The sequence below is a fragment of the Triplophysa dalaica genome, chromosome 14 (genome assembly GCF_015846415.1).
Source record: "Triplophysa dalaica isolate WHDGS20190420 chromosome 14, ASM1584641v1, whole genome shotgun sequence".
In the NCBI taxonomy this organism is placed as follows: Eukaryota; Metazoa; Chordata; class Actinopteri; order Cypriniformes; family Nemacheilidae; genus Triplophysa; species Triplophysa dalaica.
This window is the reverse complement of record NC_079555.1, coordinates 18599875-18671963: the sequence shown is the minus strand read 5'-3', so window position 1 is coordinate 18671963 and position 72089 is coordinate 18599875. Positions and strand designations below refer to the sequence as shown.

The window sequence follows — 72089 nt, the reverse complement described above, 5'->3', positions numbered from 1 at the left end:
AGTTTTCTGAAGTGTAGAAACTCAAGACAAACGCATCCTTATTTCAAACGAACGTCACACAGGACAATCCCATCGCATGTTAACAAGCCACATTGCTTTCTAATAGTGAACGGACAAAAGTGTCACAGTGACATTTTATCTCGTTTTAAGCTCAAAAATTAAAATTTTAAGTTTTAAGCACAGGTCCCTGGGGTCTTACTTTAAAAATACCAATAATTACAATTATTGCAGCTTTGTCTCGTTCAGTGTGAATGATTTCTATTGAAAACTAAACAAATCCATTGCTCTCTTATCTCCCGTGAGGCTGGGAACATTGTTCTGTTTTGGTCTGTGCAGCCAACAACACAACAGTTCGTAAGCTTTGCTACTTTTGCCAGGGTGTTGGAACTTCAAAATGTGATAACAAAAATGGCGGCGGCGCAATGGGTGGACACATTCCGAACAAGGGGCGGAAATATTACAATAAGAACTGCTGCTTACGTCAGTAGGCAAGCCATTTCTGAATCGCTCGTTTTCTCACAGGCTTGTAGAGATTGGCTCACTTACAAAAGTTAGTGATTTGTAATTTTACATATTTTCTGAGTTGGCAGATAACCAAGAGACCCGATTTTAGCATTTAAACATGGGAAAAGCTTTTTTCATGAAATGACCCCTTTAAAATACTTAAATGACTTGAGACTTCCTTAGACTTGACCATATGTGACTTGTCCCCACTTCTGCCTCAAGTATACATGTTTTTTTCAACTGTATATTGGTTTGTTCAAGCATATATTGGTTTGGATACATTGGTTCAACTACAGTTAGGGAAATAATTATTTGATTCCCTACTGATTTTGTACGTTTGCCTGTTTATAAAGAAATGAAGGATCCATAATTTTTTTGGTAGGTTTAAGTTTACTGATAGAAACCGAATATCAACCCCAAAAATTAAGGGGAAAATATGCAGGTTATCTAACGAAGTCTTTTTGATATCTTGTCTAGTCTGTCTAGTCACAAACGTATGTCCACGAGTTTCTCAGGATTTTCACCAGTCTTCACGTCTTGCTCTTTGAGGACGATACCTGTGGCGCCTCCTTCACTGTCTGAAATCTCCTGGTGTTTCTCTCCGGCTGCAATAGACACCTAAGGACTACTCTTCAGTCTCAACTGCCATCCTCACCATAGAGGGTTATTCCCAGTTTCGGAACTACTGACATCTGGGGTTCAGCATTGCTGCCGCAGTGGACGGAGACACTTAGCTATTGGATTTTGTCCTTATTATTGACTTTGCACCTCTAATAAAGCATTCTACCCCGCATTTGGGTCTAACTCTTGTTTGGTCAAGACAGTATTTGGTCCACAGATTTTTTTTAATACTTCATCTCTATCAGTTTAAATAAACCTTCCATAAAAATTATATTCCCTTCATTTCTTTATAAGCAAGGGATTATTGTTTCCCTGACTGTATAAATTGGTTTAGATTAGGGATGCACCGTAAGGATTTCTTGGGGCCAATAGTTGTTATAAAACAACTAATGAACGATACTGATATTGGTCATTTTCATACAGAACTACACAATATTAGGTATTTTTTCTGCATTCAATTAATTTCACTGAACATGAATTGGACCATTTAACATTTAACACAAGTGTAAATGTGCCTAAATTAATAAATAAATACAAAGCACATACCCACGAGGGGGTGCAAAGGCAACGAACAGGAGAAAATTATAACGGACTAGACAGGAAACAATAAACCAACTATCCTTGACTATAAATAATACTTGAACAGACTCGACTCGAATAGATGGGTATAATCCACAGGAACAAAGCAAACAGAGCAAATAAAACAAGGTCAGCAAACACAAGGGGATTAAATAGGGAACCAAAATCAAGAGGGGAACAGGTGCAGGGCATGAAATAATCAATAATGAGGAAACGAGAGGGCGGGGACAGAGACGAGATCGGAGAGCACATGGCAAGCCAAAACAAATAATGCCATGTTATTCTCACACTACACACGTAGGTCTGCTATGATCCTGCCACAAGACTAAGAAAACATGATCAAAAGTGGCAGAATCATGACAGAAGCCCCCCCTTAAGGAACGACAACCTGGCATTCCTCAAAGCGACAAACGAGACAAGACTGACTAGGACAGAGACACGAACCAACGATACATTACAAAAACAATAATAGAAAACCAGAATAGACAATAAACGGGTTGGGGTAACCCAATAACAATAATAAACTGAACAGAAGAGTCCAAGGGGGGAAGTCCAAACAAGGGCAAGACTGGGGAACAAAACTAAGGTGCCGGCTGGTCAGGACTTGATGCCGGCTGTGGTTGACCCGGACTGAATGCCTGCTACGGCTGGACAGGACTGGATGCCAGCTGCACTGAACTGCACTGCCAGCTGGGCTGCGGCAATAACTGGATGCCGGCCGCCTCGACCGTAGAGATTTCAAATAAAAGAATCAAATCTAAAAAAAAAACTAATTTGTCATATTTGAAGTGCAGAAGTGCTTCTTTCTTTCCATTCTTGTTAGCATTCAGCGTTGTGCATTAAAAGTACAATGAGGCCTATTGATATATTTGTTTATAAAACAATTAAACGGGAAAGGTAATTTCAACATACATAAGAAAAGCATATAATACTTATTTCCTTATACTTCAATATCCCCACCATCTGGAAGTCACAAGTCCTGTTGATCAGCCGTCATTCCATCCTGCCGACAACGCCATATGATAGATCCAACTGCGAGATATGGCTTGTAGATCTTATAGATCTAAACCTTGAGTCCAGTTTCACTAGATCTCTCTCCGTCAGGAACAAATTAAACCTGGAAATATCAACTCCGTTGTGAGTCAATCCTTTAACCCAACCACAAGGGAGATATAGAGCTGAAGGGAAGAACAGCAGGCAGGAGACGAAGTGATGTTAAATAAACAGAAAAATTATGTATTGAATAATCTCAGTTGTGTGTAAATGCTCAGTCAAGCTTTGTCAAACTTCGTCTGACTAGAAACTGATTCAATATGTGATTTTAACCATTCAAGATTACAGTATCAAAACATTGTCTCATGACATTATTATGAACCTTGAGATGGAGACCAATGGATACTCATATCAGCATGTCACAATACAACTTCCAACAGGAAAGTAAGGAACAAATAATATGAATAAAATAAATGAATGAATACATATGATAGATGAATATTGTAATAAATGGGATAAATTAAATAGAAAAGTAAAATGAAACAAACACACCGGATTCACAAAGCGGTTCTTAATAGAAAATATAATAACTTTCTTCAGATAAATTACAGAATGTCCTTAAGAATATTCTTAAATGCAATTTTCAAATATTTTCATCCTTATGAAAAATGTTCTTCCTGTTGCCTGGGCCCAAGCGCGCGTGGGCCCCTGGGCCTCAGCCCGTAATGCCCATTGGATAATCCGGCCCTGCTGCCCCTTGACGTTTAACTGGCATCTAATAAAGTGAATCAATCAGTGTGTGCAAGAAACAGAACGCTATTATCAAATCCTCGGGTGAATTAAAAGTGCATTTGTGCTTGTCACGATCCCAGTCTGTCATGATCGTGTTTCCTTTGTTTGATGTCAGTCTTTATTTCATGCTTCGTTTTATGCTTCGTTCAGTCTGTGGATTACCTTGGTTTGTTTTTGCCATTATTATATGTGTACATGGATCTGCTTCCAGCCTGGTTACTCACGTTACAGAAAGACAGACCGCTATGGATCCAGCAGTCAGTCTGGTCTCCATGCGGCAGGGTAAGCGCTCCCACATTCAGGATTTTTTGGACATTGCTCATTTCTCACATCTCCCGGATTTTGCATTTATGGACTTTTTTTGTCATGGATTAAATCAACAGCTCAAATACTTATTTACCCATGATGGTCCTCGAGGATCGCTAGCTACGTTTCTGGATTTCTCTCTATTGACAGTCGGGGGGCAGTAAGCCGGATGAGCCCATGTTGAGGGTAGCCACCACGGTCATTATGACCACCTTACCTGAGCCCGCTCGCTTCTGTATTCCCTGCATCAGTCAAGATGGCTGCTTGGACTTAGACTGCCAGCTCTGTCAGCGAGAGACATTATTTGAAGGTAAAAATAAACTATAAAGTGTTGCTTTAATACAGCTTTTAAGTCCTACCATTTACCTTAAATAATTAATCAGTCTTTTTGTTCATACGATAAAAATGAAATATATATATTATTTTTTTATCATTACCGCTGGTCCTTATTTGGGGGATATATTATCACCATGATCTTTTCTTATTTTAAAGGTAATTTGAACTGGACAGAGGCAAATAAAACACATTGTTGTCAGATAAATCAAAATGTGAAATTATTTTTGATAACTGTAGACATTACAACAGTTGCAATGAGATGATGGACCATTCAGCCTTTTATCAGTGCTCAGTTCAAAAGTCTGCTCCTTAGATGGTGTTAGGGTGTATTACTTCACCTGTATAGCATCATAAATGCTATAGAACATATATACTTCCATGTACAGTCAGGTCCATAAATATTGGGACATTGACACATTTATAACATTTTTGGCTTTATACATCACCACAATGGATTTCGAATGAAACGAACAAGATGTGCTTTAACTGCAGACTGTCAGCTTTAATTTGAGGGTATTTAAATCCAAATAAGCTGAATAGTGTAGGAATGACAACAGTTTGCATATGTGCCTCCCACTTGTTGAGGGACCAAAAGTAATGGGACAATTGGCTTCTCAGCTGTTCCATGGCCAGGTGTGTGTTATTCCCTCACTATCCTAATTACAATGAGCAGATAAAAGGTCCAGAGTTCATTTCAAGTGTTATTTGCATTTGGAATCTGTTGCTGTCAACTGTCAAGATGAGATGCAAAGAGCTGTCACAATCAGTGAAGCAAGCCATCATAAGGCTGAAAAAACAAAAGAACCCAACAGAGAGATAGCAAAAACATTAGGCGTGGCCAAAACAACTGTTTGGAACATTCTTAAAAAGAAGGAACGCACAAGTGAGCTCAGCAACACCAAAAGACCTGGAAGACCACGGGAAACAACTGTGGTAGATGACCGAAAAATTCCTTCCCTGGTGAAGAAAACACCCTTCACAACAGTTGGCCAGATCAAGAACACTCTCCAGGAGGTAGGTGTATATGTGTAAATGTCAACAATCAAGAGAAGCCTTCACCAGAGTGAATACAGAGGGTTCACCACAAGATGTAAACCATTGGTGAGCCTCAAAAACTGGAAGGCCAGATTTGAGTTTGCCAAACGACATCTAATAAAGCCTTCACAGTTCTGGAACAACATCCTATGGACAGATGAGATCAAGATCAACTTATTCCAGAGTGATGTGAAGAGAAGAGTATGGAGAAGGAAAGGAACTGCTCATGATCCTAAGCATACCACCTCATCAGTGAAGCATGGTGGTGGTAGTGTCATGGCGTGGGCATTTATGGCTGACAGTGTAACTGGTTCTCTTGTATTTATTGATAAAGTGACTGCTTACAAAAGAAGCAGGATTAATTCTGAAGTGTTTCGGGCAATATTATCTGCTCATATTCAGCCAAATGCTTCAGAACTCATTGGACGGCGCTTCACAGTGCAGATGGAAATTACCCAAAGCATACTGCAAAAGCAACCAAATAGTTTTTGAAGGGAAAGAAGTGGAATGTTATGCAATGGCCAAGTCAATCACCTGACCTGAATCCGATTGAGCATGCATTTCACTTGCTGAAGACAAAACTGACGGGAAAATGCCTCAAGAACAAGCAGGAACTGAAGACGGTTGCAGTAGAGGCCTGGCAGAGCATCACCAGATTATTATGATTATTATTCTGTCCCGTTACTTTTGGTCCCTTAACAAGTGGGAGGCACATATGCAAACTGTTGTAATTCCTACACCATTCACCTGATTTTAATGTAAATACACTCATATTAAAGCTGACAGTCTGCAGTTAAAGCACATCTTGTTCGTTTCATTTGATGTGGTGTTGTATAGAGCCAAAAATGTTAGAATTGTGTCGATGTCCCAATATTTATGGACCTGACTGAAAGGTTGTTTTTTATCAATTTAAACGTTAACAAATAGGTTTATGAAATTACATTTCATTGCATTCTTGTTTTATTTAGTCCTATGGTGTGACATAGGTTAAATCCCAAAATAATATGTAGAAAAATAAAAGATGAGACGTTGTGTCAAGCCGACACATGGGATTCGCCCTTGAGAGCCTATCAACTCTGACTACTATAGAAGAGGCCAATGAAATTTGGCTAATGAAATTTGCATGCCGGTCTCCGCCCCCGGATATCAGGCATAAAAGGAAGATGGTGTACAGCATTCATTTAGCTTTTGTTCTGAAAAGCCTGAGAGCCTCTCACGACTGCAGCAGAGGATCACAGAATATTTGTGAACTACCCATTTACGTTTTACAAATTGTCTTAATCATTTCAGCTCCATAAGAAAGTTATTTATATACCACATTTCTAATGATCTAAAGGACCATGATGAGTAGGAGTAAAACAGAAGGGCAAAACAAATATTTTGAACTGGGAAAAATAGTTTGAACAGCATAAAAATAACGTTCATGGAGAGATTAAGAGAGTCGTCAAATTTAGGCCCAGGAAGAATCGAAAACCCCTTTTTTTCTCCACAATGATTTTTTTCGCCTTGGGGTTCAAGGCCAACGTAGATTTGTGCCGGACAAGTTGCAGGAAGAGTTATGCGCCTAAGGTATGGTGGATCTTATTTTGATTCATGTCTACCACTCCTTGTCTACATTTTAATTTCCCACAGACAAATTACACATTATTACTGTAAAATAGGATATACACTATATACCCTTGCAATAATTGTTCAAAAAAATCAGCGCACATTATAATTGAGGCTGTTTCTGTGCTTAATGGCCTTGGTTTGCATAAATGACGTGTGTGGAGGACTGTAACAATAGATGGTAACTGTCGGCCAAAGTAGAAATGTTTCAGTGGCTATTAGCCATAGCTTCAGTGATGCAGAGCTTCCTGTCATTAACACTACCCCCTTTTAGTCCCACTTGAAAGGTTTTTTTGTACTGTTGCCCATTTTCCCTGTACTGATTGATTAATTTATTGTTTAAGGGAAGAAATTTAATTGTACCCATGCTGTTATTCCTCTTCAGGTCCACCATGTTGAACTCTGCATTTGCTCTTTAATTGGATTGAGTTGTTCATTTCATTTTAATTTAGCAATAAACTGAGCTACGCATGATAGTCAAAGTACTGCTAACTGTTATCTAATCAGACATATTTTGTATGAAGGAGAGATATTGAACAGGAGACAACAAGCACACACACGCACAAACAGGATGAGAATGAGCAGAGTTGTGGAGGACAGGTCTGAGTGAGCGGATGGAATGGATTTGTGTGATAATGCACGGTTGCGCTGGGAGAGTAATGGGGTGTAGCATATCAGACTAAGTGGCTAATGGGCTGTGAAGTCCTTAGTATAGTGCCCCCTCTCTCTCTCTCCTATCCTTACAATGCATCACATTTGATGAACTTTTCTTCAAACATTTTATTTCAAAGAACGCTATCCAAATCCACCATACATTTTAAACTTCCTCTGAGTCTTACCTTTCTGACCTCATTCAGTTCATCACTGACATGTACTGAACTTTAGGAATTTTAACAACTTTTAACAATGTTCATTTTATAGCACATAAAATATAAGGCCTTAATCCGTGTATCATTCGTTCTTTTCATATTCAATTGAGATTCCAAAATCTGAAAATTAAAAAACGGTTTGTTATTTCGTTATTCGTTTATAAATGTGATACCAAAAAACAAATAACGGGTCATTTTTCGTACTTTTGATTTAATGCTCAGATCAAAAATGGGAAATGAAACAAAGGGGACACGACAGATTTTGATTTTGAGATTGAATTTGTTCGATTTGGGTAAGCCGGAAGTTATCTTCGTGTGTGTATGTGTTGCAGTTAAAAGAAGCCTGAAAACCCTCAATCTTGCAGTGATTGACTAAGTAATTTTTTTTGTAATTTCGTATCGACACCCTGGCCGCACTGGAATCATATGCTGATTTAATTAAAGACTTATTTGAAACTGTCAGGACACATAAAGAGATGTCAACTACGCTGCAGAAGATGGGTATCCAGCGAAGTTCTGAAATGAGACGAGGCTGAATCCAGCTTCTTATTCGCAGTTTCTTATTCACGCTTAGCTTCTTAGGGACCATCTCGCGTTTCTCTTCTTTTACGTTTTTAAAATAAAAACTTTTTTGTGTGTGTGTTTCTGTGTGCGCGCGCGTGTGTGTGTGTCTGTTGGCGTGTGTCTGTGCCTGCCTGCGTGCGTGTGTGAGAGAGAGTGCACAGAGGATGGGCTGCTGCTCGCTGTCTAAGTCATGACCTGCTGAATGCCCCTTGAGATGACCGTGAACTTCACGTGGAACCTCCATCACCCACTCCCCTTAACATTCTCTATATTACTTTGATCGAACAGTTTTTTTAGGCAGCCTATGTCCACCATGAATATTAATCGAATCCAAAAGTACCTACATGTTTGAAAGTGCAATATTCTGGTGCAGAACATGCAGTACGGTTTATGCATGAGTAATTTACGTGTATATTTGTAAAAAAAACATAGTATACACCGTTTTGTTATACTTTGCATATATATAATTAACTGTTTTTATTCTATATATTTATTTTTTCTATTTCCTTTGTTTGTCTATACTGTATTTTTTCATTCTGAGCTCCTGAAACCACAACACGTTGCTTGTCTTTGTGTGCACAATTTGAAAATAAAGCTTATTCTAATTTTTTACTGATCCATTGTTCTTATACAATTTATTATACTCTTGTTGGTCTTAGCCAGTGCATTATACACACATTATATTACTGCTATGTAGTTACATGTATATATATTTAAGTAAACTTTGACACAGAACTGTGTTTTTGTACAAGTATGTCTTTGATGGTGCGTTAAAAGTTCCACAGCTAGGTTACACCTTGTCTTGATGTCTACCGTCATGCAAGAAAACAGTTTTACTGTAGCATTTTTGGGTTATTGGACAATTTGGGGTGCCATATCTCGAGTTCTTTGAGGGTGCGTTAGACGTTCTACATTGGAGTTATACCCAGTATTCATGACTAACATCTAGCCAAAAAGCAGATATTTTTATTGTAGCATTTTGTAGCAGAACTTCGCTGGATACCCATCTTCTGCAGCGTAGTTGACATCTCTTTATGTGTCTTGACAGTTTCAAATAAGTCTTTAATTAAATCAGCATATGATTCCAGTACGGCCATGGTGTCGATACGAAATTACAAAAACAATTACTTAGTCAATCACTGCAAGATTGAGGATTTTCAGGCTTCTTTTAACTTTTTGCAAATGCGGCAAACTTCCAAGTGCAACACATACACACGAAGATAACTTCCGGTTTACCCAAATCGAACAAATTAAATCTCAAAATCAAAATCTGTCGTGTCCCCTTTATTTCATTTCCTATTTTTGATCTGAGCATTAAATCAAAAGTACGAAAAATGACCCGTTATTTGTTTTTTGGTATCACATTTATAAACGAATAACGAAATAACAAACCGTTTTTTAATTTTCCGATTTTGGAATCTCAATTGAATATGAAAAGAACGAATGATACACGGATTGGCCTTGTACAGACCAATCTGTTTTTGTTTGAAAATGCGACTTTTTCTCTCCGTTTTGGCCTTCGGTTTATAATGAAAAATGCACATTGTAGTATATTATAAAACAAATACTAATTTTAGTCACAGACACAGTCAGGTGACCTATTCCACCCAAAGCAAGATGGTTGTCCCCCAGATCAGGTGTGTGTCGGTTGTTTAACGTAAAATCTTTACTAATGGGTTTGCTTGGAAGCAGTTAAGATAGTTAAGAGATAACAGCAGTTATCTTTCTTCTCCATGGTCTCCAAGGAAACTTTCACATCTAAACTCCATATCAAAGCTCTGGTTTTATAAATATCCATACAGAGTTCATCATTTTGACCTCCTCTTCAACATACCAAATTACAAATTAAGGAAAAAAAACAGTTGTCCCAAGAACAAATAAAAATAAATAATATAGTTACAAAGCAATGGACCCGAGCCATCAGCGCAACGGGGAAAAAGGGGGCATTGCACCCTTAGTTTCATTTGAGTATTTACAGCAAAGGCAAAGTTTTCATCATGGAGTGAGGACAGGAACACAATGCTTGGATGAACAATATTCACCCCGAAGGATGCTTTATTTCAATGGTGCACAGGCGAGTGAAAATGGAAGAAAGGATAAGTGGAAAGTGCAGTGTGGTGTCTCTGGTATTCTCATCGAGAGGGTGCAGTCGTCGTTGGGTTTCAGTGCGGGGTAAAAAATAAAAACTGCAAATGGTTCAAAACGCGGCAGCTCGAGTTCTTACACATACAAAAACGTATGAGCATATAACCCCATTTCTGTCAACCTTGCACTGGTTACCTATAAAGCATCGCATTAACTTTAAGATCATGCTTATTACCTATAAAGCCCTACATGGTCTAGCGCCGCAGTATTTGAATGAACTTCTATTGTATTTACAGACCTCCACGTACATTACGCTCTCAGGCGTCCTGTCAGTTGGTAATACCTAGAATTTCAAAATCGAGTGCAGGTGGTAGATCCTTTTCTTATCTAGCGCCTAAACTTTGGAATATTCTTCCCTGCACGGTCCGGGAGGCAGACACACTCTGTCAGTTTAAATCTAGACTAAAGACTCATCTTTTTAAACTTGCATACACTATACCTCCATAATATTAATCCTCAGAGGATTTAGGCTGCATTATTTAGATCAACCGGAACCAGGAACACATCCAACAACAAATTATGTTCTTGTTGCATCAAAGAGAGCAGAACAGTACTCTACTCTCAGCCAGTCTTGTCTCTTTGTTCCAAGGTTACCGCAGGATGCAGTTCATGCCCAGACCTGATGGCAGAGCTGAGATTGGGAAGCGGTGACCTGAAAAGAGCTAAGAGGATAGAGCTGGATAAAGGACGCGACAACTTTGTTTTTCCTACAACATTTAAAATGCTATTAGATTTTTAATGATAATCTTAAATCCTTCATTTTTATATTTTATTAAGCCTTGTTGTGCAAGCACTGTTGAGCTTGTGCAGAGGCAGCAGCTTTTGCCATAGGGGAACTGGAATCCCCTGGTTGGGCCCGGGTTCCCCTGACGTTTTTTTTCTCGATGGGAGTTTTGGGTTCCTCACCACCGTTTGCATACTGCATACATCTGCCCGGCCGGGGGGCCTGCTTTCGAATTCATACTTTTATTCAATGTGTCTCATGTACAGCTGCTTTGTAACAATGAAAATTGTAAAAAGCGCTATATAAATAAAGTTGAGTTGAGTATCCAGTCTTTCCGTGTAGCAGAAAGGTTTAGGCGCTGGTCTCTGCGAGACAGAAAGAACATGCATTAGTTTCTACCACTCGGAGATATGACTCTTAGAGCTGTTGGACTTCCACTCCGAGAAGCTTATAAAGGGTGTCGCTGATTGAGACCAGCTGCCGCCTCTCAGCTTGTGATTGTGAGAGAGCGTGTGGTTTCCATGGCGACGTATTCCTGGCATTGAGCACCTCGTCCCTTAGCATAGACGTGGTCCAGTACAGGTGTCTGTGGGAAAAAAGGTGAACAGGGGGCGGGTACGGTGAATAAGGAGACAGACCTGGCCATCCTGACCAGACCCTCGAGAGGCCGTTGGCGTATCCATGGGCAGCTCCAGCTCGATTTAGCACTTTAAAGTGGAAGTCTTGGAGCGCCAAGAACCATCTTGTCACGTGGGCATTTGTGTCCTTCATCCGGGCCATCCGTTAAAGGGGAGCATGATCTGTAACCCGAGTAAAGCTTCTGCCTAGCAGATAATAACGGAGCTCCAAGGCTTCCCTTTCCACGGTAGCGTACCTGGATTCTGCCGGCGTCAAATTCCTGCTAATATATACGACCGGATGTTCTGCTCCGTCTCGATCCTGTGACAGCACAGCCCATAGACCTGTGTCGGATGCGTCCCTTTGCAGGGTGAAGGGGCAGCTGATATCGTCTCTGTTACGTCTGTAACCTCAGTTCCCTGATGGAGGGATTGAGACGTTGTGTCTAGCCGACAGATGGGGTTCGCCCTTGAAAACCTATCAACTCTGACTACTATAGAAGAGGCCAATGAAATTTGCATGCCGGTCTCCGCTCCCCGGATATCCGGTATAAAAGGGAAACGGCGTGCAGCATTCATTTACCTTTTGTTCTGAAGAGCCTCTCACGACTGCAGCAGAGGACGATACGTGTTGTGGCATTAGGTACTGAGGTTACAGACATAACCGAGACGTTCCCATTCTGTCGGTCTCTCGATGTTGTGTCGAGCCGACAGATGGGGTTCCCATAGAAAACACCACAACGTTGTATCTTGTCACAATCTCTAGCGAAGCGACGGTAACAGGCCTGGGCGTGTCAGCACGAGGCTTTCGCAAAAATGTAACATTCCAGTGTGATGGTCGGGGTTCCCAGCGTTTTCTTGGAGAAAGATGGCTACACCCTGACCGGTATCCTTTCAAGGACGAGGCCTTAGCTCTCTACTGGTGAGAGGCTGTCCGGATCGGGTTTACACCGGCTGAGCGCAACTTCCTTAATTAGGGATGCGCTGCAGAGGCCACTTCCTACCCGGGGGGAGGAATACAGTGGATATAGATATGGTCTCGCCCTTGGGGGAGATCGCATGGAACATGCGGACTGAGTAGTTAAACGCGAGGTGGAGGTCCACCTGGGGGAGGTCATGGGTTACCAGGAGTGGGAACCAACTCATGAGGATACATCAGACGGAACAGCCCACGGAGGGGGTGTTACAGACGTCCGGTAGCACTAGGTCTGGTTATAGCTATCTGTGATAGTTTATATGTTCTCCCGGCCTAAGGGGGTGCTTGCTTAGTGATGGAGGGGATGCCTGTTCTTAACCAAGTGGTGCTTAAGAAGGGAGGTAGATAGCACACTGACCCAACCTGCTGGAGGGGGGGAGGTGCTTTCGCAGGCATACGCCCCGCCGGATGCCAGTCCTACATGTTGCCACATAGGACGTGGGCTGACACTGGGTTTTTCTGCCAAGTTTCTAAAACCTTGCGAAGGTTTTGGGCTTAGCCCAACCCGCAGCTCTGCAAATGTCTAGCAGAGAGGCGCCTCTGGCCAGTGCCCAGGAGGTGGCTATACCCCGTGTGGAGTGGACCCAATGGGCATGGGAGATCTTGTGATCGGTATGCCACGGAGGCGGCATCCACGATCCAGTGCGCCAGTCTCTGTTTTTACACGGCACTCCCTTTCTGCTGTCGTCCGAAACAGACAAAGAGCTGGTCAGAGCTCCTGAAGCTCTGTGTGCTGTCCAAGTAGAGGCGCAGTGCGCATACTGGACACAACACGGATGGGGTTGGGTTTTCCTCCCCAATGAGGAGTGCCTGCAGGTTCACTAGTTGGTCCCAAAAAGGAGTATTGGGAATTTTGGGCACGTATCCGGGCCTGGGTCTCAGGATAACATGAGAGTTGACAGGGCCGAACTCAAGGCAATCCGGGGACACGGAGAAGGAAGCGAGCGCCATCAGGAGGGCTGTCTTACTCGAAAGGTGAGGAAGATCGGAACCTCCGAGGTGCTCGAAGGGGGGCCCAGAGAGGCCCGCCAGGACCACATTAAGGTCCCAAGAGGGTATGGAGCGGAGACGAGGTGGATTCCGCCTTCTCCGCCCCTTAGGAACCTGGTGATCAGGTAGTGCTGCCCTAGAGACTTTCCATCAACTGAGTCGTGACGAGTGGCGATAGCTGTACATACAACTTCCGTGTGGAGGGGGAGACGTTAGTGAGAAGGACAACACGTTCCCGATTGAGCACCTCAGTGGGTCTGTCATTGAGAGAGACACCGGGATGAGAAGATGCGCCTTTTATAGGCGTATAACCGCCTAGTTGATGGGGCCCTAGCCTGGGTGATGGTCTCCACCACAGAGGGGGGTAGCTTACTCAGGATCTCCTCGTCTCTGGCATGCCAGAAGGGCCCTTCCCTTGAGAGAGCAGGTCCTCCGTCTGGGGAATGGACCAGGGGGGCGTCGTTGTCAAGAGCATCAGCTCTAAGAACCAAGTGCGGTTGGACCAGTGCGGCGCAACCAGTCACACTTGGTGTTCCTCTTCCCTGACCTTGCACAGTGTCTGTGCAAAGAGGCTCACTGGGGGGAAGGCGTACTTCCGCCTGTCCCACGGCCAGCTGTACGCAAGGGCATCCGTGCTGAGGGGGGCCTCGGACAGGGAGTCCCAAAGCAGAAAATGTGTGGTGTCGTGAAAGGCCAACAGGTCTACCTGGGCCTGCCCAAACATCATCCAATGAGCTGGACAGCGCGGAGGTGGAGTCGCCAGTCTCCATGAGGTGTATACTGATGAGGAAGCGGGTCGGCTGTCTGGTTCAGGTTGCCTGGGATGTGTGTGGCCCGCAGGGAGCCGATCACCTGCTGACTCCACAGGAGATGTCGTGAGCGTACGCCACCCTGACGATAGATGTAGACCCCCGCCGAGGACGCCATGTGTCCCAGGAGCCTCTGAAACCCTAGGAACGGTCGGTGTCGAGGGAGAATCGAGACATGAAAGTAAGCGCCCTTCAGGTCTATTGCAATGAACCAATCCTGACACCTGATGGATGTCAGGATACCACTCCGGCAGCTTGTGAAGGTGCTTGTTCAGGTTAAGCAGATCTAAAATGGGGCGCGACCCGCCGTCTTTCTTGGGTCTTTCTTGCGTCTTTTCATAATACCCGGGTCGGCCTTACACTCGTGGAGCTCTCTTAACGGCTTGGCCTGGTGGACCTGCAGGAACGTCATAGCGTGAAGAGAGGAGGCAGCCTGGCCTGCAGCAGCGTAAGCCTTCGTTTGCCTGGTGCGAGCCAAGTTTTGCACAGCTCTTCATGCACCTCCGGGAAGTATGGCACCTGGGGTGGGCGCGGTTTGGCACCGCGCCGACCTCATGAACTATGTATCCAGCCACGAGCGTTGGGGAGGAGGCAGTGGTGTGCACTGCAACCCAATGCCTGCAGCTGCCCCGGTAATCATGGTTGACATCTCAACATATGCTTCCTCCTGAGCTCGACCCCCCTTGAGGGGGAGCTCGGAGTCGTCAGCGTCAGTTGCCAACAAGTCTCCCTCCGATGCTGCGAGCGACATCTCATCATCGTCACGCATAGTTTAGGATGAGGATCCGGACGGTTTGCCACCGTCGGTTGGGGAACGATCAGAAGAGCGAGACGAGGTGCGAGCGGCCGTGAGCGATAGGCTGGCTTGTTTACGCTCGCAGAGGTCCCCATATCACTAACGATGCTAGCACTAGCGGACATCGGGGCCTTAGCCACCGACGTCATAGCCCGGGTAGCAAACGAAGTTTTGGCTGGTTCCCGGAGGAAGACATCCACCCGTGACCGCAACTTCTGAATGACCATCTGCCCGCAGTGCAGGCAAGATGTGTCTACGAAAGCTGCCTCAGCGTGCTGGACGCCCAGACACTTGATGCAGCTATCGTGACATGCCGCGCTGGAGTCCTTGAAAGGACTTTTTTGAAAAAATCTCTAAACACCTCTGGAACCGCAGAGACGCCCAGTGGAAGGTCGCTGCAGGATAGGGACGATTCGCTGCTCCACGTCCTAGATCAGGCAATATACTTAAAGTTTTTAGTTCTATAGTCATGAGCGATGGTTTTATAGAACAAAAGGTAAATGAATGCTTCACGCCATCTTCCTTTTATACCGGATATCCGGGGGTGGAGACCGGCATGCAAATTTCATTAGCCAAATTTCATTGGCCTCTTGTAAAGTAGTCAGAGTTGATAGGTTCTCAAGGGCGAACCCCATCTGTCGGCTCGACACAACGTCGAGAGACCGACAGAAAGGGAACTGGTGCGTATATCACCGGAGAGGATGTCAAGGCGTTTTTCAGTTTCTGGAAGGTGCACTCCGTCTCCTTGGTCCATACAACCTTTTTGGGTTGCCCCTTCTTGGTCAGGTCCTTAAGGGGGCTAGCTATACAGGAAAAGTTAGCTATGAAGCACCGGTAGTACCCAGCCAACCCCAGAAAAACGCGTACCTGTGTCTTCGTTGTTGGTCGGGGGGTTTTGTGGACTGCTTCCACCTTCTTCGACTGCAGAAGGATTAGCCCTCTCCCGACCCGATATCCTAGGTACTTGGCTTCAGCGAGTCCGAGGTGGCATTTTCCGGGGTAGTGGTCAAGCCCGCCCAGCGTAACTCCTGTAGCACCCTTTTAAGCCGATCGAGGTTTTCGTCCCAGTTCGGTGAATGAATGATCAAGTCATCAATGTATACAGCTGCATAGTTTTGGTGGGGCCGCAGTAAGACATCCATCATGCGTTGTAAGGTAGCTGGTGCGGCATGAAGACCAAACGGAAGGACTTTATAGTAGATAGTGGTAGACTGTGACTTCCTGTATCCGTCCCGGTTGGAGAAGTCGGTAATTGATCGGCCCTACCCGCTCAGCAACGGTGTATGGTCCTAGCTGAAACTCTCTGGGTTGTGCGGGCCGGTCATACAGGCGGCGTGAGGGGCGTTGGGCCAAAGTGAGGTGGTCTTTAACCAACGGCATTACCTTGTCGATCCGCTGCCGAAAATTCCATATGTGTTCGACGACAGAGCGATGAGGGTGGGGTTCCTGCTTTTCCCAGGCCACTCGGGCCACGTCCAGGACCCCTCGGGGTTGTCGACCGAACAGAAATTCAAAAGGGGGGAAGCCTGTGGATGCCTGGGGTAGCCACCTGATGACAAATAATACATACGGGATCATGAGGTCCCATTAGTTGCATTAGTTACATGTTTTAGTTCCTACCATTCGGAGATTTGACTTGCAACTTGCACAAGCAAGCAAAGCATTAATAAACGTTAAGGCTATTATCGCTCCCAGATTCGTGTTTATCTAAATGAAGAAGACTTCCGTTTGCACTGAAATGCCTTCCGTTTACACTGAAAAGTTCACTCTCATCCACAAATGAAATCACTATGCTTGCAAACTAAAGCGTGTCATATTTTGTATGAATGTGCGAGTGTTTTATAGATGTGTACTGTATGTATGCAGAGTTTATATGTGTGAGTATTTTAAAGGTCTGTTTGCACGCATCGAGTTTATATGTATGCTTGAAAAAGTGAACATGCATGCATTACTTAAATAAGATGTGTTGGTATTAATTTCACATTAGTGCGCACATGTTTTTCATGTGTTTGCTTGAACATTGTAGTGTATTTCGGGGAAAACTATGGGTTTAACCACAGTAAAATACGTATAATTGATGGTTATTAACCATACTTATTTTTAAACACTTTACCTGATGCAGTAGACCTTATAATACAACAAACTAAATGCACTCGTCCAGCGAGTGATCATCAGATCCTATATCAACTCGAAGAAATGTTACTTTCCTGCCTTGGAAACTTAACACTCTTACTGTAGTAATGTACCGCTTCAGAAAATATAACGAAATCAAGCAGTTTAAGTGACGTTAATATGTGATAAGTAAACACAAAAACAATTTGAGCGTGGAGACTAATGCGGGTTCATTGACCACACTAACAAACCGACTAATGCGGGTTTATTGACCACACAAACAAACCGACTAACTAACAAATAACAAACGTTAACACACAACACATGAAATAAAAAAGCAGCAAGAAATGAAAGAAATAGACAAAGCAAAGAGTGGCAGTATTACAAACTGCTATTGACATTTGCATGAACCATCGAGAACAGTCTCCTTAGTTAAAAGGGATTACATCGGGATTACAGGGATTACTGCTTAAACGCAGCTATTTAGAATATAGTGGAGATACTTGCACTGGCTTCCTGAGTGTGCTGGGACAAGTTCTTGTGGGCATGGAAAAGGGTTTTCAGAGTCCTGATGGTTTCAAAGGAAGCGGGTGAGTCTGTTTGATTCTTTGTTAGAACCGGATTGGCTGATGAAGGGAGAACGAATTTAGCCGAAGCAAACTGCCGGAAGAAGATGTCTCCAAGGCGAGATAGGTCTCGATGACTTGCCGGGCAGGAGCGTGAGACCACGAGATGAGCATCGTTTGTTCCACTCACAGATGTTTTAAGCCTGGGGGCTTCACGCCCCTCCAATGTGGGCGATCCAGTGCGATGAGAGGATTTTGGGCGCGAAAACAATGTTTCCTTGTCCTGCTCATAAGCTCATTTGCATGTATGGTCACCTAGACTTAGGAGCTGTAATACTCTTAGAATAAGATAAAGATGAGTACGGTATAAAACACATTACTGTGCTATACACCATCTTTTAAGGAATGAAGAGAGAAACATTTAGATATAGAGCATGCCAGGATTATAAGTACATTGACCTGAAGATGGTACAAGATTGTAAATATAAGCAGACTACAACCAAACACACATGCTTTTGAGGTTATAGGTGAGGCCGAATAACATGGGGACAAGGATACAATGTGGAGATTTAGGTAGGTGTATACCCATTAAGACCATTCTTTTGTGGTTAAAGAGAAAGAAAGACAAATTCAAGAGGAATTAAACTAGTGGTGCATTCCTTTTTAATCCATGTAGTCTTCTCTCTTGGGGGAGCACTCTGTCCTCCCCGTTGGGACTGAGGAGTGTATTGGAATCTATCCTTATCAAATGATGGATGTTTTAATGGAGGGCAGTTGGATCAGACTTGCTGGCGCCAATTAGAGTCCTGCTGAGAGGTCAAGGTATTTTACGATGCCAAATAGTCACCTATGGTCCGACCAGATCTTACAACATCCAATAGTATACATGTATATGTGAGCAATGTACAGTTGAAAGAAAAAGTATGTGAACCCTTTGGGCTTACTTGGATTTCTTCATAAATTGGTAATAAAATGTGTTCTGGGGCCTGTTGCACAAAACTAGGATAAGGGATTAAGCCAGGATATCTTGGTGATCCTGGCTCAATTGATCCGTAATCCGGTTGCACAAAAGATGGATAGGGGGCAGGAGGATATGTTATGGTATAAATTACCATGGAGATTTATTCTGTGGAGCTAGCCTGCTCCAGACCAGGCTAAATTCCAGGATCTATTTAATCTCATCCCTAATGTCAGTCAGCAGTCACCACAAATGGAAACCAATAGTTATTTCACTGCTCACTATACATTGTTATCACATATAACTAGACCCACTGTCATTATTTAAACGTTTGTGATCATTAATTTCAATCATTTTGGATAAATAATGATTTTTAGATGATGTTGCTATCATTAGATAATTTACAGTTTCCCATAGACTATAAGGCTATATATAAAATTATAGAATATTACGGCCACATAGGGAAAAAAAAAGACAAGTCATAATATTGTAACCAGTTGTTTTAAAGGAGGACAGTTGTTAAAATGACAGATGTGGGGCATTTCGTAAAATTGTACTTCAGTATGGTTTCATAAAGAAAGACATGCTGATGTGCCAGAATATTAAGTATCACATTGTCATAAGTATCAAAACTGTAAAAAGAATATGTAGCTTTTCTGCAGAATGAACCAGCCTCATAAATTTATGACTTTATCCTTTTTCCTCGGTGTGGCCCTAGTACTCTGTCATATAAACAAATACACATTCCATATAAACATAAAAACACAATGTGTAACATTATGTTCCTTTATTGAATAAGGACAAAACAAAGCAGGTAAACCATCAGCTCCTTTTGAAACTGAAGTCACAGTGACTCTACAAGATGGAAAGCACAGAATCAAAGCATATTATACAAAATGATACATATACATTCAAAGGTCTGTATATAACACACCCTGCATGTCTGCACACTAAAATAAATGCAGGACAAATCCATACACATCAACTGAACAGACAAATGAATGGATGCAGTAGCCTCCCTGCAGCCTTGTATTACACACAGTATACCGCACACACATCATAAGAGGCCAAATTCTTAAAAAAACGAACCCAAAAAAACCCAAATTCCTCTCTCACCGCAGGACATATTTAACCAAAATTGAAAGCACACATACTAACTAAAATAATTCAACACATATTGGTCCCTCAGCAGCCGACCACTGTCGTCATCAGGGAAGATTGCCGGATTGTCCCATTCCATGGCTGGTGGCACTCTGGGGGCCCTCTCCTTCCTCAGGCAGGCCACATTGGGGAGGACCGCACAAGCCACAGTAATATCACATGCCCTAACAGGGCTGACCCTTGATTTGTGAAGGCAGTGAGAGCGTGCCTTCAGGAGGCCAAAGGTCATTTCAACTCTGGCCCTGGTCCTGGCATGGGCATGGTTGTAGGCCTGCTGTGCTTCCTGGGGGTCTGTGAAAGGTGTCAGGAGAAAAGGCTGGCAGCAACACACCAGAGAATTCACCTAAATGACCTAGCAAAATAAGTATAGTTTAGACAAAAAATATAAACTTTAAGTAAATGTGTGCTTAAAACAAGCAAAAAAAATCTGTCAATATAATAAGAAAAATTATTTTGAAATAAGTTTACTTTTTCCATAAACACTTAATTTTAGAAAAGTTCTCTTGTTTCACTGGCAGATTTTTTTGCTTATTTTCGTAGGTAATTTTGCTCAAGAAAATATTTAAGATTTTTTTTTTAGATATTTTTTTTTTTTAACTGAAAACAAGACAAAAATACTAAGTAAGAAAGACATTTTTGCAGTGCAGTGAGCAACCGACCTTGGGTCCTTTGAAAGGCACTATATAAATTAAAGTGATTATTATTATAGATCATCTATTTAATCAATTACATTTTATTTATATAGCACTTTTCACACTTGTTTCATTCTGTCAAAGCAGCTTTACATTAATAAAAGCAGGAGAAACACAAAAACATAAGAAACAGAGTACAACGGCTAAGATTAAACCGTACTGAGCGTGGTAACGTTAAATAATAATGTAAGGCTTTAGTAATAATTTATCATAGCTTTATACAGTGTGATGGAGTTACTTTACACAATTTCACTCATATCTGCAGTGCATTTCAATTAAAAATGTAACCGTTTCATAATTACAGTAGAACAGCGTTTTTGGAGATGTGAATTAAATATTTGAATTGTAATTGTGATGTTTCAGCGGAGCGGTGAGTGTGTAATTGTGCACTATTTACGCATTCAGGCGGTCTGCAATACTTTGCCACGCTTTTTCTCTTTGCTTTATCACTGTGGCGGTGTTGCCTTTCTTCTTAATTATATCTTTTACCTCCTCGTATGCCTCCATGAGGATTTGTGCTTCCGAAGGGGAAAAGTACGCGGCTCTAGTTGCCATGGTAAATCAGTTAATCTGTGATCTGTGGCGGGGTCTATTTGAGTGAGCCGTGAGCGCGCACCTATCCAGGATTGGTTTCACCTGGCTTAATGAATCCGTGTCTGCTCATCCTGGCTTGGTCTTTGTGCAACCAATTAAGCCTGGACGCACATGTTTTGGCTTCATTGAGCTCAGCTGTGTCATTTATCCCGGATGTCTTAATTCTACTTTCGTGCAACAGGCCTCTGATCTTCATCTAAGTCACAACAATAGAGAAACACAGTCTGCTTAAACTAATACCGCACAAACATTATACGTTTTCATGTTTTTATTGAACACAACATGTAAACATTCATAGTGCAGGGTGGAAAAAGTATGTGAAACCCATACGGTGGCTCCCCCCTCTCACCATCATGAACAACACTGTGGCAGGAGTGGTTTCATTCAGGTTCCTGGGCACCACCATCTCTCAGGACCTGAAGTGGGACATTCCCATTGCTTTAAAAGCCCAGCAGAGGTTGTACTTGTCACAGGTCGGGATGGGCCAAGCCAGACTGCACCTACCCCTACACCAGGACCACCTCGAGGAACGTGTCAGAGACGAGTCGGAGACAGAGATAAAATATGACAAGTTTATTGTAGAAGTTAAAACAATTGGAAAATCCTAATTTAAATCTTTCTTCATCGCCCTCAGTGGTCGAAGGCCCACGGGGCAGTGGCCAGGGTCTCTCCCACCCTCTTCCCGAGTACGGGATCCTGCGGTGAGTGCACGGTGGACCGGTAAATGGCCATGGGAACTCCGACAGGTGAGTCGGTGGTCGGGGCTTTTGTATTTCCCACACAGGGGCAGAGTTTGCAGTGGATGAACGATGGGCAGGTGAATACGTGCACAGTGCCGCGGTAGAGTGGTCAGGGGAGTCTTCCTCTGTAGGCGTGAGGTCGGAACTCTTCTACTCCCTCTACACAGATGCAGGGCTTAAGTGGATACACAGCAGGCAGGTAAGTAGACAGATAGGAATCATGCAGGCTTTACGTCAACAGGCCGGGCAGAGCCCCTTCGGAACCCGACAAGACAGAACTTCAGATAAGCGTACGCCTCTCACGTTCCCTACAGGGGGACGAGCACTTCTCACAGTCCAGGTGGGCTACAGGAATGTAGCTGACTCAATGTCGACTGGCTGCATGCGGCTTCTTCTGCCACAGACAGAAAAGCTATTTCCAGCAGGGCACACAGCTTTCACATTCGTTCTCAGAGGGGATAGACATTTCCCACAGCACTAGTGGGCTGACAGGCATGCAGCAGGCTCCAATCGACAGTCTGAACAGGCTTGGCCCGGGAACAGACAGGATAGACACTTCAGACAAGGCGTACAGTTCTCCTGCTAATATAACAGAGGGGTTCAATTCGACTCAGAGTTTATTCTTTCTGACATCCGGCCAGATGGCGCAGATCACCATCACTGAGCTCTCATTCCAGACAGTAGACTAGCATGACACATGGGGAGGACACGGCAATAAGGGATAAATCTTCCACACACACACAGCAATTCCACCTCGAACATACAATGTGGGGGACACGTCAATTTCGGCACTGCAGGTCCACTTCACGAAGTGCAAGTAAGGCCAGCACTCACCCATGGGTCTCTGTCAGAAGAGCGGCGATCGTCCATGTTCGAGCAGGATGCTTTGAATGTTTCTCCACAGACACGGACAGAATTCACATCACCATTTTCAATGGGGAAAGAGGAGGCAAGAGGTCGGTAATGAATCAGTATACTCCACGCAGTGATATTTGTAATCGCACTCCAAACCACATCCAATTCAGTGTCGAATACATGCATTTAAGAGACTCAGCTTCCGGTTACTTAACTCTCTCTTTCAGCCCTTGCGGTGTGCTTCTCTCTCCCTCCAATGTCATCAAGTCTCTCTCCAAGTCAACACCTTCCTCTTCACACAATGTTACTTCAACAGTTGCAACTCCCGAATAAGGGACTTCTCAACGAAGGAGAACCACCCCCACAGTCTCTTTCTTTTGCCTTTTATATGTTTCCAAATGCCTACGTGGCCTCATCACGGGTCTCTAAGTTAATTCTCCACACCTAATGTCAAGTAATCATTACTGTCGTCAAGGCAACAGGTACACAGTGGCACGGGGAGCGGTGTTACATTGTTATCGTCCCGGAGGGAACACCAACTCGACAGAACTAGTTCCGCTCTCCATTTGTCACACCGTGACATACTTCTTAAATCAGCTGAAGAAGTTCAACCTACCACAAACTCTATTAAAACCGTTTTACTCAGCAGTCATAGAGTCTGTCTTCTGCACATCCATCACTGTCTAGTTTGGCTCAGCCACAAAGTCAGACATCAGAAGACTACAGAGGACGGTTGGGACTCCCGAGAAGATCATTGATGCTCCCATGCCCACCCTCCAAGAACTGTATACATCCAGAGTGAGGAAAAGGGCTCAGAAAATCACCCTGGACCTCTCACATCGAAGCCAACATCTCTTCACAATGCTGCCATCTGGTCGGCGCTACAATTTTCTCCATTAATCAATCATTGGAATTTGGGTTCCTCACCACAGCAGGGCAGTGTTGGCTTGCTCACCGGGAGACTGCATTTATTTATTTATTAGATATTATTTACTAGAATTATCTTACTAGTTCTATAAACTCCATGCACTGTGCTCTGTTCTACCTTTTCTGTTTTTCTTGTTTGCCCCTGTAAAGCTGCTTTGGAACAATGCACATTGTGAAAAGCGCTATATAAATAAACTTGAATTGAATTGAACTGAACTGAGCAACAAAACAACCAGACTCAAAAATAGCTTCTTCCCTCAGGCCATCTACCTCTTGAACAGTAAAATGTTTTTTGTTCAAGGTCTCTTTTATTTTCAAATATATAACAAACAAAAGATATACAATTCACACATGAAATAGTCAAGTCTAGTTCCTGTCCATACAAACAGACAAAACAACTCCCCAATGCCCCCCACCCACAGGTACTGGACCCTCAGCAAATTTCCATGCATCCCGGCATATTCAAATATGAGTCTGCAGTTTCATACATATTTAATTCCAATTTCTAGGTAAATAAGAGAAAAAGACAGCCTCAATAAAAATAAGTAAAAAAAATTATATATATATATAAAAAAAAATTATAAACATACATACATACATATACACATACACACATATGGACACACAATTGGGTTACATAGATATGTTAGTAGCTGCCATGCCTTATACAAAGGAAATAAATGGCTGCCAAATAATATAGAATTTTCTTGTGGACCCTCTTACAGTATATCTAATTTTTTCTAAGTGAAAATAACTCATGACCTCCCTAATCCATTGGCCATATGTGGGGGGGAGTGGATCTTTCCATCTAAACAGGATAAGCCTCCTAGCCAACAAAGAGCAGAAGGCCATCATGCCCAGCTGGGACCCAGAAAAGGTGACATCCGCCGGAGCCACACCGAACAATGAAATCAGAGGAGATGGGTATATTGTTCTTCCACATATACCGGAGAATGCCTCAAAGATGGACTGCCAAAAATTATGTAGTTTAGGGCACAACCAAAACATGTGCAGCAACGTGGCAGGAGCCTGTCTGCACCGATCACAAGTAGGGTCAATACCCGTCTTAATCCTAGACAGTCTGTCCTTAGTCCAATGGAGACGGTGCACTATTTTAAACTGAATCACATGGTGTCTAAGGCATATAGAAGAAGAGTAGATTCGTTGTATAATTTTTTGCCATATTTCTTCTGAGATCGTTTCCTCTAAATCTGTTTCCCATTTGATTCTGAGACTATCGAGACTGTTCATGTTATGTGTATTCAGCATTGTGTAAATTCTGCCTATTACTTGTTTTATGTTAACTTTACATTTTAAAATCGTTTCAAGCAGAGATTCAGAAGGGCTCGACGAGAAACAGTCAGTGTTAGAAGCCACAAAACCTCTAAGCTGTAAATACCTGAAGAAATGCGATTTATGAAGACCATGTTTCTGTTGCAGTTGTATAAAAGTGGCAAACCTATTTTCAATGTAGAGGTCAGACAATGTACCTATTCCACTTCGTGCCCAAACATTAAAAGCTTCATCCATTATTGATGGGACAAACATATGGTTCTTTATCATTGGTGTAAGAAGTGAAAGATCACCGAGATTAAAGGTCCGTCTAAACTGGTTCCAGGTTTTAATTGAATGGATAACCACTGGATTAGTGGTGAAGGCTGAGATAGGCTGTTTGAAAGGTAATTTGGAACATAATAAAGCTACTGGGGAGCTAGATCCAATGGAAGCCCTCTCTTACACCATCCATTCCGTACTAGTGACATCCGCGCGATCATTTCTCTACCAATAGAGCAGTGCTCTTATATTAGCAGCCCAATAGTAATACATAAAATTTGGAAGAGCCATACCTCCCATTGCACGAGGCCTCTGTAATATATTTTTATTAATCCTTGGCTGCCTTTTATGCCATATAAAGGATGAGATCTGACTATCTAAATTGGAAAAAAAAGATTTTGTGAGAAAGATGGGAAGACATTGAAATAAATATAAAAACTTAGGGAGAATATTCATCTTAATCGTATTGATCCTACCTCCTAAGGAGAGAGGCAAAGGGTCCCAGCGCTCAAGGCTTTCTTTAAGGATGCTTAAGAGGGGATGATAATTAGCCTTAAAAAGATCCTTGTGGTTACGTGTTACCCATATACCTAAATATTTAATTTTTTTAGGACTAAATTTAAAAGGGATTGCTCCAAGATGTGATCTGTCTACAGAAGAGATAGGCATGAGTTCACTTTTCCGAGGGTTAACTTTATAACCAGATATATTTCCGAACTTCGCGAGTAGACTCGATAATTCAGGAAGACTTGAGAGGGGGTCCGATATGAATAATAACATGTCATCCGCATAAAGTGACACTTTATGCTCCGAACCCGCCCGATGTATCCCCTTGATGGTGGGGCATTGCTTCAGGGCTAATGCAAGTGGCTCAAGTGCAACGGCCAACAAAAGTGGTGAAAGAGGACACCCCTGCCTCGTGCCCCGCTTCAGCTCAAAGTAAGTGGATAAGTTGTTATTGGTGCGTACCGCAGCCACTGGGAGCGTGTAAAGGAGTCTGATCCAGGAAATGAATTTAGGGCCGAAATTAAATGTTTCTAAAGTCTTGAAAAGGTAGTCCCACTCCACCCTATCAAATGCTTTTTCAGCGTCGAGTGCCAACATCACCTCGATACTCCCAGGATCGGGCGGACTGGGACAATAAAGGATATTAAAAAGACGCCTTATATTGAAAAATGAAAAACGATTTTTTATAAATCCTGTCTGGTCAGACGAAATAATAGAGGGGATAATGTTTTCGAGTCGACGTGCCAGAATCTTGGCAAGAATCTTTGCATCTGTATTCAGCAACGAAACAGGGCGGTATGAACTGCAATTGAGGGGATCTTTATCCTTTTTAAGTAATAGAGAGATGACTGCTTGCCGCATGGTTGGGGGCAGGAAATAGGGTAACTAAAGATTATTCAAATACTAACAATAACAGAGGAGATTGCTGGTCAGAAAATCTTTTGAAAAATTCGGTTGAGAAGCCATCTGGCCCTGGAGATTTTCCACTTTGCATGGCACCGATTGCTGACACTATCTCCTCAACTGAGAGATCCCTTTCCAGTTCAGCCGAGAGTTCTACATCTACAGAAGGCATTTTCAGGGATTTAAAAAAGTCTTCTAGGACAGCAGGGTTGGTGGGCCCATCTGAAGTATATAATAGCTGGTAGAATTTCCTGAAACAGGAATTAATTTTCTCATTGTCAGTGCATTTTAGACCACCTTCATCATTAATTACGAAATGGTTTGATTCGCGGTTCTTTGGCGCAGCTGGTGGGCAAGTGCTCGGCCGGACTTTTCCCCATGTTCATAATGACCATGCCTTGATTTGGAAATAAGGTATTCAGCATGCCGGGTGGATAGGAGATCAAACTCTGTCTGTAATGACAGGCGTTTCTTAATTACATCTGCTGGTGGGGAAAAACTGTGTAGCCTGTCTAAATCTAATATCTCATCTGCTATTTTTTTAATACGCTCTGTGTTAGCCCTTCTTTTACTTGCACTGTATGAAATAATTTGACCCCTTAAATATGCTTTTAGCGACTCCCAAACAGTAGATGATGGCATCCCTGGGGTTTGATTGATATCGAGAAACAATTCAATTTCAGACGATATGAACTTCGTAAACTCATCCTCTGACAGGAGCAGTGGGTTAAACCGCCATGAACGATATGTAGATTGTGTATTAGGAATGTCCAATTTCATGATTACGGGACCGTGATCCGAGATGACCATAGCCCCGTAATCACATTCTTTCGTGAGATGCAGAATTCTTTTATCCAGGAAAAAGTAATCAATACGCGAGTATGTCTTATGCACCGGTGAAAAGTAAGAGTACGCCCTAGAGGTGGGGTTACGAGACCGCCACACATCCGCTACACCATAGGTCTTCAGGAAAAGCTGAATAGAGTGAGCTGACTTCGTCAGGGATGCCCTCTTAGAAAAACTTCTATCTAAAAGAGGAGAAAGTGCACAGTTAATATCACCACCAAGTATAAGATGATGTGAGGTCAGGTCTGGTAAACGAGAAAAATTTTTTTGTGAAGAATGTAGAGTCATCCCAGTTCGGGGCATAAATACAGGCTAACATAACTGGGAGCGAGTATAATTTTCCTACCACAACGACATATCGCCCTGCAGAGTCGGTTTGCACATGAGATGCCGTAAACTGTACATTTTTACTTATCATAATAGCAACACCTCTAGCTTTTGAGCAAAAATTGGATTGATACACCTGACCAGCCCATCCCCTAGCCAGGCGAGAACTATCACAAGAACGTATATGGGTCTCTTGTAAGAATGCAATATCTGCATTGAGCTGTTTTAGGTGTGAGATTACTTTTTTAAATTTCACTGGGTGGTTAAGTGATTTGACATTCCAGCTTATGAAGTTAACAGGGCAACCATCATAACCTCTTGTATTATTTATATTGGCCATATTGTGTATACAAAGAGGTAAGCACCATACATGAAACCCAAAGACACAAAAACATAAAAAACAAACATAAACAAAAATAAGATAAGAGTCTGGTAGAATAGCCTCTGTTCGTAGATATGTCCAGTAATTACCCACCCCCTATCACCCACATGAACAAGGTGATCCCAATAGCCCTCAGAAAAAAATCCACACGTTAAGTGTTTGTGAATGGGAACTATAAAGCTAAGCACTCGAGCTCCCGTCAAACCTCCAACAAAAAGAAGATAGGGAATAGTAAAGTGTAGAGTAATACGATTCTAGGAACAATGCACAGCAAACTTAAGTTATAATTCCTGGTAGAGAATATATTAATCATGCTAAGTATAAAAAACTATACAGCAGTAACTTCCTTAGATAACATTACAGCAGGTGTATTGACTCTTTACAAATAGCCAACTCCGGCTGCCCCCATTAACCCATAATACTAACCAGGAGAAAAACAGCAAACCAATACTAGTAGTGACACTAAGCTGGACATGAAATAGTATGTCAGCCTATGAGCAAACAGATCAAGCTGGACGCCACTACCAATATGAAACTGGAACATTATATAGAAAATGTAAACTCTGCGTTATGAATTTGTACCTGATGACATCTGGCACAGTGATACAAAACACATGTTTACTATACCCGTCGGTCGACAGAGGTATTATGATCAGTTGAAAAGATCAGTCTCATGTACATTCTGCGGCCTCAGCGGAGGGAAGAATATTCTTCCTGACATAGGTCATAGCTTTGTCCGGGTCAGTGAACTCCCTATCCTCCCCTCTGTACGTGACCCGAAATCGCGCTGGAAACAGAATCCCGTACCGGACACCCTGTCGGTCGCGAAGCAGCTTCCTCACCTCTGTGAATGCAGCCCGAGCTTTAGCCACAGTTGCCGTATAGTCCGGGAAGATGGTAATTGGTTCCCCGTTGAGACGAAGCGGACCCTGAGTGCGAGCGCGTTGTAATATCTGGACACAATCTTGGTAATAATGAAGCTTAGCAACGATGGCGCGAGGTTTCCCGCCCGGCTTCTTCGGCCCCAAGCTCCGGTGCGAGCGGTCGATCAACGGCTCTTTATCCAACTGTAGCACTGCAGTTAGCAACTTTGAAACAGAGGTTGTAGTGCTGGAGTCGAGAGTTTCGGGGACTCCGATGATTCTTATATTACATCTCCTCATCCGCCCTTCCATATCCTCACACTTAGTTTTCAGTTCTGCCATTTCTGCCTTCATCTCACTAACAGTTTTTTGTAAAGTAGCCACTTCATTTGACCATGCTGATAATCCCCCTTCTACTTCTTTGATGCTACCTTTCACCTGGTCGATCTCGGCCGTCAGCGCCGCGGTGTTGTTTATTATCTCCGCTTTTACCGCCTTCATCTCATTCTTGAGCATTTCGAAGTCATCAGCGAGAGCATTTTGGGTTCCTCACCACCGTTTGCATATTGTTTTGCACTATCTGCCTGGCCGGGGGGGCTGCTTTAGAATTCATACTTGTATTAAATGTGTCTCATGTACAGCTGCTTTGTAACAATGAAAATTGTAAAAAGCGCTATATAAATAAAGTTGAGTTGAGTTGAGTTGAGTTGAGCATTTTTCAACTCTGACTTTATCACCGCCGAAATGTCTGCTTTCAGAGAGAGAAGGATCTCTGATTTCAAACCTTCAACGTCCATTTCTCCCGAAGCAGGTGAGTACGGGGTCACTTTAGATGGGCTCTTGGCAGTACTCTGGTCCGAAGAGGTGTTAGGCCTTGTTTTGGAGGATCCAGTATACTTAAATTTCCTCAGCCTCGTTTCCATTAGGGCCCCGCCGTAGACTCGTTCCGCTATCCGATGGAGTTTACATATATTTTGCTGTTTTATGATGAGGATTACACCCTACGTTTTTGGTTAAAATAGAGGTCTAACGGGAGCTCACGTCGAACACCACTTACTCCATTGCGGCCAAGCCACGCCCCCCGTAAAATGTTTTTTACACGCAATTAAGAACTTGTGGGAAAAAATTTACGTGCAATTATAAATTAAGTGCAATTGTAAATATATCCTGCAGATAATACACTATCTATTTTTATACAACTTTTTCTGTAAATTATATTTCATTCTACTGTATATAAAACATACCTTTTACTAAAATAGTTGATTCTTTTTTTTTACTTTTACATATTTACATACACACATAACTGGCGCTGCGCACGCGGCGACTCGCAAGCACAGGTGTTGGTGTGCTTTCTCTACTCGTTGTGTGTTTGTTTTCCTTCTTTTAAAGATTTTAAATAACGATTGTCGTGGAGATTTTTCGTAAATCGTCTCTGAAGGAATAGAAAAAGGAGGGAATGGAGAAAATGATAAAATTATTTTATCTACTTTTATTCATTTGAGCATGTGATTGTTCGAATCACCCCTGGACTCTGCAAGGATTCAGTATTCCCGGGAGTTTCTTTTGCAATGTTACAAGCCAAATAGCGGGAAGCATGACTACAGGATTGTTTGCCTGATGGCGCTCACAGAGACGTGGCTTTCCGGTGGAGATTCGGGCCTTAGGCTGGAAGGCTTCCGAGCACCTGTTCGCATGGATCGGGACGCGAGCTACATTCACCCCCGAGCAAATGAGGACAATGCGGCAAGGGAGATTGAACGCGTGGTGCACAAATTGCAATCTGTATCTCCGGATGCACCCAGTTTTATTTGGGGAGATTTTAATAACTGTGCATTGGAGAAATCACTGGGACACTTCAACCAGTATGTAACTTGCGCAACACGTAAGGATAAAATCTTGGACTTGTGTTATGGATCGATCAAAGGAGCTTACAAATCATTTGGAAAACCACCTCTGGGAACTTCCGATCACAACACAGTTTTACTTGTTCCTACATATAAGACTGTTTTTAAACGTGAAAAGGCACAGGTAATTAAGACGAAAGACTGGTCTGAAGATGCTACGCTACAGTTAAAAGGGTCTATGGAATGCACAGATTGGGTGTTTTTATAGAGTCTGGTTTGGACATTGATGAAATAACAGATGTAATTTGTAGTTATGTGAAGTATTGTGAGGAAATGTTAATACCGGTGAAAGTGTTTAAGAAATTCCCAAACAGTAAACCATGGGTTACAAAATCACTTAAGATTTTTCTGTCAAAAAGAAATATGGCCTTTAAAGAGGGAGATACAGTGGAGTACTTTAGGCTAAAAAAAGAAATTAGGTGTGAAATTAAGAGGGCTAAATCAGTTTACAAGGAAGATCTTGAGGTAAAATTGAAATCGGGAAATTTAGGTTCTGCTTGGGAGGGGATGTATTCAATACCAGGTCAGCAAAGTCGGAAAAGTAAAAACAGAATTATTTAAATGGATTCAGCTCAGACGCAGTCCTGTCACAGGATTTTAATATTTTTTATCTAAGATTCGATGATCATGATTTTAAAGAGGAAATTGCTGGGTTGAGAGATGCATGTAAAAGAAATAGGGAGGATGATTGTGTCTTTTTAATGTTCGTGATGTGACATCAGTTTTTAAACAGTGTAAAACCAGGAGGGCTCCTGGGCCTGATAAAATAGGGGGTAGATTACTTAAGGAATGTGCTGAGCAGTTATGTCCAATATTTTATGAAATTTTTGCTCTGTCTCTCCAACAACAGAAAGTACCTGCACTTTGGAAGCAGTCTATAGTGATTCCAGTACTAAAAAAGCAAAATGTATTGGTGGTGGATGATTTTAGACCTGTGGCGCTTGGATCCCTAGTGATGAAATACTTTGAAAAATTAGTTAAGTAATTATGCAAAGAACACAGAGTTATCTAGACTCCCTACAATTTGCTTATAGGTCTAGGCGAGGGGTAGATGATGCTATAGCGGCTCTTTTTTGTCTAGTTCTTTAACATTTGAATAGCCGAATACATTCGTTAAATTGATTTTTATTGATTTTTCCGCTTTCAATACCATTCAGCCACATATCTTAGTTAAGAAGCTTATTAATGAATTTGGGTTGGATTTTAGTCTGGTAGGATAGATTTTGGATTTCCTTGTGCAGAGAAAACGGAGAGTTAAAGTGAATGAGTGCTTTTCTGAATGGCTTGGGTCATCAACTGGGTCTCCTCAAGGATGTGTCCTTTCGCCCTTATTATTTATCTTGTACACAAATGACTGTAAGAGTAGTTATAGAGATAGGCATATTGTAAAATTTGCTGACGATTTGGTAATCGTTAGTTTAATGAGTGAGGCGGACTCTATGCATGGTCCAGTGATTGATGAATTTATTATGTGGTGTCAAAATGCTTTCTTAAAACTTAATGTTTCTAAAACTAAGGAGATGATTATTGATTTTAACCCTAGCAGGAAATCTATTCATGATAAGCAAATGAGCATAAATGGAGTAGGTATTGAGAGCGTTGAACAGTACAAGTACTCGGGGACTGTTTTGGATGATAAATTGTCTTTTTCTCCTAATACCGAGGCTTTCTGTAAGAGGGGGCAGCAAAGATTGTATTGTTTGCGGAAACTAAGGTCATTTAATGTGGGGAAATCATTGATGTGTATGTTCTACGGATCCTATGTTGAGTCACTGTTATCTTTTTCACTGTTGTGCTGGTTTAATTCTCTAAATGTGAAAACAAGAACTGTCTTGAGAGGATTGTTAACTATGGGTTACTTAACGTAAACCCGGGTTCTTTGATAACAGAGTGAGGTGTTTCACTATGGGAATCGCTTTGGGCGTGACCAACTACAGAAGCTCTTATGACACCACGTCTGTCTCTGACAGACAGGTCGACCCGTGATCAGGCTCCGCCCTGCCTATATCAGTCAGGTCGACCTCCACCTACGTCATTCTAGAAAGATTTCTTCCTGTCCCCGTGCAAGGAGGGAAGTGCTGGTGAAACACCTCACTCTGTTATCAAAGAACCCGGGTTTACGTTAAGTAACCCATAGTTCTTTTTCTAACTTCGCTCGGTGTTTCACTATGGGAGATATAGCCCACTCCCGAATTGCATCCACATACCTGCTATTTTCTATAGCCTTAAATGGGTACCGACGCTCCGGCTCCCAGCACCGCGTGTGCCAAGGACGGCTCGGACACGTCCAGTCTATAGAACCGCACGAAAGTGTGTGGCGTGGCCCAGCTTGCCGCCGAGCAGATGTCTCCAACGGAAACTCCCCTGAGTAAAGCCCATTACGGAGCCATACCTCGTGTGGAGTGGGCTTTTAAGCCCTTAGGCGGCTGCAGGCCCCTGCAAACATAAGACAAGGATATAGCCTCCACAATCCAATGAGACAGCCGTTGACGCGATAACGGCTTCCCTTTCTGCGGAGTGGCCCATGACACGAATAGCTGATCACAAGACCTGAAACCCGCTGTCCTATTTACATACATATATAGTGCCCGAACCGGACACAATAAGTTCAGTTTCTTCTCCTCCGGGGAAGAGAACGGAGGAGGGTGAAAAGCTGCCAGCTCAGTAGATGGGCACCTATACGCTGAGTCTAACACCTTAGGCACGAACGCTGGGTTAGGACAGAACGCGACCTTTGTAAGCCCTGGAGCGAATTGCAGACAATATGGGCTAACTGATAAAGCCTGTAAATCACTCACATGCTTTGCGGTTACCAAAGCTATGAGGAGCGCCGTTTTAAGAGAAAGATACTTGAGGCCCACTCCTTCCAACGGCTCAAACGGGTGATGACAAAGGGCTTCTAAGACAATGGTCACATCCCATAATGGATCCATTCGCCTAGATGCCGGTCTTATACGGCGTGCCCCTTTCATAAATCGGCTTATTAACGGGTGCTGTCCGGCTGATTTCTCACCAAAACCCACATGACACGCTGAAATAGCTGCTAAATACACCTTTATGGTAGAGAAAGCTTTCCCTTTATCTAGCAGATCCTGTAGGAAGCACAATATATCTCTTACAGCGCACTGGAAAGGGACAATATGACTCCGCTCACACCACTCCTCAAAGACTCGCCATTTATTGCTATAAGGGGAGCGAGTAGAGGGGGCTCTTGCACTCTGAATGGTGTGAATGACTGCGGACGGTAGACCAGCCGCATTCAAATTCCACCACTCACGGGCCAAGCCCAAAGGGCTATTCTGTCCGGGTGAGGATGGTAAATTTCTCCCCCTGCCTGCGACAGAAGGTCCCTCCTGAGCGGGAGGGGCCACGGTTGCCCTGCTAACAGTTGAATTATCTCTGCCACCCACGGTTTGGACGGCCAGCGCGGTGCTATTAGTATTAACGAAAGACACTGCTCCCTCACCCTGGCTAGAGTGGGGGAAATTAGACTCAGAGGAGGGAAAGCATACAGAAGTACTTCTGGCCATGGGTGGGCTAAGGCATCCACACCCAGCGGTGCATTTCCGTCCGTTAGCGAGAAATACAGAGGACACTGAGCGTTTCCTTGCGAGGCGAAGAGATCTACGGCAGCCTGACCGCATCTCTGCCATATCTGGGACACCACCTCGGGGGGGAGTTTCCACTCCCCGTACAATGGATTTCCCCTGGACAGCAAGTCCGCTCCCCTGTTGAAAATCCCCGGAACGTGAGTCGCTCTGAGGGATAAAAGCCTTGTATCGGCCCATACAATCAGCTTCTCTGCCAGCTGATGCAGAGGCAGAGAGCGTGTGCCTCCCTGTCGATTGATATAAGCCACCACCGTGGTGTTGTCTGTTTTCACCAGAACATGCTGGCTTTTGATGAAGCCCAAAAAATGTTTCAGTGCTAACCATACTGCCATCAACTCCAAATAATTTATATGTTTGTGAGTCAGCTGCGGAGGCCACAAACCGTTCACCGATCTGCCCATTAAAGTCGCTCCCCACCCCAGCAATGACGCGTCCGTTGTCATAGTCACTCTCGATGACACCGCCCCTAAGGGAATCCCCGTCCTGAACGGTCGGCCAAGATGCCTTCGAGAGCACAGACGCAAATGCGCGATCCAGCGCTGAAAATGTCTCATTTGGAGCAGTCCCAGCTGCACTACACAAATCACCGAGGCCATAAGCCCCAGCATTCGTAAGCATAGTCTGTACGGTACCACTTTCCCCATCTGAAAGCGGTCGAGGCATTGTGTGAAAGACGCGATCCTCTCTTCTGTCAGTGTTACTCTGTACGAGAGGGAATCTACGTTGAGCCCCAGATAATTCGTCTGCTGAAAAGGCTCCAGTCGGCTCTTTATCATATTGATCTTGAACCCTAAATTGCAGAGGTGATTTAACACAATCTCCGCATCTTTCACTGCTTGCTCTCTCGACGAAGAGCATATGAGATAATCGTCTATGTAAGACAATATTCTTATTCCCCTGTCCCTCAAAGGGAACAGAGCTGCTTCCACACATTTGGTAAAAACCCTTGGGGCTAAAGACAGTCCGAATGGAATAGTTTGAAATTCCTAAGCTGTGCCTTGGTGTGCAAATCTGAGGAATTTTCTGTGAGAGGGGTAAATATCTATGTGAAAATAAGCGTCTGCCAGATCGACTGTCACAAACCAATCGTTTGGACGAATCGACCGACAGAGCACTCTGTGTGTTAACATTCTGAATGAATACTTTCTCAGGTGCTTGTTTAACACACGAAGGTCCAGAATAGGACGGAGGGCTTTGCCTCCTTTCTTTGGGATAACAAAATAGCGGGAGTAAAAACCCTGACGGCTCTCCTCCTCGGGCACTACTCTGATTGCCCGTTTGTTTAACAGAGTATCGATTTCGACCGTCAGCGCTCGGGCCGATTCCCCCTGTGCTACTGACATCAATATCCCATTGAACCGAGGTGGTTTCATTGCGAATTGAAGCCTGTATCCCCGTGAAATCGTTGCCAAGACCCACGGGTGAACTGCGCATGCGCGCCAATCTGTTATGCGGACCGAGAGAGGACCTCTGTACACTTCCGCCCCGCTGGCGTCGCACAGTGATGTCGTCATCACATTCGCCGCGCGGGCTTCGGCTGAAGGAGTGAGAACTCCCCCGAGTGGTGGGACAGGGGGAGCGCTTTTCATGCGATTCAAATTTTGAGAATCTTTTTTGTGTTTGGGACATATCGCCCTCGGCTGATTGCCTGGTTGCGATAGTGGAATGTTTATTGTTATGTTGTCTGAATTCGGGGAGCATTTCACCCTCGGCCCGTGGATGCGAAAAAGCATTTTTTATTCTTAAATCCCCTGCACATAAAAACATTGGAGAACATATCGTGAGTGCTTGGTGACACTGAACACAATTTTGAGCTACCTCGTTTTTTAGAACTCGAGGAGAACAACTCAAACTGGCCCTTACCGAACTGAACACAATAGGGCCGTTTTCCCCCTTTCTTCTCTTCCCGGGCGGAGAGAGAAGGGCTGGGGAATAACTGCGTGTCAGGCCACACGCTTCTTCTTTCTGTCCTCTGGGTTTGGCGGACGTTTTTTAGCTGCCGCCGCCGCGTATGAATGCTTTCCCCACGGTCCAGGTCCAGGTCCAGCCGATCGTGGTCGCTGGCCTGCGTGTTGTCCACCCACAGGTCTCCCTCTCGCGGCTGCGGCTGCTGCGAAGCCCTGCCGCACGGGTTGAGAGGCTGGTCGCGGCACTTGCTTGCGTGGCAAACAGAGGTTAAACGCCTCGTCCTCCTGTTTCCTGAGGGTGCTGGTTTCCCTCATTTTCTCAAGTCCAGGACCAAACAACCCCTTCGTAGGGTCGTACGTTGCATCCATCACCTCCGATTTTTGCGCGTCGCCCAAGCCCGACAGGTTAAGCCATAACACTCTCTCACCTGACACAGCCAATCCCATCACACGGCCGCAGCCCTGTACCGCGCCGCGGGAAGAGCGCAGAATTAAATCGTTCACCACGCAAATCTCGTCCCAGAGTATAGGGTTCGGTGCTCCCGAATCCAACTGGCTTCCCATCTCCTCCAAAATCTCTGCTTGATACGCCGACAGTAAAGTCACAGCGTTCAGCGAGCATATTGACTGCCCCGCATATTTATACGTTCTCTGATAAATAGCAGCGGTTAGCCGATCCATTTTTCCCGGCAGCGAAATCTGCGAGGAGGCAGGGATTGAACGCCAACTCGGATGGAGGTGAAAAGCCACTGAAGACTCTACCGCTGGGGATCCGGCCAACCCCAGCTCCCCCATCCCCTGAATCTCCACCATGGAATGTCCCTTGGTGGGGAGCTTGCTCTTAAAGGGGCTATCCCAATAACGGGACATTTCCTTCATGCAAGCCGGCACGTCGGGCAAAAGTTGTCTCGCTGGAGTCTGAGCAGGCGGCAGCCTTTTCCCGTCATAAAGGTCCCTCTCAGTCCCTCCGGCATCTTTTGCTGCGGGCCAAGGAAGGCCTAGTTTAGCCGCGGCCCGTTTGCAGACCTCATGCAGGTTGCTGTCTATCTGCGAGGCCGACTCGTTCGTGCTCGGCGGCCTGGACTGTTTTGGGTGGGGAAGGGGGAATTTTCTTCCTCTTCTTCGCCGTCCATATCCAGATCGAGGAGGTCAGAGTTAGCATCGCCCTCTGCGCCCTCATCCTCCGGTTCGCCTTCTTCCTGCTCGAGCAGGCCGTCAAACAACGGCGGCATGTCCGGGGATTCGGCTTCCATCATATCCGCCCAGCTCGTTGTAGCTCGCGGGTGATGGCCAGTTGCCGCAGATTGCGTGACAGTTCCAGACAGGCATGGGTCCTGCTTGTTGGCCACTGCCACCCTCAATCTTCTCTCAAGAATTTTCACCGGCATTGATGCACAGTGAGCACATGTTTGCGGGTCCGCTAGAGACGCTTGAGCGTGTTTCGGCCCCATACACGTGATGCACATGGGATGAGGGTCCCTACACGAGATGGTAGCTCCACATGAGGATGGACACGGGCGGGATGCAACCTCCCTGGCCTTCGACTCCTTCCCTTTGGCGGGGGAAACAGCCATCGACATGATGCTATCGCCGACTCGTACGGCACAGTAGCCTAAGACAAAAAAGGTAATAAAACCCTTAGAAGGTTCGCCTTGACGCGATAACCTAATTAGACTTGACGTCTCCTACCGCTGTAAATTAATACGCAATAGAACTATTGGGATAGCTCACCACGACGCGGACGCTATTCCAACTCAAAAAAAAAAAAATGTCAGCTCAACACAATCCCGTTCACTAACCTTGCGTTCGGTGGCGGGTTCCTATGACGGTCCACCTGTTGAACAGTTTAGCGAAAAGTCAGCTGATACGGGCGTGCTGAGAGAGCTTGCTGCAGTCTCCCACGGGAAGAAAGCGCGAATGACGTAGGTGGAGGTCGACCTGACTGATATAGGCAGGGCGGAGCCTGGTCACGGGTCGACCTGTCTGTCAGAGACAGACGTGGTGTCATAAGAGCTTCCGTAGTTGGTCACGCCAAAGCGATTCCCATAGTGAAACACCGAGCGAAGTTAGAAAAAGAACCAGGGAAGTAAAACAACAGGGTGTAAGCAGATGACTATGTCCCAGTTATATCATAGATAGGTTCTGGGTAAAGCCCAGAACATTTTGTTAGATGATTCCCACCCATTGTATAATGAGTTTAACCTACTCCCTTCTGGCATTCGTTTTAGAATTAGTAAAACAAATCGATTTAGGCATTCATTTATCCCCTCAGCTGTAAAGTTTTTAAATGTAAGGTAAGAAGTTTTTAGGAAGGAAATGTATTTGTATTGTGCTGCAATCAAATTGCCTTCGGGAAGTGAATAAAGATGAACTGAAATTTACTCTCATGTTTATGGTATTGTATCTCTTAATTTTTATACCCATAGGCCTTATTTAAATCATCTGTGTAACTGTTTTCTATTGTTTGATGGTCTCTGTGTTGTTGTTGATTCTGTGTACTGGATGCTCCTGTCACCAAAACAAATTCCTTGTATGTGCAAACATACTTGGCAATAAAGCTCATTCTGATTCTGATTCTGACTGTGCCTTGCTTGTTAACACAAGTAACTAATTAGGTTCGATTGCTAATGTATTTGTTTTGTTCTGTTGACCATAAAATTTGATCTTTAGAAGAATTTAGAAAAGCAAACAGTTCTGAGGCACCTTACTTACGGTAGTCAATGATGTGCTGGAACTGAAATTTGAGCAGTGAGCAACAGCTGTTCAGATAAAATTGCCATGTTGATGTCAGAGGTCAGAGTCGAATGGGCAGACTACCTCAAGATGATAGACTCAGTAACTCATATAACCACTTGTTACAACCAAGGTATGCAGAACACCATCTTTGAACACACAACACATTGAGCCTTGAAGCAGATGGGCTACAGCAGCAGAAGACCACACCAGGTGCCACTCCTATCAGCTAAGAACAGGAAACTGGGGTGCTACAATTTGTACAGTCTCACCAAAACTGGACAATAGAAGATTGGAAAAAACATTGCCAGATTGTGATTTCAGCTGTGACATTTTTAGATTACTCAGAATGTGAGTTTATGCCAGCATCTAACTATCAGTGTGGAATTAGTGCTTTACAGTTTTAATAACTATCAACAGCTTTATCCGTCCAAGTTCAGAAATATATAAGGGACATTATTCACACACCACTTGTTTCACGTGCACTCTGAACTCATTAGAAGAGAGAGACTTTCCCTGATTCTGAAATTACATGCATATAAGATTGACCTGTTTCTTATGATGAAGTAGAGGTAACATTTCTACTACTTCCTAAGTGGACACTTGCCTATTTTGTAGATTTTAAGCTTTTGTGCTCTGCCTAAAAAATTGCACTTCATGGGACGTTCAAATAGTCTGCGTGGCCATGCATACACACAGTTTAGAGGATAAACATTGATTATACGTTTTTCATCTGGTGGACAACATTATTATTACAGCCTGAAATGTCAAGTTTTGACATTTCTGTTAGCATTTAAAAGATTATACAATTATGAAACTAAGCATATTTAGCATGATATGTTCTCCATATATAAAAAGTTAAGCACATTTAAGATTTAAGTTTCCTTTTTTATTGTTACTTAAAAGAATCTAAATCTTTTCAAAACCAATTGCAATTTAGCATCTTCAGTGTCTTGGCATCATGTTGACAAAGTTTGGTGTGAATTGCATTCTTTATTCTTGAAGTATGCATTAATTTACAGCCTAATATTTCCATAAATCAAAATTTAAATCAAAATAGCCAACTTCCTGTTAGTCTTACCTAATGACTGTAAATTATAAAGTTATCCGGCTTGATGAGAATAATATACAGGTTTTGGTAGTTGTAGGAAAAACTATCCCCCCTTTTGTCAAAGGTGTCGCTATAAGGTAGGGTAACACAGCCTACCGCTGCTACGGCATCTTCAAGATAATAAAATTTCAAAATACCCACCATACCACTCTATTTTTAACCGGTAGTATTGTTGAGTGCAATAAATGAGGAGACAAGAGACTGAACACTTCCAGTCTTACTTGTGGGTCTTGTGGGTTGCATTATGCTAATTAACAATAATTTGAACACTTACATCTGCTTTTTTGCAATGAATGACTTGGACGAGATAATGATTCAGTGAGTCATTCCTGAAGACACCTGCTTTTCTTGAATAGATCAGCCGTTTTGAACGAAATCGTTGAATTGATTAGCTGACTCAGTAAAGATTTTGTTATATTTTAATTTGTTCCTAAATGAAAAATGGTTCTAGTCTAAATAAGTATTTATTGCAGAAAACTTCACTAAAATTCCTAGACATTAGTTTTTTATCATAGAGTACACTAAAGTTTTGCTACAATTTATCCAACTAGTTAATACTACAAAATATTGTAGTGTACATTAAATTCCATTCCATTCCATTCCATTTTCTACCGCTTATCCGAACTACCTCGGGTCACAGGGAGCCTGCGCCTATCTCAGGAGTCTTCGGGCATCAAGGCAGGATACACCCTGGATGGAGTGCCAACCCATCGCAGGGCACACACACTCACTCATTCACTCACGCACTCACACCGTACGGACAATTTTTTCCAGAGATGCCAATCAACCTACCATGCATGTCTTTGGACCAGGGGAGGAAACTGGAGTACCCGGAGGAAACCCCCGAGGCACGGGGAGAACATGCAAACTCCACACACACAAGTCGGAAGCGGGAATCGAACCCCCAACCCTGGAGGTGTGAGGCGAACGTGCTAACCACTAAGCCACCGTGCTCCCCCCCCCCCGTGTACATTAAATAAGTGTCGAATTACTGAAACATAGTTACATAGCGCAGAACTCATGCGCTGTACATGGATGTGAGTTCCGGTTCCTGATTGCATCGCTGCCGGCGGGTAGTTTGTATCATCTGACACTTGCTTCAAATCACATTTGTTCTTGGTCTTAATATTAGTGTATTTTACTATCGTTACCTATTACTGTCGTTGCCGAATTATAAAGAATTCCTGTCTGGATTTCGAGCATGTCACAGTACAGAGACTGCTTAATCAGAGTTACAAATTATCTGCTTTTTGCGTCTGACCGTGGCCATATATCGTTATTGGTGCTGCTAGACCTTAATGCTGCAATTGACACCATTGACCACAGTATACTCCTACACAGACTCAAAAATTACGTTGGCATTAACAGAATAGCATTGAAATGGTTTAAGTCTTATTTAACCGACCATTTTCAATTTGTAGCAAGAAACAATGAGGTTTTTCCGCAAATCGCAAGTCCAGTATGGTGTACAACAGGGCTCAGTCTTAGGGCCTCTGCTCTTCGTATTATACATGCTACCTCTAGGAGATATAATAAAGCGACACAGAATTAGCCTCACTTTTATGCTGATGATACTCAACTTTATATTTCCTCGAAGCCTCATGAAACACAGCAGTTCCATCGAATAATCGATTTTAAAAACTGGATGAGTAACAATTTTTTACTACTGAACTCGGACAAAACAGAATTGTTACTCACTGGACCGAAACCGCCATACGTAACAACCAAGAATACTGCTTAACTACTGACGGATGCTCCATAAAGTCCTTGTCGTCAGCTATGAATCTTGCCGTTGTATTCGATAGTAAATCTGTCATTTGAGAGCCATGTCGCCAACACCTGTAAAATTGCATTTTTCCATTTTAAGAATATATCTAAACTATGTCATATGCTGTCACTGTCAGATGCAGAGAAATTATTTAATGTATTCATGACATCAAGACTAGATTACTGTAATGCACTTTTAGGTTTTTGCCCTGCAGGCCTATTACAAAAACTGGTTCAAAACGCGGCAGCTCGAGTTACATTTACATTTTACATTTAGTCATTTAGCAGACGCTTTTATCCAAAGCGACTTACAAGTGGGGTAGATAATGGAAGCAATTACACGTACCAAAAAATATGAGCATATAACCCCTGTTCTGTCAACCTTGCACTGGTTACCTATAAAGCATCGCATTAACTTTAAGATCTTGCTTATTACCTATAAAGCCATACATGGTCTAGCGCCGCAGTATTTGAGTGAAATTGTATTGTATTACAGTCATCCACGTGCATTACGCTCTCAGGCGTCCTGTCAGTTGGTAATACCTAAAATTTTAAAATCAAGTGCAGGTGGTAGATCCTTTTCTTATCTAGCGCCTAAACTTTGGAATATTCTTCCCTGCCCTGTCCGGGAGGCAGACACAATTTGTCAGTTTTAATCTAGACTAAAGTCGCATCTTTTCAATCTTGTTTACGCTACACTTCCACAATAAGGATTATGGCTGAATTATTTAGATCAACCGGAACCAGGAACACATCCAACAACAGCTGATGTTCTTGTTTCATCAAAGAGTCAAAGAGTTTGCTCTCAGCCAGTCTTGTCTCTTTGTTCCACGGTTACCGCAGGATGCAGTTCATGCCAAGACCTGATGGCAGAGCTGAGAATGGGAAGCGGTGAACTGACAAGAGCTGAGATGGTAGAGCTGGATAAAGGACGCGGCGACTTGACACGATTTCACTACAAAATTTCAAATGCTATTAGATTGTTAATGATAACCTTATATCTATAATTGACCTTATTAGTTAGTTTATTTATTTTTTTATGTAGCCTTGTTGTGAAAGCACTGTTGAGCTTGTGCAGAGGCACCAGCTTTTTCCAGAGGGGAACTGGAATCCCCTGGTTGGGCCTGGGTTCTCATGAGTTTTTTTTTCTCGATTGGAGTTTGGGGTTCCTCGCCACTGTTTGCATACTGTTTTGCACTATTTGCTTGGCTGAGGGGGCTGCATTAGAATTCAGAAGTTTTACATAATTAATATTGCATATAGGAATTTATAGTCTGTTTAATATTTGATCTGTGGTTCTCTCTCCTATATCTTAAATGTGTGCTTTCACTATTGTGTGTGCGAGTGTGTTTGTGTGTGTCGATATGTGCAAGTATGTATGCATATTGTGTGTGTGGAGCATTTGTATGTCTGTCTTTCGTGTTTTCACCTTTTTCTTGTTTTTACAGGTATATGACTTTAGTTGTTTTACTTGTAGTCAATATTTCTCATGTACAGCTGCTTTGTAACAATGAAAATTGTAAAAAGTTGAGTAGTGCAGTACAATTTTACAGCAGGGCAGTGTTAGCCTGCTCACCGGGGAGACTGCATTTATTTATTTATTTATTAATTTGATATTATTTATTAGAATGATCTTGCTCGTTCTATAAATACCATGCACCTTCTCTGTTTTTCCTGTTTGCCCCTGTATAGCTGCTTTGGAACAATGCACATTGTGAAATGCGCTATATATAAACTTGAATTGAATTGAATTACAAAATAGTTTACTATAGAAATTAGAAATGTTTTATCTAAAGCTGGGTATTTTGGAAATGTTGGTTTATTTTTTACTATGTATGTACATGGCACAGCATTGTGATAATACTTGGCATCGTGATACTTCAACTGGTATTGTGGAAATTTCCAGAGCATGCATTTTACGTGAAAAATCTGTGAATAGGCAACGTTCTGTTGGGTTGAGCTGATGGCATGCAGTGTAAACGTTGTTGACCTGTGGGATGGGCGCTGTTGAGTACCTATGCTACGGGGATTTGATTGTTGATGATTTCCTATTATCTTTGATTGTTTGGTTCTTCGACGCTCATCCTGGAATTGTTGTTTTACCAACAGGTCCATTACTTTAAACCTGCCCAGGAGTAGGATTATTTCATGTAAACAGGATTAGATTGCTGCCATGACGCAGTCGAGTCGGCTTCATTCATAAAAAAGCAACTTGTTGCACAAAGTACAGGATTAATTGAAAGAGCTTTGATGATTTAACATTAAATTATCACAATGTTTTGCTTATAGAACAAAATTTATTGTAATATAATTTATTTAGAACATTTTTTATTTACTGTGAAAAGTCTTCGTTGTGGACCAAAATAAATGAATTAATAATTAAATAAAATATAGTTTTTTTCCGGTGAAGGAGATATTTGCCATATCTATTTGTTAGAACTTCATATTAAATATATATAAAAGCACAGACAGTGCATATGTACTGAATATATGATGCAGGGATTTTTTTAAATGCAGTCTGTCCTGCCATTTGCAAATTTGTGGTATATCAGTCTCTTAAAGAACTCATCGGATGAGCACTTTCAACAAGTTGGGATGATTTATTAGGGTCTTCATGCAATGTCTGGAACATATTTTGCCAAAAAACACTCAATGGTTGTGTAAACAAAAACCTTTATGCCTCGTCAAAGAAATAGTTAGCAACCTGTTTGGGTGCAAGTCTCTTTGAATGATAATGAGTTACAGCGGACCCCAGCCCCCTTTCTTCCGTCCGGCATGTCAACTCAACACATGTGTTTTACTGTCATTGCAATGGTTTTGCTAAATTACGTTTCCTGAACTCCACTGCGGTTAGTTTCGTTTTAAACGTCTCAATTAATTAGTCTAAAAACTAAAACAATCTGTCACGGAAAACAACGTATCCTAATAAGCTCACATTGTGCGTGTATGCTTGCCTAAAATTCATGGGAATGCGCCCCTGCAGATCTCAGATCTCTTGTCTTGACAAGTTATAACGTTAGACATACAACGTGAGAGCATAACTAGTTTGCTGTGATACATTTTTCAGCCTTAGGACCAATGGTTTGATACGTTTAAAACGAAACTAACCACATTGTTCGCCCCGTTCATTAGCAAAACAAACAGCCTCCCGCAGCTGACCATATGAACCCACATAATGTATTAACATACATAGAGCTAAACTCCAAGTGCCCATTTGCTAAATATCATATATAAATAGAGTAAGTTTGAGATTTGTCTCGTTCAGTTGGTCTCGATCCCTCTTGACAACTTTGAAGCTAATTCTGCTTGTACCTGGTGTCCCAGGTTGATAAAGCACTCCGGCTTGAAGTGATTCGCGCAAACAAGCAGATTTTTACTTATGGTTCCTGAGGGATTTCCACAAAAAATAAAATAAATCCACTCCTGTCTCTTCCAAGGTTAGGACTCTGTGCAGCGACTTGTTGTCCACGAACTATAGCCATGGTGTCACATACACCGCTGTCGCTTGTGAAAACAACAATGGCGGCAGCGCCGTGGGTGGAATTTTTAAGATTAAGGGACGGCAATATTATAATAAACTGCTTTTACGTCCTGCTTTTATGTCACAACAGGAGCGAAATCTGAAGCTATACAATTTTCACATGCTTGTTTTTCCCATTTTCTGGATTGTTAGATGCACCAGGGACCCGATTATAGCACTTAAAATAAGAACATTTTGAGTTTCATCCGACGATTCCTTTAAGACCCCAAATATGGGAACTAAAGATTATGCAGTCATGATCATGTCAATAGACTCCATCATAGGCATCTGAGGCCTCAGTTTATTTTTTGCACATAAATTATAATATATGCAGGTAATATAAATTTTAATATTAGTAATAGTATTCAGCGAAAAGTGATTGAATCAATAAGGAATTATATTGTGCACCTACAGTATCACTGGCACAGTACCAAAATTACCTGAATCTGAGTCAACAATCTTCAGTCACATTTATCATTGGACTGTATTTGAAGACAATATTCCCTGACCCAAACCTGTAACACTGCAGCTCTTGCCAGGACAGCATCATGAAATTACATTTGGGTAATGGATAGGAATTAAGGAGTCCTGTGATGGAGGTCCAGCCTGATGATGATCTCCAAACGCCTACACTTAGACTGAGCTTCATGAGATGTAACTTTTGAAATAACAATTCTTTATTATTTTTAAGTAAAAAGCAACACAAACATGGTTAGGCCCACATGCGTTTTATTTTTAATCTCCATCGATCATAGGCAGGTATCAGTGTCATTTTTTAACCAGCAATAAAAGATGTTAGGTCAGTAAATAATATAGAAGTCGTTTCTAAATATCCATTTTAAATTTGTGTTCTTTGTGTTCTTTATATTGTCAAAGTCAATGTATTGAAGTTTTGACTTCTTTTGCATATATTCAACCTTGCTTTAAAGAACAAGCTCTTGGACTTGACTCAACTCAACTTTATTTATATAGCGCTTTTTTAAATTTTCATTGTTACAAAGCATCTAAACATGCGACATATGAGAATAGAATTCTAATTCTAAAGCAGTCTCCCAGCCAGGCAAATAGAACCCAACCAGGGGATTCCAGTTCCATACACTACACTTCCATAATATAAATCCTCTGAGGGTTCAGGCTGCATTAGTTAGATCAACCGGAATCAGGAACTCTTCCAAAAGCAAATGATTGATGTACTTGTTGCATCAAAGAGTGCAGAACAGTACTCTACTCTCAGCTGTTTTGTATCATTGTTCCGAGGTTACCACAGCGAGCAGGATGGAGTTCATGTCCAGACCTGATGGTAGAACTGAGAATGGGAAGTGGTGACCTGACAAGAGCTGAGATGAGAGAACTGGTATAAAGGAGGATGCAGCGATTTGACACGTCTTAAATACAAAATTTAAACTGCTACTAGATTATTAATAATAATATTAAACATATAATTTACCTTATAACTAAGTTTTTTTTTATTTAACGTAGTTGTAGAAGCTGCAGCTTTTGCCAGAGGGGAACTAAAATCCCTGGTTGGGACTGGGTTCTCCTGAGTTTTTTTTCTCCATTGGAGTTTTGGGTTCCTCGCTACTGTTTGAATACTGTTATGCACTGTTTGCCTGGCTGGAGGGCTGCTTTATTTATTTATTTATTTTAAAGTTTTATTAAGTTATTTAGTTTAATTAATATTACATATAGGAATTTATAGTCTGTATAATATTTGAATTGTGTTTCTCTCCCTTATCATTAATGTGTGTTTTAAATGTTTTGCTTATAGTCAATATGTTTTATGTGAAGCTGCTTTGTAAAAATGAAAATAGTAAAAAGCGCTTTATAAATAAAGTTGATGTGACTTGGCTCACTAACGGGCTCTTGGGCCTGACTAGACTCAGGAACAGACTCTTTGGCTTGACTTCACACAGGAGCGGATTCTTTGGCTTAATTAGACTCAGGAACGGAATCTTGGACTTGACTTGACTCAGAAGTGGATTGGGCTTGACTAGATTCAGGAACAGACTCTTGGACTTGACTTAACTCAGTAGGGGGTTATTGGGCTTGACAAGACTCAGGAGAGGACTCTTTGGCTCAGGGACAGATTCGTGGGTAGGACTCAATTCAGTAGCAAAGTCATGGACTGGACTTGGCTCAGGTTCCACACACAACACAGAGCTGTAGCCTTCACATGTAGCACAGTAGATAGAGGACATACTTCATATCTGGGACAAAAGAACTGGGGATCACCAGCAATCTGGCGGCAATCTTCTAAACAGTGACAAATGAGATCAGACCATCAGGTCTCAACATCAACACTGGCACACATCCTAAAAAAAACCCATATTCAAATGAAGCAAATTTATCGAGTCCCTTTCGAGCGCAATTCCGAAAGGGTGAAACGACTGCGGCATGATTATGCACAGGATGTATTCACTTTAGCAGTGTGATCTTGCATACTGTCTCATAATCTTTTACTGTACTGTAATATGTAAACTAGATCTACACTGAACTACACAATTTTGCCTGACACTGTTCTTCAGGGAGTTTTAAGAATGGATAGAGAGGGGATCCAGCATGAGTTCATTTACATAGATGAGGCTGGGTTCAACCTGACGAGAACACGAAGGAGGGGAAGAAACATCATTGGCCACAGGGCTATAGTCAATGTCACAGCGCAACATGGGGGTAATATAACACTCTGTGCAGCCATTACACAGAATGGGGTCCTCCACCGCCATGCCCATATGGGCCCTTACAACACAGCACTCATACTTACATTCTTGGACCAATTGCACAACATAACAGCAGCAAATCAAATCGATCATATGCAATACATTGTTGTCTGGGACAATGTGTCTTTCCACCGCTCTGCTCTGGTTCAGAACTGGTTTCAGCAACATCCACATTTCATCGTCCTATATCTTCCACCATACTCTCCATTGCTCAACCCTATAGAAGAATTTTTCTTGGCATGGTGGTGGAAGGTATATGATCTCGGTCTCCAGGCTGAGGTACCCCTCATCCAAGCCATGGAGGAGGCCTGTGACCAGATGGAGGTAGCAGCAATGCAAGGATGGATAGGTCATTCAAGACGTTTCTTCCAAGGTGTCTTGCTAATGACAACATTGCCTGCGATGTTGATGAAATTCTCTGGCCAGATCCAGCTAGGCGAAGAGACAATGTCAAGGTTTTTTTTTTACAGTAAACTTACAGTACAATACGTAAGTGACATTTTTTTACAGTATTATGAATAAATGAATAAATGAATAAATTAGTTTCTTCAGTCTGCAACATTGGTCTTGTGTTGTGTTTGGTGGATTCACATTATATTTGTACTGTGTTGATGGTAGCCCACTCTAATCATAGATAAGTAGAAGTGCTAAAAGTGTTTTAGGTTTATCATAGTAGAGTGTAACTCGTGCAAACAGAGTATAGTAATACGAAACGTGTTTGTTTCATATGGTAACAAAGTGTGGTTTTTAAACAGAAGTGTATAGTTTTTACAAGAGTGTTTAATTATGCAAATGATCTGTAGTGTTTTGCTATTTGGGTGTGTGGTTGTGCTAATTGTGTGTAGTATTTTGAAAACACGGGCCCTGTTTTGAAAATCGTGCTTAAGCAATCCAAAATCCTGTAACATGCTCTTTCTCGTCCATGTTGTTTGAGAATTTGAGCCATTGTTTTGGGAATGAGCGATTGCGCTTAATCTCATCCTTTGAAGGATCATACAATGCAGGACAGAGTGATTGACAGCATCACGTGATCATTTCCCCTCACACACATGCATTATAAACATAGCATGATGTCTAACTTTAAATGATTTGTTTCTCTGACTCTGAAGGTTATGATGAGATTAGGAGTGCAGCAGTGATTGACAGCGCTATACGATCGTTTTATCCTCTCAAACACAACAAGCATAAAACATGCTGTGTATCTGTGGTAATGACAAACAAAATAATTTTAGGATCATTTCATTCTATAATTTAAGACAGACTCGTATCACAAATCATATAAATGTGCTTTTGTGGTTTGATGAAAAAAAGTCCTGACAGCAGCGTATTCTTGGACGCGTGACTGTGTAAAATACAGATATCACTTTTAAGGTTTTAAGTAAAGAGGCTTATTTACAGCCAGGTCCTGGGACATGGGCTAGATTAATTGACGAGTTGATAATGTTATAAATGGGCTCAATTGCAACAGGTAACTCTTTTAATAATGTAGTGAAGGATTTAATCATTTAATTATTTACGTAATTACATTTAATCATTTAATTAATAAGCATGTTGTCGGTTTGGATGTTGCGAATAGTTTACTTAAATCTTCCTGTTTTATAGGAGAAAAAGACTGTAGTAGCTCTTTAAATGCCACTGCTAATGCATCGTTAGCACTATCTACTTGGATATTAAAATCTCTGATCATCAGTACTTTATTGACGTTAACCAATAGGTTCGATAAGAAGTCTGCGAACTCTATCAGAAAATAAGCGTAGGGCCCAGGGGGTCTATACACAGTAGCCAATGTAAGAGAGAGCAATGTTTTTTTACTTTTGTTTGGAACAATTATGTTCAACGCAAGCACTTCAAATGATTTAAATGTATGCTTTGTTCTCTGAGTTACGGTAAGAAAGTCTATAAAGATTGTTGCGACACCGACACCTCGACCAACCGTACGACGCTCATGCATATAACCGTAGCTTGGTGGAGTAGACTCATTTAGACCGAAATAATAATTTGGCTTAAGCCAGGTATATCAAAACTTTTGTCTGAGATCATTTCATTTACAATAAGTGCCTTTGGATTTAGTAATCTAATATTAAGTAGCCCAAACTTTAGCCGTTGTTTTTGCTCATTAAATATATTGTCTTTTGGTTTAATCACAATAAGGTTTTTTCTCTGACTTTTACATAAAGTATTATTTGGTTGTATTATTCGGGGGACAGACACAGTCTCTATGCATTTGGAAGCAGTAACATTTTTAACAGTTGAGTGAGAGGAACACAGACTATGGTTAAAGTTTGTACTTACTAGTCAAATGGTGCGTAGCGTCTTTGAGATGTTGTCAGACAGAAGTTCCGCTCCAATGCTGCTGGGGTGCAAGCCGTCGAGGCGGAAAAGCCTTGGTCGCTCCCAAAACAGATCAAAATTATTTACAAAGAGCAGCTTCTGTTCAATACACCATGACATTAACCAATTATTAAGTGTAAATAGTCTACTGAACTTTTTGTTCCCTCGTCGGAAGTAGGAAGCTGCTCTGATACAATGATCCTCGCCGTGAGGCATTTTTAGAACCAGGCTAATATGCGCATACTTTTTTGTACATGAAAGAACATGAGCTGCCGTGTTTTGGAACAGTTGGAGTTTTTGTAAAAAGCCTGCAGAGTGATCACCTAAAAGTGCTTTACAGTAATCTAGTCTTGATGTAATGAATGCATGAATTAACTTCTCTGCATCTGACAGTGACAGCATATGACGTAGTTTAGATATATTCTTAAAATGGAAAAATGCAATTTTACAGGTATTGGCGACATGGCTCTCAAATGAAAGATTACTATCGAATAGAACGCCGAGATTCTTAGCGGATGACGAGGGTTTTATGGAGCATCCTTCAATAGTTAAGCAGTATTCTTGGTTGTTACATACGGCGGTTTTCGGTCCAATAATCAACACTTCTGTTTTTTCCGAGTTCAGTAATAAAAAGTTGTTACTCATCCAGTTTTTTATATCGACAATGCATTCCATTGTTCGATGGAACTGCTGTGTTTCATGCACCTTCTAGGATACGTAAAGTTGAGCATCATCAGCATAACAGTGAAAGCTAATTCTGTGTGGCTTTATTATATCCCCTACAGGTAGCATGTATAATGCGAAGATCAGAGACCCTAAGACTAATTCCTGTGGTACACGGTACTGGACTTGCGATTGGCGTGACACCTCATTGTTTATTGCTACAAATTGAAAATGCCCTTGTCAAAAAATCCTATTGGATTCCTATAAGAAATGTGTACTGGATTCTAATAACAATTTCTATCATATTCTGGAACCATTCCCATAGGATTCCTATAAGAAATTTGTACTTGATTCTAATTAGAATTGATATTATTTTTGGAACCATTCCTATAGGATTCCTATAAGAAATTTGTACTTGATTCTAATTAGAATTGATATTATTTTTGGAGCCATTCCTATAGGATTACCAAGAATGATTTTACCTCTTTAGGACCACTTCTATTTGGGCATATAGGGATTCAATATGATATTTGATAAAAAAAGATACACACTTTCCTACTGTATCCTACTGTGTGTGTGTGTGTGTGTATATATATATATATATATATATATATATATCTCAAAAGAGACATTGCTCTAAAAATATTAAGTTGTTAGCAACAAAACCATTATTGATTCGATCCTCAACTCAACTCAACTCAACTTTATTTATATAGCGCTTTTTACAATTTTCATTGTTACAAAGCAGCTGTACATGAGACATATTTAATACAAGTATGAATTCTAAAGCAGCCCCCCCGGCCAGGCAGATAGTGCAAAACAATATGCAAACGGTGGTGAGGAACCCAAAACTCCCATCGAGAAAAAAAACCTCAGGGGAACCCAGGCCCAACCAGGGGATTCCAGTTCCCCTCTGGCAAAAGCTGCTGCCTCTGCACAAGCTCAACAGTGCTTGCACAACAAGGCTTAGTAAAAATATAAAAATTAAGGATTAAAGATTATCATTAACAATCTAATAGCATTTGAAATGTTGTAGGAAAAACAAAGTTGTCGCGTCCTTTATCCAGCTCTATCCTCTTAGCACTTGTCAGGTCACCGCTTTCCATTCTCAGCTCTGCCATCAGGTCTGGGCATGAACTGCATCCTGCGGTAACCTTGGAACAAAGAGACAAGACTGGCTGAGAGTAGAGTACTGTTCTGCACTCTTTGATGCAACAAGTGCATCATTTGTTGTTGGATGTGTTCCTGGTTCCGGTTGATCTAGATAATGCAGCCTAAATCCTCTGAGGATTAATATTATGGAGGTGTAGTGTATGCAAGATTAAAAAGATGAGTCTTTAGTCTAGATTTAAACTGACAGAGTGTGTCTGCCTCCCGGACCGTGCAGGGAAGAATATTCCAAAGTTTAGGCGCTAGATAAGAAAACGATCTACCACCTGCACTTGATTTTGAAATTCTAGGTATTACCAACTGACAGGACCCCTTAGAGCGTAATGTACGTGGAGGTCTGTAATACAATAGAAGTTCATTCAAATACTGCGGCGCTAGACCATGTAGGGCTTTATAGGTAATAAGCAAGATCTTAAAGTTAATGCGATGGTTTATAGGTAACCAGTGCAAGGTTGACAGAACCGGGGTTATATGCTCATACTTTTTTGTACGTGTAAGAACTCGAGCTGCCGCGTTTTGAACCAGTTGCAGTTTTTGTAATAGGCCCGCAGGGCAACCACCTAGAAGTGCATTACAGTAATCTAGTCTTGATGTCATGAATGCATGAATTAATTTCTCTGCATCTGAAAGTGACAGTATATGACGTAATTTAGATATATTCTTAAGATGGAAAAATGCAATTTTACAGGTGTTTGCGACATGGCTTTCAAATGAGAGAGTACTGTCGAATACAACGCCAAGATTCTTAGCTGATGACGAGGATTTTATGGAGCATCCGTCAATCGTTAAGCAGTATTCTTGGTTGTTACGCATAGCAGTTTTCGGTCCAGTAAGTAACACTTCTGTTTTGTCCGAGTTTAGTAGTAAAAAATTGTTACTCATCCACATTTTTAAGTCAACTATGCAATCCTTTATTCGATGAAACTGCTGGGTTTCATGAGGCATCGAGGAAATATAAAGTTGAGTATCATCAGCATAACAGTGAAAGCTAATTCCGTGTCGCTTTATTATATCTCCTAGAGGTAGCATGTATAATGCGAAGAGCAGGGGTCCCAAGACTGAGCCCTGTGGTACACCGTACTGGACTTGTGATTTGCGGGACACCTCATTGTTTATTGCTACAAATTGAAAACGGTCGGATAAATAAGACTTAAACCATTTCAATGCTATTCCGTTAATGCCAACGTAATTTTCGAGTCTATGTAGAAGTATGCTGTGGTCAATGGTGTCAAATGTAGCACTGAGGTCTAGCAGCACCAATAACGAAATACAGCCACGGTCAGACGCTAAAAGCAGATCATTTGTAACTCTGATCAAAGCAGTCTCTGTACTGTGACATGCTCGAAATCCAGACTGGAATTCATCATTAATGTCATTCCTTTGGAGGAAGGAGCATAATTGAGTTGAAACTACTTTTTCCAGAACTTTAGATATAAAAGGTAAATTCGATATAGGCCTGTAATTCCCTAGTTCTTTAGGGTCGAGTTTGGGTTTTTTTAAAAGAGGCCTTATAACAGCCACCTTAAATGCTTTAGGCACATGTCCTAATGTCAGAGATGAGTTAATAATACTAAGAAGAGGATCTATAATTTCTGGGAGCATTTCTTTCAGTAGTTTTGTAGGTATAGGGTCTAGCATGCATGTTGATGATTTAGATGATCTAATGATTTTAGACAGTTCATCGTGATCTACTGTAGAAAATAATTGCAATTTCTCCTTAGGGGTGCTGTAGTTAGTTTGTTCAGCGGATTTCACTACAGGTTGCATTGTTATAATTTTTTCTCTTATATCTTGGATTTTACTCGTGAAGTAGTTCATAAATTCATCACTGTTATGCTGATAATCAGAATCTGACGTCGATGACAACTTATTTTTTGTTAATTTAGCCACGGTGTTAAATAAGAACCTAGGGTTGTGATGGTTTTCCTCTATTAGTGTTGAAAAGTAGGCGGATCTAGACGTTTTTATTGCATTCCTGTAATTTCGAGTACTATCCTTCCATGCTATACGAAATACCTCTAAATTCGTTTTCTTAAAGTTGCGCTCCATTTTACGGGATGCCTTTTTTAGAGTCTGAGTGTGTTCATTATACCACGGTGTTGGGCTGCTATTTTTAATTTTCTTTAAACGCAGAGGAGCAACTGTGTCTAATATTTCCGAGAAAGTAGAGTTAAAATTTTCAATAGTAGTGTCAAAATCGTCAACGTTATTACTCATGCTAGATATTTTAGACAATTCAGGCAGATTATCGAGAAACGCATCTTTGGTAGTTGAAGTGATCGTTCTACCATATTTGTAACAAGGAGTTTGATTTGCAGCCGTAGGCCAGTGAAGCAAACATAATATCAGATGATGATCCGAAATATCTTCACTCTGCTGAACGATTTTAACATCGTCCACATTTATACCATAAGAAAGTATTAAATCTAAAGTATGATTACGAAGGTGAGTGGGTCCTGACACATGTTGACTAACGCCCATGGAGTTAAGAGTGTCTCAAGAAGCACATATACTAAAAACCTGAAAACATGTTGGCTAAGAACCCACAACCTTTTGTTTAAGACAGCATACTAGCAAACTACTCAACATTTCATAACTTAAACTCAGATTGATAACAAAAGCGTACAGACAAATCTTTACTATGATTTTAAATTCCTTTTTATTTAGATATATTCAGTAGAGGCAAAAATACAAACAAAAAATCACTGCAAAATTCAATTATTCTCACACACAGTTGCGTCTTTTGGATAATTTGCATTCATCTGAGCATTTCTCCGAGATGGCTTTTTTAATTACGCTCACTTCTATGTTGATTTTACTTTTGATGTAGCCTGTAAGGTAAAAAAAATAAAGAGAAAATTAGTTAAAAAGCCATAATGATTAATGAATAATAGATCTGGGTGTTCTGTATACAATCTTACCCATCTACAGCAAAGCTGTGCTTACAACAGTAACTGAGCACTTCAATACAAACTCACCATGGGTAAAACTTATAGGAATGTGGAAATGCTTAATATAGGGGAGAGCGGACCACAACTTGTTGAATTTAGGTAAATTACTTAAAAAATATGCAGCTGGATTAATATAGTTTTACATTCACTTATTATTTACAAATAAACATGTAACATTTATTTCTACTGTTCCCATGCAAATATAGCAAGATTGTCAGAAGTGTAAACATTACAAGTTGTGACGATTCAATTTGAAAACAAATAAATCAATATTATTCGATCTATAAAAAAGGTGGATATTGTCTATATAGACAGATATCCGCACATCTGTCATCCAGCCACCCCTCATCTAACCATCCTTCTATTATAGATCAATAAGAGAAAATGCTGCACAATTATAACAAAAATGATAATTGTCAATTTCTTATCATGTTATCATGTCAGTTATTTAGATCAAAGAAATATATATTGTAATTATATTGTATTAACTTTTTTTTTAAGCAAAAAATAGCATAGTTACCGTTGCTAAGACTGGCATGTAAGGGATAATGTACCGGCAGCCGGTTGCTTGTACATTATCCCGCTTATTACACGGCTACCGGAGAAAAAAACTAGAGATAAAATGTGAATTTGAAATATTTTATTAGCTAATTTTTATCATATGCGGACCTTCCGCGAGGAAAAAAAGTTTAGTTTGGGTTTAAAGTAAGAAACGACATTCAAACGTCACAAACAGGCAAATTGGTTAAATCATTCGTAAATATAATATCATATGTTGTTAAAAGATACATTTATAATTATTTTCTGAGTATTATTAAACTGCCCCTCTCAAAATGATTTGCCACATCCGGGTTACATGGTGTTATGAGTACTGAGCGGTTGTTATTTGAAAAGAACCACCATTGAAATGTTGCGACTGGCCAATCAGAATCAAGCATTCAAATGAGCCGTGTAATAAGTTTCAATATGGTGCTGTGTATGTACATACATACATAATATGCAGAGCGAAGGCCCAGGTTGTGAGGACCAGGCTTGATAATTATTGATTGATTTAAACTGTTAAGGCCTGAAAGTGCAAGTGATTTCTTGAGAAAAATAGCTTACTAATGATGTCAGACACTTTTTCAGGATCCAGTTGAGGTTTAGCGTCTTTGTTCTTAAAGGCATTGGAACATTTTCCAGTGTAGCAGTGTGTTGCCAGTATTCTTCTTCCGAACACTGAAATCAGCAGGTCTTTTGTCGCCTTTTTAGCATCTGTCCACTTCACATGACCAAACTGTTCTGCAGTGATGGATGTGTTAGGGCCAATTCTCACCTGACAGTGATCAGAGATCATACATTGAAACAAAAACAGTTAAAATGTACACCTAATATTTGATTTGTTACAATGAAACCTACAGTGAGAGCAGAGAGTTAGAATCACCCTAGAGCAAAGTGATTGATGGCATTGAAGAAAGCACTATTTCATGTCAGCAACAATTAACCATTTTATACATTAATTATGACAACCTCAAACAGTATTGATTTTATTGCTCTTAAGGCATGACAACAAATTTCTAACAAGATTGTATCATAAGGCCCCATCTCAGCTGTTTCGCTTGGAGGCATCTCTCTGGGGTGCCTGGAGAAGTGAAAAATTATTCACATATCCCTCATTGCCCCAGTCTAGTGACCTGCCTGCTCTTACTTAGTCATGCATTTTGTGAATATTTAAATACGCAAGTTTAAAAACATGCAGATTAACTTTTGTGACGATACAGTCCTTTCTTGTTTGGACAGGTTACATTTCTGACAGCTATCATCAGTTGTCAAGGAAGTCCTTATTCTCGAGCCAAAATCAAAATGGTTTGCCACTAGGTGACAGTGTAAAGGACGAGGCACTGGTGTCATCTCCAGTGCTTGATGTGAAATTATGCCATCAAAACCCATGCATACACAAAAAAATGCTTTTTAATTATCTGCCCACTATAGTGACCCCTCCACATGAAAGGGTTTTAAACTATACCTTTTTGCAGTCACCAATGCTCCTAGTGTCCTTTACATGAAGAGGTTGTAGGCAGGCCCTTGGGGCAGGTAGCACAGGGGAAGACTCTGGAGCAAGTAAATCAGAAGGAGGTTCAGGGGGAGTTACCAGTGAACTGGTAACTGGTGCAGTTAATCATGGAGTGCATCCTAGAACAAAATAACTTATTATAGCACAAGAAGCAATTGCATATAATGACATAATTGCAATTAATAACTTTACAAGTTTACCATTTTTCAAAAGTGTTAAAGTTTCTACCAGAACACTTTTGATTTCTTTTAATTCTCCCAATATTTGCTCATTTAATTCTGTTTCATTTCCTGATGTTGTAGTCTTTGATGTTGCTGCATCTTTACTTGATTCCTATAATTTTTGACAGTTATTAGTACAGTTTATAACATAGTTCTTAAAAAAAGTTGTCTTTACTGATTACAAATATCACAATTAAAGGCCAATTTTAAACAAAAAATAAATGTTATCAAAATTGACTTAAATCTAGTAATGTTAATTGCACCTCTATAAAAACACATTTTACCAATGGCCGATGCACAAATCTAGCAAATAATAAGCAATGAGTTTCCTTGTTGTGGAGTAGGAAACTGAGTCATGTGACAGTCAATGTGTGACATGTTTTAGAATGTCTTACTTTGTCCGCCTTATACTGCTCTAGAAAGGATCTGGCTCTTATCGCGTGGATCTTCTTTGCAGACAGCTGCTTTTCAACTGCCTAGATTAAAGATTACAGAGACTGATATAACAAAATGCATGCTGGGTATTAGACAGTACAAAATGCAACCATGACTCCCAGCATCCATAGTGGTTGATTGGTTCATCTGAAACTTTCCTACCACAAACAGCAACATCCTACCTGAAATTCCTCACTGCTCTCTGAATCAGACAGTATCCTACGATATTTCTTGCGCTGTCCTCTTCCTACTTCTTCATCTTGCTGTGGTCTGTTTCTGGCCTGGCTATCTCTTTCTACACAGTAAAGCTGCTTCAACATGGCAGATCTAGTTCCTGATTTTATTAAATAGTGGTAACCACGGTGGCTTAGTGGTTAGCACGTTCGCCTCACACCTCCAGGGTTGGGGGTTCGATTCCCGCTTCCGACTTGTGTGTGTGGAGTTTGCATGTTCTCCTCGGGGGTTTCCTACGGGTACTCCGGTTTCCTCCCCTGGTCCAAAGACATGCATGGTAGGTTGATTGGCATCTCTGGAAAAATTGTCCGTAGGGTGTGAGTGCGTGAGTGAATGAGTGAGTGTGTGTGCCCTGCGATGGGTTGGCACTCCATCCAGGGTGTATCCTGCCTTGATGCCCGATGACTCCTGAGATAGGCACAGGCTCCCCGTGACCCGAGGTAGTTCGGATAAAGCGGTAGAAAATGGAATGGAATGGAATATTCAGACAAACAGACATTACGAATTTTCATAATATTATAAAATTAGATATATTTGATCAAAATACGATTAATAATTACTTCTTTTGCAGTTTTTTGTCACCGGTCTGTGGTTCTCACAATGCTGGCTATGTGCCTGAATTGTGAACGTAGTCCACGCTTGAAATTTCTATGAAAAGACATACAAAGAGCAAGTTGTTTCTCATTCAGCACAATATATAAATTATAACAATGCTGCCAGCGGAGAGTTTCAAGACAGTGACTGAAACCTGGAGAAAACAGCAAGAATTTTAAATATCAAAAAGGTATAACCAAAACAAAAATGTTGCTGGAAAAGGCTCTGACACATTTAGGTACATTAAGAATATCAAAATTATAAATGGAAAAATATGAATCATGCACTTACTAAAACATTTGTTTTAAATAATTTAAGTTTGAGTTTAAAGTACAACATTTTAAACTAGTCATTATGCTTTCAACTAAAGTGACTATTCAATAAGAAGCTGTCACTATTTCCCAGTGGTCTTTAGACTAATCAATTGATTGAGGAGCATACTGACATTCAGACGTAATACCTTTTATTTAGGCTTGTCTGTATTTGCGAAGACATGGCAAACCAGAAGACCACTTAAGATTCTGAAGTTATACGACTAATAAACAGTATAGCATGTCGTATGAAGTGTCACTGTCAGCTATCAAGTTTATCTCAGCTTTTCGGCTTCAGTTAAGTTTTTTCTGGGGCCCATTTTGTCGATGTCGTGTAAAAATGCACAGTAATAATAGTTATCGACCTATATCGCCCATGCAGATGTGCCTTCTTAATAACAATCAACCGTTATCTGTTGTCAGGACAACGGTACCGGCGCGCGATTGCCGCCATTCTGCCTCACGAGAAGCTAAACTAAACTCCTAAGTACCGACGGACTGAGTAATAATTAACGTTAATAAAAACGTATACGAACCGAATAGACACTATTTCTGCGTATTGTGTAAGTAACTGGCAATACTTCCGTTATTCTTTTTTAAAGAGAACAGATAACGTTACTGTTAACGGTCTAGTAATATTCAGAGTAAAGCTTATAAAAGCAGACCAAAAATTTTCTTTTTTGCTACTTTTTACAAAAATATTAATATATAGTGTGACGATATTGTTAATAATGTAACTTCCCACCCAGCACTAGACGTCATTTGGACGTCTTTTTTTGGGCTAAATCAAGTCGGCCCGTCCTGGCCGTCTTTTAGCCCAAAAATCGACGTCGAAATGTGGTATTTTTTTGGTCCGTCCAAATTTGGTCGAAATTAGCCCAAAAATCGACGTCGAAATTTGGTCTTTTTTTGGCCCGTCGAAATTTGGTCGAAATTAGCCCAAAAATCGACGTCGAAATGTGGTCTTTTTTTGGTCCGTCTAAATTCGTTCGAAATTAGCCCCAAAATCGACGTATATTACTAATATTGACATGAAAAGAAAATCACATTGCATTAGTTTCTTGATAAAAACGTGTGTTGCGACTATTTCTTAAGATATAATTTAACTAGTTCAACAATGTGGCTAAAGCACTCAAATGTTTATATATTGAGCCGATGTGCTTATAACGGAAGCCGTAATATATTCAATATAAAATATCTATAAAAATAACGTTGTGACTGCTAATTCAATTTTATAAAGTGTTTTCCCCGCTTCTTCATGATGCACATACCTTTCAGACGTTTCTTAAGATTGGTCGATTTGTTGTTAATAGTTGCTCATAATGTTGCATTCGTGAGAGTTTCCCTTATTTATCACGCAACCGTTCTCCGCAATTTACAGAGTGCATTAGTTTTTTCCGGTTTTTGTTATACAAAATTACAGCTTTTACAGCGCCAAAAACAAGCATTAATGTTATGCCTGATCATCATTGTCAATCAATATTGACAAAGTCGTTGACCAAAGCACAAAAATGATCTTTTCTCATCCTAAAGCAAACTCCTGAATCTTCAGTTGCTGCACATTAATGAAACTTTACAATAAACTGGGGTTCTATGTTTAGATGAAACTACAAAATTAGCTTCTTTGAGGCAAATTCAAAATAGTTAATCCAAAAATTATGATTCTGTCATAATTTACTAATTGTCCCAAACCTGTGTTAATGTCTTTGTTCTGCTGAACACAAGGGGAGAAATTTTGAATAAGGTTTGTGACATGGCCACGATTGCAGTGGATTTGAGAAAATGAAAACTTGATTTTAAACAAAGTTCATTTCAAATTTCAAAACCAATGCCTTCATTCTGCAACAAGTAAATTTTGATGCCATTGAAGAAAAAGATCATTGGGTGAGAAGGTTCTTCACTGCACATCTCATTGAAAAAAAGGTAAGATTTTTAATCTCATATTTAATAATTATAAATGTTTTCGTTTTCTTAAGGAAATCAATTTTTATTTAAGGTCATATCTATAAAATGAACATATAAGACAATTATACAGCCGTGCGAAGGACTCATTGAGTATTTACGATACCACAATATCAAGAAATGTATGTGATAAAAACTAAACAGTATTTACTGAATGCTAAAAAAATACATAATTTAAAATGTATTAATTAAATTTATATCTAGCCTAGTCAGATGATAAAAAGTACACTTACATTATGTACTTATAGTGCTCTCCTTTTGTACACTAATTTTATACTTTTTAGTAATTATACAATTTGTATTAAATGTATTACTACTTAATATAATCTTAAAAACATAAGTGTACTCAACCAATCTAAAATCTTGTCTAGGGCACAAACACAGGCTGGGTCGGCCCTGTTTTAAGACACCACGAATATGAAAATTTTATTTAGTTAGCACTTAGTTACAGGTGGTAATTAAATACATTTTAAGTATGCCTACATGAATAGTATGTTAAAAGCACATAAATCAATAAACAGTCAGTGTGAACTATAACTTCTCCCGGAGCAGGAAACCTCCGCTACATCAACTATGACTAGATAGAGCGGAACTCTTACTATAGCAACGATTTCAACTTAAGAGTTTGTCTCTGAGGAGGCTTAAATACTAAAGGCTAATTTTTAGAATACAACTATACATTTAGTGTGCGGAAAAAGAACAATTTAAGTATTTTTGGAAAGTGTACTTCTTAGCAAAGAGCCACACACACACCACTATAGTTAGCCTAGGCTTACGGAGCTGCACTGCAAATTTTTTCTAATCTATCTACTTTTTTTGTCATAAGGTAGTATAACGCAAGTTATGTTTCCATAGATACACATTAAAAATGTCATATATAAAATAGTAATTCTTGGGTGCTTGCTCGTGCCAACCCCGCGAAACCTGGAATATAAACTGTGGTCTGTGACCGTCACGCGAAGTGCACCCGACTCACTTCTGAGTGGACCACACTACAGCCGTTTTTCTGAGGTAAAAGCTTTTTACTTAACGGTTTTATTTAAACTCAACCTAAAGCATAAGCTTACAACAAAAGAAAATTGCATATTATGAAGAAATTAATAATAATCATAGTAATAATCATCGAATAAGGACACAGACAGTCTGAGGGAACAGTTTCTTTCACGCTTTCACACAACAGTTGACGGACCGTCTTTTCCGTTAAATGTAGGCTACTGCATTAACTGCTCACACATGGTTTCCTGTCTTTTATGTGCTGTTTACATCTGAACCGTATAATGTTAAAGGCCGCTGTCGTATAATGTAAAATACCTTTTCCGGGTCCAATGTTATTGTACGGAAGGCGCCGTAAATCTATATTCCTAAACTGTGAATCGAGGCATTTCATTTAGGCTATATGCGAACTGAACCATCTTTACAACAAATTAATTATTCCTTTTGAGTAACAAACTGAGAACAAATGTGTTTTTCTTTGTCATTGCAGATGCAGTCAAAATGTGAAACAGCAAAGCCACCGACCACATAGTCAAAGCCATGCGAGACCACACGGCCCCTGAGCGATCTGGCGATACCGGGATAAAGTGTTCTTATTACATTTTGTTATTCAAATGTTTCGATCATTTGTATCCCAACAAACATTGGTCCGACGGCAACGTCGTGTCCCTGGCCTAAAATAGTCGCGGTAGGACGGCATAAACCGGTAAAAATATGTGACATATAACATTTCCTAAAAATGCATTGAGATACATTTGTACATGTCAACAGATCTCTATGGGTTGCATGTATGATTGTTACTTTGACTTTAGCTACGTGTAATTATATAAATATTGAAGCGGTTGAAAGGGCGTCCTCTTGTGACGTCCTCTACACGTGCATTTTTAGTCCATCGTGACCCTTTGTAAAGTTCTTATGAAATAAGCAAAATAAATTGTGCTTACCTTGCATAATACTGCAATGATTCATTTGAGTGCCCAATTAGTTATAAAAATGTTGTGATAGACGTCCGTTGACGTTACACGTCAAACAACACCCATTGCAAAAAGCAGGAAATCTTTTTTTTAAATACACGATCATTTGTATTCATCTTAGTTAAATGACACATTTACATATATAATGTTATAATATCTGCTTTCACAATTTAAAGTGAATGATTGCCAAAACTGTGCTGTCAAAATCGGTGATTCATACTCCACTCCAGTTGGTGGCGGTAATGCGCCTTCAGTTGATTTACCATCAGCAATAAACTCTAAAGAAGAAGAAGACTCGGGAATGGCGGTGTGGTTTATTTCGAAAAGTGACGGAGTTATACAAATACTACTGTTGGGTAAGTGCATTTTGTTTAGTTTTATTAATGTGGTTGAGTCTTACTTGTTGGACACGAAGGAACTGAAAGAAATGTTGCGCACATTGTCAACTGCCATGTAGTTTGTGTTTGGCTGAAATTAGCTAGCAGGCTAAAAGGTAGTTTAAAGTTACGCTAGTTTCTACACTTGCACTGTGCTGTGTAACGTTAATGCTTCTTGCTAGGATATTGATGGCAAAATCATTAATCCCCCAAACTGCTAACTCGTTCCCTGCCACAGTTATCTTGTCATTTAAAAATCAACCGTTCACTGCCAAAGACAAGTTATTATTCATTACAGAAAATGTATTGTGAGCCATCAAAGTTTAGAGAACATGTTAAAAAACGCTGAAGCTGGCTCAGAACTTTTTTTGTAAAGGCTGGCGGGTAAAGAGCTAACGTTGGCTGTGTTTTGTGTCAATTACAATTAACATTAAGTTGAGTAATTTCATGCAACTACAGGAACAATGTGTAAATAAATCAGGGGTTCCAAACCTTCTTCCTTTGGGACATCCGCCCTAATTGTTTGTATTAAACACAAAATGTGACAGCAAGTGTCACATTCAGTTTAGAAGTAGTCATGTGTCCAGGTGTGTGTACATATTAATGAACAGATTTTTCTTTCAGGATTCCAAAGGAATATTTTCCATGCTTTTCGGTTTTAAAGATGAACTTCAGTGAATATCTGGCATTCTGGAACATGGCAAGTCTACATCTTCTATTAAGAGATTGCATTGTGACAAAGAATGTGTGTGTTTGTGCGGATGTAGTTTGTGTTTGTTTGTTTTTCTCTATCTCTTTCTCTGTGTAGATACAAATATTTGGGTAGTAAACAAAAGAACCATAGTGACAGCAACAAATCTGAAAACAAAACTGTAATTTTTCTGAGGTGAAGTAATCCGGAGTCATTTATTTCACAGAATCACGTTAAATGCATTTATGGTGAAATTCATTATGAGGGGTGGTGGTCAACTTAAAAAGGAGCCATTCAAAGCTATACTATGTAATTCAAGGTAATTTTGGCCTTATGACATTGCAAAAATCTCTTGTTCCTTGTCTATTTTTTCATTTATGTAATTTTTATTTTCTCTATTTAGTGGACTTCTCTGTAAGAACATCAGGTTTTACCAGAAATACCACTTTTACAAAGTTTACAGGGTCTTTCTCAAGGGCACCGCTAATCTAACATATATTCTTTGTCACAATCTAGACTCTTCATAGAAGATGAAGACTTGCCATGATCAAGAATACCAGCTATTTGCTGAAGTTCATCTTTCAAAACGAACAGCATGGAGTACAGTACTCATCAGGTGCTTTTGCTACCCTTAAATAAATTTATTCTAGTGTTATTAGTAACTTTTATTGACATTCGGTTATTCTAGAGAAGAATAAAGTGTAACACATGTTAATTACAATCTTGTATGTATTTTAAATTTAGTTGTGGGATAATCTGACATTTTCTAAATAAATTAATGTAATTTACCTCAAATTTTGCCTTTGATATTTTTTCTACTTTTTTTAATATTCATATTCTTTTCTCTCACTCAGATGCTGTGAACAGGTGTAGCCCAAATGCAACAGATTCAGACTTTGATGCAGCAATGGCAGATCACCTGAAGCACACTGGGGTTGATGGATACTTGTTTTATGGCTGTTTTAACAGTAATACAAGACTGTTAGGAAATAATTTGGTAGTGCCATAGCTCTGACTTTTAACCATTAATGGTGGAACACATGAATCACACTCCCGGAAGAGCCGGTGGTCGGGGACCAAGAAAATGAGTAAACATTTTGAAAAAAATGGACTAAAGTAGTGTCATATGTTTTTGTAATACTGTACTTTTGTCATTTTCATGTTTGATTAATGGCTGCTAAACATCAATGTTAAACTCCATTGCTTTCGAGATTCTACTATTTTTATTTTCTTGTTTGAATAGTAGCTGTCAAACAAATGGAAGACCATTCAAAAATGTGATGTTCACTATAAAATATGCTGTGCTAAATTAAAACACTAAATTTTGCCTAAATCCACAAATAAAGTGTTATTGTTTGTGATGTGCACGTGATTGAAACGTTTTATAGACGTTCAGGTCAGACCGGACCGATTTTGGACCTTTTTAGAACTTAAGTCAATTTAAGACACGTAAACCTTAATACATAATTGCTTGCCTTGCACGATGTTACACAACGCGAGTTTGATTATATTTAACGCATTCTTATATATACGCTTATATTAAGCAGCTACACATCTAATAAACGTCCGAAAGAGGATACATTTGGACGTCCAGGGACGGGCAGAAAAGACGTGGAAATCACGTTCAGATGACGTCAAAGACGTCGGTTCAACTTTCATTTCGGAACTATTTTTCAACCGTGACGGGACGTGTCGAAATGACGTCTTTTCAACGGTCATCAAACGTCTAAATGTTTGTTGGGATGTTATGTAACTGACAATAAATGTTTCGTAGTACTTTTAGTCAGTTGTCTTATTTTGAGATATATAATATAATATTGAATACATATAAATGATTTTATGCTTAAAATTAAGTTAAATTCAAGTCTGGAAAAAGGCAACATTTTTTATAGACGTCTTTCAACAACCCGAAAAAGACGTCTTCTCAAAGACCGGAAAAAGACGTCTAATCACGACGCGAAAAAGACGTCGTTTCACATTTCACTTTTCAACCACATTTCGACGTTGTTTGGACGTCTGGCACTGACGTCTTTTCGACGACTTTTTGCTCGGTGGGTTACATATTGTCACTTTTCTTCAGTTTCTTCCACTGGGTTGTCTTGTCATATCACCGGCTCCGCTGCGGTCTAAACAAGGTTTGCGCATGCGCAAAGTAATGCCCATAGAGTGAGGTGCCGGTGTTACAAAATGTTCTGTTACCCGTGATTTTTTGTGACCGCAGTAGGCGCTGTTGTCACTGTCGACAATTCTCTACGCATAGAGCGTAAATTCGGGCGCGGATGCGCTTTGTGCTCGTGCGCAGTTTTTTAATCTTGGGCAATAACTCGCTTTGTTCTCGTGCACGTTACTGTGAGCGGGCTTTTCGGAAAGTCTGTTAAGAGTGCTGACGTGACGTGAGTGGCTGAACACGCCGATTGAACTGTACGAAGCAGCATCATTTAATTCGTGTACTGATTGCGTGTGGCATTATTTTGATTGCCATGGTAATTGTTTATTGCCAACATGTAAGTGTGTGTGTAAAAAGTGAAAACACACACACATGTGTGTGTGTGAGTGTGTATTCACTTTTACACAAATAATAGAACAGCAATCTAAACATTGTCCATTTAAGAAACATGAACATCAATGAGCTTTGTTTTATACATGCATACATACATGCATTATAGGCTATAAAATGTACATAAGAAAATATTATAAAATTATATGTTTATAATGTACAGAGTAACCTTGTAGTCCTACACCAGGTCACCATATCTCACAATGCACGGTAACGGGCTAAAAAAATCTGTTACCTTCCCCTGTTTTATACAGAATATCCCTATTGTTCTCCATATTCACTATTTAGACATCTAATGCCTTCTATGTCTTAGGCTATCCTGAAAAGCATTTAGCTGTGATGAGAACAGTGACTGTGGTGCAGCAGGTCACCATATATCACGATGCACAGTAACGGGCTAAAATAATCCGTTACCTTCCCCTGTTATACACAGAATATCCTTATTGTTCTCCATATTCACTCTTTTGACATCTAATGCCTTCTATGTCTTATTCTGAAGTGCATTTAGCTGTGATGAGAACAGTGACTGTGGTGCAGCAGGTCACCATATATCACGATGGACAGTAACAGGCTAAAATAATCCGTTACCTTCCCCTGTTATACACAGAATATCCTTATTGTTCTCCATATTCACTCTTTAGATATCTAATGCCTTCTATGTCTTATTCTGAAGTGCATTTAGCTGTGATGAGAACAGTGACTGTGGTGCAGCAGGTCACCATATATCACGATGGACAGTAACAGGCTAAAATAATCCGTTACCTTCCCCTGTTATACACAGAATATCCTTATTGTTCTCCATATTCACTCTTTAGATATCTAATGCCTTCTATGTCTTATTCTGAAGTGCATTTAGCTGTGATGAGAACAGTGACTGTGGTACAGCAGGTCACCATATCTCACAATGCACGGTAACGGGCTAAAAAAATCTGTTACCTTCCCCTGTTATACACAGAATATCCTTATTGTTCTCCATATTCACTCTTTTGACATCTAATGCCTTCTATGTCTTGTCCTGAAGAACACCATTTAGACTGAGAGACCATTTAAAGGATCAGGAAACCTTTGCAGGTGTTTTAAGGTTATTTGCTGATTTCTGAGACACTGGTTTTCATTATCTATTAGCCATTATCATCACATTTATCAAAATAATGCCTTTAAATATTTCACTCTATGTGTAATGAATCTATATAATTTATTGGTTTCTGTCCCGCTCCATGCCTGTTTGTTTATTTTACAGAGCTGGGCAGCCATTAGCTAATTGCGGCACCTCGCACCTATTTAGCCCTCACCTGTTCCTCGTTACACTTCTCCTATTTAATCCTGCCTCTTCTTTTGGTCTGTGTCGGTATGTCTCGTGTGCAGTGCATCTTGTGGCAGTGCATCTTGTGGCAGTGCATCTTGTGGCAGTGCATCTTGTGGCAGTGCATCTTGTGGCAGTGCATCTTGTGGCAGTGCATCTTGTGGCAGTGCATCTTGTGGCAGTGCATCTTGTGGCAGTGCATCTTGTGGCAGTGCATCTTGTGGCAGTGCATCTTGTGGCAGTGCATCTTGTGGCAGTGCATCTTGTGGCAGTGCATCTTGTGGCAGTGCATCTTGTGGCAGTGCATCTTGTGGCAGTGCATCTTGTGGCAGTGCATCTTGTGGCAGTGCATCTTGTGGCAGTGCATCTTGTGGCAGTGCATCTTGTGGCAGTGCATCTTGTGGCAGTGCAGCTTGTGGCAGTGCAGCTTGTGGCAGTGCAGCTTGTGGCAGTGCAGCTTGTGGCAGTGCAGCTTGTGGCTGAAAGGAGACTATTACATCTTTTTGTCCAGGGCCATCAGGCGAGGAGATAATCTCTGCTCTTCCGGATAGTGAGACTGTATAGAAAGGTTTTGCTCGGATGTCCTTTGGCTGTACTCTCTGTCCACTGTCCCAGCGGACGCAGGCACTCTGAGTGCTCTGCTTTTTCTGTTATCCTTTTGTTTTGTTCTGTTTCCTGTTTATAATAAATTATATTTTTAGCTCTATCCTGCATCTGAGTCCTTTGTCCCATGACAGGTTTCACTTTCTGAAATGAGTGACAAAAGATATTGACCTTTTCATGATATTCAATATTCGATTTAGTGTATGAATGTTGTGTATGCATTTGAAAGCAGTTTAATGTATGTTTTGTATTTTTTTATGAGCATTAAAAAACTATCTGGACCTCTCTGACCTCATTGCTGGCTATAGCCAAAATTTGGCGCCACTAAAGTCACATCTAATTGGCTGAGACATGTTATTAAATCGTCACAAAATGAATACTTTATACCTTCAAATCTTACATTACTGAAAGTACAATACTGTAATAATTTAGTTAAAATATTTGTATTTTTATTTTTTTAATATTCTTCCCATCTCCCCCTATCGCACAAGCCAATCACGTGGGGGCTCCGTTAGCTAGTTTGCACCCACTGGAAGGAGATTAACGTGATTGGCAACTGATATTGCATCTGTGCAAAATGGATGGTAATATGCAGATGGAGCTGAAGAACTTTCTTTTAAAAGGGGAATATCCCAAAGATGCTGATAAACAGCACCGTTACACTTTAAAAAGAAGAGCTAACAACTTTCGAATCATTGGTAGGTAACCTTAATTAGCACCTGAGAGAAAAGTACACTAGTGGGTATGGCTATAGGCTTTTCAAATATTCATTATCCCCAGTATAAATATAGTCTTACTACAGTAACTGTTAACCATGGTATTTGTGTTTAAATTGTTATAAATCTGCCAAAGCATCGATCGCTATTACACTTTTACTAATAAAGCATAGTTAACTTTCTTAAAATACTTGTTGAAAACTTCAATCATTGATGTAGTCGATCAAAATGTATATTTTAAATATTATATGTGCACATATAGGTTACATTTTATATTTTTTTGTCTCTGACATCAATATTATAATACATTTTGAAAAATGAATCACAGATTGGCCATGTGGGATTTCATGTGAAAATAAAGGTTGTTTTGAATGTGTTAACTTTTTGGAATTTATTAAACTTTCTCATATATTATTATTTTTTATTATAATTATTATTATTATCTCATTATTAGTATGCAGAGAAAATACTTGCTGGAGAGCCTCTTCAATTTTCAAATGACCCCTCTCCGGCTGAAAAATACAGAAGACAGGTGGCGTTGACACTCCTAAACGAGAGTATTATTTGTTTATTTCTGTGATTTTCACAATATCATATATCATTTCAATGATTAACAGATAAAACCCATTCCTAAGTTGTATTGTTTTATTGGTGACCAGATGACCTCAGTGAGCTTTGCCACTATTGTGGGGAGAAGGATGCAGGGCAAGGAAGGACAACTGCCAAAAAAAAAGAAAACGCTTTGGTAAAAATTGTATTAAGTATACTTCTTTCATGATAGTATGCTATACTGTATTTCAGTTATTTATCTTAGAAATGTTGTTGCATTACTATTACTTCTGTTCCTACAGGTCCAGTGTGACGTGTGTGACCGATGGTTCCACATACAGTGTGCTAAAATGGTGGACCCAAGGAAGTACTTCAGCTGTGCTGCATGCCAGCTTGTGCTTCCAGTTTAAAATTCTACTGCATTTCTTTTGCAAACATGCAAAAAAAGTAATAAAGTAATGTGCAAGACTTGCGCTTCATTGATGTGGTTATTGTGATTGTGTAGGTTTATGTACTAATTTTAAGGTACATGATAATCAAATGCTTCTGAAATGCACCATAATATAATTTTTTTAATAATTATTTTGCTGTTTTGAAAAATAAAGTTTAATAAAATACACTTAAATATACTTAAAATCAAAGTCCAAGTTACGTGCATCGTGATATATGGTGACCTGCTGTACCACAGTCACTGTTCTTATCACAGCTAAATGCACTTCAGGATAAGACATAGAAGGCATTAGATGTCAAAAGAGTGAATATGGAGAACAATAAGGATATTCTGTGTAAAACAGGGGAAGGTAACAGATTTTTTTAGCCCGTAAGTGTGCATCGTGAAATATGGTGACCTGCTGTACCACAGTCACTGTTTTCATCACAGCTAAATGCACTTCAGAATAAGACATAGAAGGCATTAGATATCTAAAGAGTGAATATGGAGAACAATAAGGCTATTCTGTGTATAACAGGGGAAGGTAACAGATTATTTTAGCCCGTAAGTGTGCATCGTGAAATATGGTGACCTGCTGTACCACAGTCACTGTTTTCATCACAGCTAAATGCACTTAAGAATAAGACATAGAAGGCATTAGATGTCTAAAGAGTGAATATGGAGAACAATAAGGATATTCTGTGTAAAACAGGAGAAGGTAACAGATTTTTTTAGCCCGTTAAAGTGCATTGTGAAATATGGTGACCTGCTGCAGGACTGTCACTGTTCTCATCACAGATAAATGCACTTCAGAATAAGACATAGAAGGCATTAGATATCTAAAGAGTGAATATGGAGAACAATAAGGCTATTCTGTGTATAACAGGGGAAGGTAACAGATTATTTTAGCCCGTAAGTGTGCATCGTGAAATATGGTGACCTGCTGTACCACAGTCACTGTTTTCATCACAGCTAAATGCACTTCAGAATAAGACATAGAAGGCATTAGATATCAAAAGAGTGAATATGGAGAACAATAAGGATATTCTGTGTAAAACAGGGGAAGGTAACAGATTTTTTTAGCCCGTTACTGTGCATCGTGATACATGGTGACCTGCTGCAGGACTGTCACTGTTCTCATCACAGCTAAATGCACTTCAGAATAAGACATAGAAGGCATTAGATATCTAAAGAGTGAATATGGAGAACAATAAGGCTATTCTGTGTATAACAGGGGAAGGTAACAGATTATTTTAGCCCGTAGGTGTGCATCGTGAAATATGGTGACCTGCTGTACCACAGTCACTGTTTTCATCACAGCTAAATGCACTTCAGAATAAGACATAGAAGGCATTAGATGTCTAAAGAGTGAATATGGAGAACAATAAGGATATTCTGTGTAAAACAGGGGAAGCTAACAGATTTTTTTAGCCTGTTAAAGTGCATCGTG

The 72089-nt window shown here is 40.8% G+C and overlaps 2 long non-coding RNA genes and 1 pseudogene across 4 annotated transcripts; 1 reads left to right on the top strand and 2 right to left on the bottom strand.

Moving 5' to 3' along the window:
* Nucleotides 1–33380: 33380 nt before the first annotated feature.
* Nucleotides 33381–35429, bottom strand: LOC130435998 (uncharacterized; annotated as a pseudogene).
* Nucleotides 35430–55392: 19963 nt separating this feature from the next.
* Nucleotides 55393–59208, bottom strand: LOC130435150 (uncharacterized). Of its 2 annotated transcripts, XR_008908779.1 has the most exons (7): nt 58740–59208; nt 58528–58640; nt 58306–58386; nt 57890–58022; nt 57642–57808; nt 56741–56951; nt 55393–55516 (listed from the first exon to the last, which is right to left on the bottom strand). It is a non-coding gene; the product is annotated as an uncharacterized LOC130435150 (long non-coding RNA). The 2 variants fall into 2 exon arrangements; XR_008908778.1 differs by having other exon boundaries at nt 58528–59208.
* Nucleotides 59209–64713: 5505 nt separating this feature from the next.
* On the top strand, nt 64714–65848 carry LOC130435149 (uncharacterized). 2 transcript variants are annotated; one of them, XR_008908777.1, is made up of 3 exons: nt 64714–64800; nt 64998–65097; nt 65336–65848. It is a non-coding gene; the product is annotated as an uncharacterized LOC130435149 (long non-coding RNA). The 2 variants fall into 2 exon arrangements; XR_008908776.1 differs by lacking the exon at nt 64714–64800 and having other exon boundaries at nt 64807–65097.
* Nucleotides 65849–72089: the final 6241 nt, after the last annotated feature.